A 70,162-nucleotide genomic window follows, 5' to 3' on the forward strand; every position below is an offset into this window, starting at 1 on the left:
TAGCTACTCAGGAGGCTGAGACCTGAAGGCTACAGTGTGAAGTTAGCCCTTATCTCCAATTAACCACCCAAAAGCCAGAAGGAAAGCTGTAGCCTCGGGTAGTAGAGCACTAGCCTTGAGCAAAAACCAAAAGCTCAGGGATAGCACCCAGGCCCTGAGTTCAAAGCCCAGGAACCCCCTCCCATACATACAAAATCAAAATACTAAGTCAATATTTATTTTGCCAGCATATTTAATAAACATTCCTTCGAAGAGATAGCTATTCTAGTATATTTGCATTTTCCTTTCTAATTTTTTTTCAAAGAAACTCGGGGAATTAGAAGAACTGAGACATACGGGGATACACACCAACATCCAACCACAAAGAGAGATTCAGCCTTCTGGAAGGCATAATATGTTTCCTGGGTAAGTAGGATCTGCGCAACAGTTTTCAGGAATTCTGTTACTTTGTGAGTTGAGGAATACCGATGTTTGTTATTCGCATGATATAGGGTTGAATCCTGGGACACTTTCCTGTTAGCATAATATATCTCTGAAAAATTCAGCTGTGCAGCTGCTATGGATTGCATCCAAGTCGGGCTAATATCTCTAGTTCTTTCTACAACTAATAAAGTCTCTGGAGTCCTCTTACTATGATTAAATGCTAGCAAAGGCCTTGCCAAAGCCGCTTAGTGAAGACCTGGCACGGTAGGTTTCCAGAAACGGAGTGGCTACAGGCAGTCATAGCAAAGATCGGAATCAAGTTCTGTGGAAAAGATATCACAATGAAAGGACCCACACTCCTTTCTGGCATTGCCGTGCTGCGATCCAGGCATTCCCCCTACGGTGCTGGCTGGTGTCTTCTTTTCCATTTCGAATTCCATACTGCTCCTCCAGAAAACCCCACGAGGTGGTTTTGTCATTCTCTCTTCCTTTTTCCCCCCTCTTTATAAGCAAGATCCGGTTATTTGTCCTTGCCACAATTATTTGGACTATGAGCAAAGCAAAAGATCTTCCAAAACAAATACAATCATTGTCATTTCTTAAACTTGTCTTCAGAATATAAAATGTTTAGAAAGTCTCTTGAGGGGGGAGTCAAGATTAGATCCTACCGAGCCCAAAGCAGATCCAGTTTGATGGTATCCCATGCGTTGCAGACCTGAATGGTCATTCCCTGAGGCTTTAGTCGGGTTGGAGAAGGCCACCTGCCTTAGAAGTCAGCCTGTTGCGGGGTCACTCAGAGAGGAGGCTTTGATTGGGGCTTACAGGGAACCAGCAAGCCGCACCTGGGAAGGAGAGTTCTGGGTGTCATTTTGCAGACCAGTCAGTTTGTAGCAAGGCTAATAACTAAAAAGGGACTTGTGTCAGTCAGTTTTCAGTTGGCGTAACTAAATGCCCACGGCTGGATGCTTTATAAAGAAAAGTTGGTTTTAGCTCTGTATCCCGGAGACTCAGAAGCACGGCACCACATCTGCCTAGCTCTTGTTAGGGAGCTGCCATCGTGGATAACATGACAGGGGAGGGAGTTCAGGCAGGCATGGCGACTGGCACTTACACAAGAGCCTTTGGGAGACGTTCAAGACTCCCTAACAGATCCCATTCTCACAGGGAGTAACCCAGTCCAAAGAGACCGTCAGTAATCTCTTCTGAGGATGATGCTCCAAGACCTAATTACCTTCCGTTAGGCCCCACCTCTGGAAGATTCCATCATCCACGCCGCCACCACAGTGTGGGTCATGTTCATAGTACACATGCCTTCGGGGAACACCCTCAAACCATCCCAAACCACAGCAGAACCCGAATCCTGGCAGAGTCAGAAGGCCCAGGTGAGCGAGAAAGGAGAGCACAGGCTCACGATCTGAAGCCAGGGAACACACAGAGCCAAGGCAGCTATGGAGGTGGAAATCAGTGCGTCAGGGCGGAGGACAATGGAGGGGGCGGTGCTGATCGGAATGCACGGTGCTCATCAATGGACATGTTGAATTGTAACGCCTTTGTACAATTTGACCATGAAACCATACTTTAAAAAAAAAAAAAGAAGTACATCAAGGACCAGTTTATCCCAGCATTCCCTGGGTTTGTCACCAACAAGTCCACGAGGGGAGAAAGTGATACCAAGAAATACTAAGGCATATAAGAGACTATCAAAACTATATATAATAGGGTGATGCAACGCCCTCCCCTGTAGCATTGACCTACGGAATGGACTAATAGGAGGGGGAGAAAGTCACCACTTTTAGAAAGTGAAAAGCTGGCCTGTCAGCAGGGGCTGGCTTAACAGACAGGGAAGACTCCCCTCCGAGCAGAGCATGCAGCAGGAAGGCCAAGGAATTCCCACAAGGCTTAGCACTCGTGGTAGCTGCTTTCAGAAATAGGGGTGAAGGAAGGTGTGGTTAACCCTAGGGGATTGGGTGAAAATCCATGTAAGAAACAGGCCTAGAAACAGTTAATGTTGTTGAAGCAATGATTATCTTAACACTCAAATTATGTCCTTTAAAGACCATTTCCCACTTTAAAAAGAATAACATGAGAGATTTTTGAAGAAAAAAAAAAAGACTATTTGAGGTCTGAGGTGAGAAATGTACAAGATAAGCTTAAGCCATGTTGTCTCATGAATTGCAAAGGAAGCTATCAAAACCTAGTAAGCCTAGTGTAAATAAGATCAGGAGCCAATTCAAAGCAGCTCCCACTGCCGAAAAATGCGTCAGAGGAATGGCTCAGAGAGGACTGTCATTGCCGGGTGTTAAATCTGTTGAAATGCATGTGTTTATTACGGTACTTAAAGAACTTGCTGGGCACTGGCAGTTCATACCTAAAATCATAGCTACTCAGGGGGCTGGGAATATGGCCTAGTGGTAAGGTGCGAAGCCCTGGGTTCGATTCCTCAGCACCACATATATAGAAAAGGCCAGAAGTGGCGCTGTGGCTCAAGTGGTAGAGTGCTAGCAAAAAGAAGCCAGGGACAGTGCCCAGGCCCTGAGTTCGAGCCTGAGGACTGGCAAAAAAAAATTGCTAAATGTAAACAATCTCTTTGGAGGTTGACTAGGAATCAATTCATTATCTTGAAAACTGACAAAGGAATGGAATGAATGGAGTGGGTTGTTTTTTTTTTAAATGTAAGTGTTATGCCAAGTCGCGAAAAGGCCACTGAGACTCAGACGTTCCGAAATGCAAAAGCAAGGCAAGGCTTTATTCAAGCGAGCCGCTGCCTGGGCCACGTCCTACCCACCTGAGCTGCGATGGCACAGGGCTTATAAAGGCAAAAACCAAAGTTACAGCCATCAGGTGTTCAAGCAAGCAAGATTACGGGTACAAATCTGATTGACTCAGGGCTCGAGGTATTCTGGGGGCAGTTAGAGTTAAGCATTCCCAGGCGGTTAGAGTTCTAGACCGGCTGGGCCCTAATGAGCTTGTCCTGGGTTTGCTCATAGTTTAAACAGACAACAAAACGGGGGCTGCCTGAAAATGGGGTTTACTTTAACTCTTTATTCCCCCCTCCAGTAAGTATATAATTGGGTCACAGAATAGCTGTGGAAAGGAACATGGTTGAATACGCAGATGGACCAGGGGAAGATGCTCCTCTTTTCTTCTGTTCTCCACAGTCTGGCCATTCTCCCAAACACTTGGCTGAGCCTCCAGGTGGCCTCAAGGAGAATTAGAACACGATCACGATAAAGAAGCAGTCGTATTCCTTAAAACAAGCAAACCCACGTGCTGCGCCTTTAAAGGCAGAAGGCGGGGCCCCAAATGGATCCTGTTAGAATATTTATATAGACATTTATACCTTTCCATTGAAAGGTGGTGACGTTTCCTGGGAGGGCTCCCCGGGCCGGCCGCGAGGCGCGCGCACGGGGGTCTTGTGTCCCTCGCGCCGCCCCGTAGCTCGCAGCGCACGCGCTCACGGGGCCTTGTGTCCCTCGCGCCGCCCCGTAGCTCGCAGCGCACGCGCGCGCGCGCGGATTCAAACCGCCGGGGCCGTTGGGTGCGGGCGAGTCTTCTGGTCCTGGACGCCCCGGGGCCGCTTTTGCACTCGTCCCGGGCCTCCTCACCTCCGTCCTTCTCTACGGAGCCCGCGGCTCTGGTAGGTAAGGGGGACCCCGGAGTCGCGGGCGGGGGCCCGGATGTCGGTGACCCGGGGTGCGGGGGCCCGGGGCGTGTGAACCCGGGGCGTCCGCCGGAGTTGCCGCTCGAGCGAGTGTTCACGTACCGAGTTCCAGCTCGCCCTCAGGACTGACTTTCCTTTGCACCTGCAGTGTGACCGTCGGTGTCACTCTCAGTCTAAGAGCGACGGTGCCCATGGAAGGAAGCGGTAACTTCAAGACACCAAGCAAGTTATCTGAGAAAAGGAAACCTGGTAAGATGGCAGAAGTAAGGCCTTGGTGGGTAGCGCTTGCTCCTAGGAATGTTGGGTGTTTTATTTTGTTGTTGTAAAAAGGTCTTTCATGCAGTTTTGGCATGTGTCACCCTGATAAGTTAGTTTTAACCAATAGGATTCATGAAGTAGGATATGTTTGTTATGCCCACCTTCAGCGTGTCTTAGCCCGTGTGAAAGGTAAAGGTAACCTCTGTGTGGAGGAGCAGTGCTGTTTCCTAGGTTATCATGGAGGGGCCAAGGGCTTCCATCCATCTCTTCTCAAGTTAAGTTTTAATGAAGATTCATTATTACTATGGTATCCTGTACATCACCTCTGGTACATATAACCAAAATAAAGGACAAAGGAAAGCTATGGGTGGAAAAAAATCAGTGAATGATGAAACAGTAGCAAAATAGTAGATATAAATTCAACCACAGATTATTAAATGTAAATATTCCAAAGTCTTAACAATAAACTCTGCCTTGAGAAAAATGTTCTGTATTTGTGCAGAAAACAACACATATGTAACTGAGCACTGGAAATACAGTTAGTATAAATGAGGAACTGTTTGTAGTTTTATTTAATTTTGATTAGTTCATACCCAAACTTACATAGTCACATATGGCTAATGGCAAAACACTAACTACAGGGAGTTGTCTGAGTGTCTAAAAACAAAACAAAATATATCTACAATAGAACTTTAAGAATGTTAGGATGCTTTTGTAGAAGTCTCTCCCACTAAAATTTCACTTTTAAATTTCCCTTTCTGATATTTAGTATCATGTTTAACTCCAAGTGTAAACATCCCTGCCTCTCCATTTATGAAGAAGCTTGGCTTCGGGACTGGGGTGAATGTTTACCTAATGAAAAGGTAAGTGTGAAAATTTACTTGCACTGGAGAAAAGGAATATGGAAATTCAGATATCCAAATATAAGATGTGTTCCTGACCCTACCACACTGACTGCCAGAGCTCTGCCTGCTAACCTTTTGTGTGTTAAAATGGCTGAAGAAAGACTTCCTTTGTAGCATCAACGTAGAAATCTTATAAGGGAGCCTCAGAGAGAAAAGTGGTGGTGGACAATGACAGTATCGGCACATGTCCTGTCTGGGGGGTTTCCTGGGATCTTCTGGCCCAACAAGTCACAGTTCTTATTTCGTATGTTAAAATGAGGAAATGCCTGATCTTAAAGGAGGAAAACTGTGATTGAGGGAAGATGAAGTAACTGAACCACATATGGTGCTCATGGCTAACACTCCCCTGGTTCCAACTGCGTGGTCCCTTGTACTTCCCCAAATAGTTGGGACTGTGATGTCTGTCACCACACCCAGCCATTTTGCTTCCCTGGTAACCATGATGATAGATGTGTGTCACCAAGCTCAACCACTGGTTGCGATGTGATCCCACAAGCTTTATGCTCTGGCTGGCCTTGAACCATGATCATTCAGATACCCACTTTCTAAGTAGCTAGGATTACTGGCTTTATTAAATACTTAGAAATACTTCTTTTATTAAAGGGCTAGTTGAGAATATTCTCAATTTGGGTGAGATGGGATTGAACCTAGGGCCTCATATTTGCTAAACCACAAGCTCTATCACTGAGCCACACTCCTAGCCCCTGTTGACTAGCTGTTTGACTAAGCCATGTATCTAAGACTTATTGTCTTTTTTTTTAAAGTGTCATCTGTTTTCAGTTATCTGTCTCTCCTGTGCTCCTTGATCTTCACATGATCTTTTATTTTTCAACAGTGTTCTGAAATTTCACAGTGATTTAAAAAATTACATTCTTTTTTTTTAGTACCTGTTTTAAATCTGGAATCCTGTTTGAATGTTGACTTACTGGCTGGTTTTATCTCCTTTATTTTTGCCTGAGTTTTCCTATTTCTTTTCGTTTTTATTCTGCTCTCTGCAAGGTTTTATCGACTTTATGTTCTGAAGTTTCTGGATTTGTTTTTTTTCATACTGTTGTCTTTTAAAAGAATTGCTTCCTAAGTCTTTTGAGGTACTACGGATGTTCTAAATCTTAAGATTAAATTATGCCTTGCTCTTCTGAGGTTCTTCTACTAGTCTTTGGGCTCTTAAACTACATAGATATTTTTCTTCTAAATAAATGCCTACCTTGTCAGATAAACCTTCCCCTGAATTTTTTTCTTTACTGCTTTGTTTAAGCCTTTATTAAAATGGCTGACTAGAAAATAAAAAATTGACATTTTTCTCATTTATATGTTTGTTATTCCCATCTTAAGCATGTCTTAGCCCATGTGAAAGGTAAAGGTAACCTCTGTGTGGAGGAGCAGTGCTGTTTTCTAGGTTATAGAGGGGCCAAGTGCTTCCATCCATCTCTTCACAAGTTAAGTTTAGTAAAGATTCATTATTACTATGGTATCCTGTACATCATCTCTGATACATATAACTAAATGTGATAAGTAGTTTGTATCCTGACATGCTGAAATAGAAAAGTTAAAAATTGTCATTTCAAATTTGAATTTTTTTCCATCTCCTGCAATTCATTTTGATAAATATTTTTTATGATCAGAAGCACAGAGACATCGCACCTTTGGGTTCTTCCCCTTAAGAGTGTCCTCCTTTGGCCTCCCTGTGTGAAGGCTATAAAACTTACAACATTCCATCTTTATCCTTTTCCCACCTCCCAGTGTATAATTGACCAGACAGTCATTCTGTGGCTGAAACAGAACTTTAGATAGTCTAAAATATTTTAAATATATTAAATAAGAAACATACTGAGTCCTCAGAACTAGAAGTCCTCAGAATTAGAATTATCATTGAAAATATATTATGGTTTTCACTCATTTCTATACTTTTTTAAGTTTATATGTATGTGTGTGTGTGTGTGTGTGTATTTATACATTTAGATCTCCAAGAGGCCTGTCTCATTCTCCCTGGGCTGTAAAAAAGATAAATCCTATTTGCAATGATCATTATCGAACTATTTACCAGAAGAGACTAACCGATGAAGCAAAGATTTTAAAAAGTCTTCACCATCCAAACATCATAGGTAAGTTTAAATTCAGTGGTAATAAGTGTTACGTTATTCTGGATATCCTTTCTTAGCTGGTTTTACTAATCAAAATGAAGTAGATAGGACTATAGATTGTTGGGAAGTACATTAACCTGAGCTGTCTAAAATAAAAATTTGCATGAAATGCTTTAGATTCCTAAGTCTGTAGTCATACTTCAGGGCTGGGAATGTGGCTCAGGGGTAGAGTGCTTGCCTAGCATGCATGAAGCCCTGGGTTCAATTCCTCAGCACCACATACACAGAAAAAGCCAGAAACGGTGCTGTGGCTCAAGTTGTAGAGTGCTAGCTTTGAGCAGAAGAAGCTCAGAGCCCCAAGACTTGGTGGGGTGGGGGGGGATCATAGCCATACTTCATGGAGATAAATGTAGCCACTATGGTGCTAGTACTATGACGATTTCAGGACGATGAATTTGTCTTCATTTAGATAGTTAGGTTCATTTAGAATAATAAAATGTTTTAGCTTGTGCTACTATTGGCAAACACTGAAGACATTTTAAATTACATGTACAGAGTTTTGTATATGATAGCTATTTCGTGGTCAGTGTTGGTCCATGTTTTCAGTTCCATTACTGTAAAACCCCCCCTTTTTTTTTAAGTAAAGAAATATTCCATTGTCTTTAGGCTACCGTGCTTTTACTGAAGCCAGTGATGGTAGCCTCTGCCTTGCTATGGAGTATGGAGGAGAAAAGTCTCTAAATGACTTGATAGAAGAGCGCAATAAAGAAAGCCATGCTCCTTTTCCAGCGGCTATCATTTTAAAAGTTGCCTTGAACATGGCGAGAGGATTGAAGGTAACTACCCCATTACATTTAACTTAACTGTGAACTGTGAAGAAGCTACGAGTACTTGATAAACCTAATCCCAGGTGAATGCCTTTTCCTCCCAAAGGAGAGGCCTCCAGTTCTTTATTTCTTTATTGGAGGTGCTCACATCAGCTTGAAATTAGCTAAAGTAGTTTTGTAGTAGAGAGCACAGGTTAGATGGATTCATACACTTAATACACATTTAGTAATCATTTCTGGAGGTATACCCTACTCATTAATAAGAACAAATTTCTTAATGAATACTTAATCTTTTTTTTTTTTTTCCCCCAGTCCTGGGCCTTGGGCTCAGGGCCTGAGCACTGTCCCTGGCTTCTTTTTGCTCAAGGCTAGCACTCTGCCACTTGAGCCATAGCACCACTTCTGGCTGTTTTCTATGTATGTGGTGCTGGGGAATCGAACCCAGGGCTTCAGGTATACAAGGCAAGCATTCTTGCCACTAGGCCATATTCCCAGCCCTGAATACTTAATCTTGATGGGAAAAAGTTTTGAGTTATAAGTATACGTAAATAGGTCCAATGAATAAAGCTTCCCGAGCTTGCTGGTTGAGATGAGGTCCCAGTAACTTTTTGCCCAGGCTGGCCTCAAGCTATTCTCTTTCGGATCTCTCCTTCTCAAGTAGCTGGGATTGTAGATGTGAGCCGCTGTACCTGGCTCAACATTCTGTTGGTTTTTTAATTTTTATCTATTTCTGATCATATGTGTTCATTTTTCCCCACAATTTTAGTATCTGCACCAGGAAAAGAAACTGCTTCATGGAGATATAAAGTCTTCTAACGTTGTAATTAAAGGTGATTTTGAAACAGTTAAAATCTGTGATGTAGGAGTCTCTCTACCACTGGATGAAAATATGACTGGTAAGTAGCAGTATCTAAAATTTTTATTTATCGAATTTTAAACTTTCTACTATTTACATATTTATTTTTATGTATTTATTTTGTGTCAGTCCTGGGGCTTGAACTCAGGGCCTGGGCGCTGTCCCTGAGCTTTTTGCTCAAGGTTAGCGCTCTACCATTTGAGCCTCAGCTCCACTTCCAGCTGTTTTTGGTCATTAATTGGAGGTAAGTGTCGAACAGACTTTTCCTGCCCCAGTTGGCTTTGACTCGCTATTCAGATCTCAGCCTCCCAAATAGCTAGAATTACAAGTGTGAGCCACTGGCTCCCGGCAACATTTACATTTTATTTTTTTTTATTTTATTTTTTTTTTTTGGCCAGTCGTGGGCCTTGGACTCAGGGCCTGAGCACTGTCCCTGGCTTCTTCCCGCTCAAGGCTAGCACTCTGCCACTTGAGCCACAGCACCTCTTCTGGCCGTTTTCTGTATACGTGGTGCTGGGGAATCGAACCTAGGGCCTCGTGTATCCGAGGCAGGCACTCTTGCCACTAGGCTACATCCCCAGCCCCAACATTTACATTTTAACATACATTATAAATATCCATGCTTCAACAATGAATTCATAAAGCACATAATAGTGTCCTTCCTTTTCTGTGTTGCCTCCACTTAGCCCCTCCCCTCCCTTGCCACGTGTGTGCCTATAGATACACTATTAAAATTTAAAAAAAAATACATTGTTAAGTTTGTTTGTTTTTTTTGGAGGGATAGGTAGGGTCTGAATAATTAGCTGGCCTTAAATTCAAGATCTAGCTTTAACCCTTGAAGTGCTGGGATTATAGGCATGTTCTACCACGTTTAACCCTTAATTCATAGAGATTTCAAAGTGATTTTGATGAGCTTTTTTTTTTTTTTTTTTTTTAAAGAGATTTGGGAAATGGTAGAAGAAACTGGCACGGAACCAGGAAAGAGGAGTACTACAGAACCCCACTTGTGTTTGCCTATTGGCACAGCCCAACTCATTCTTGCTTCTCTTCTGTTCTTAATGAGCAGACAGCTGAGAATGCTTTTCTCTTAAAATATTCTTTAGCTTGTCTCTATATTAATGTAAATTAGAGGGAGTTCATGGAAGCTATTGAAAAATGTCCTGTTATAACTGGCAAAGCTCGACAATATTTAAAAATAAATTTAACAAGTGTATGGTCTCTACTGAAAGCGTTACTGAGATGTAATGAAAATGGGAAAAACTACCTTGAAAGACTTGATACAGTTCTGTTAGATCCTAGATGTATCTACAGATTTAATTCCATTCTTGCTGGCTTTTTCATTGAGATTGACAAGATGACTGATGGTTAGATGGAATGTCATTCCTCCGCAAAAGCGTTGAGGGGCCATGTGTGATTTGACCCTCCCCTCACTTCCTGACTTCGCGGTTGAGAGGGCACTGAGCTGAAATTTCACTGTCTCATGACTGCATAGTTGGCAAAAAGAATCAGAGGTCAGGTGACGGGCACAAGCTCACAGCTTGCACGCGTCTCTGAAGCCAGCCAAGAGTCTGGCTCTTGAGCTCCAGGTCTCTGCATACCCCTCTCCTTCCAAGAGAATTGCCAATGGGGCAGCTTCTTAAATCGTTTTTAGTCTGATGGGAAAAAAATAATCCTTATTTAGTGAATGTTTTCATGTTTAGTGGCTATAGAATTGACTTGTGAACTCCTTATTCCACTTATTTGCCCCTTTTTCTCTGGTTGCTTAACGATTTCTGGTGCCTAACCACAGGACTCTTTTGCTTATTTCAGTGACTGATCCTGATGCCTGTTATATTGGTACTGAACCATGGAAACCAAAGGAAGCTTTGGAAGAAAATGGCATTATTACCGACAAGGCAGACATATTTGCCTTTGGCCTAACGCTTTGGGAAATGATGACCTTATCTATCCCACATATTAATCTCTCAGATGATGATGATGACGAAGGTATAAATAGAAAAATGTTTTTAAAAACTCGTTTCTTTTCTATTTTAGAAAAATAATTTTAACATAATGCCAACTTTCCTATTATCTCATGCTATTATCTTTCCAGTAAAATTTAAAAGATTTACTTAGTAACATAGTTTCTAAGATGCAGATTAATACTGGTGACCAATGTGGTTATTTAGGTTTAATAACCTAGTCAAACAGGTGGATACAGAATAGGGAACTACAGTAAGCTCTAGAGGGATGAAGTTACCTTTCCTGATAGGAAGCGGTCATAGGTAGGGTAGGGAGTATAGTCCTGTACCTAATCTGCGGCGTAATCTGGAAAGCACTGTTGGTAAATTCTTGTTTCTAGAGGGTGACCTATTAATTAAGCTTTCCTATGACCTTAACTGACAGTTTGTTGTTTGAATCTGTCTCCTTCATGAGCAGACAAAACTTTTGATGAGAGTGACTTTGATGATGAAGCATACTACGCCGCGTTGGGAACCAGACCGCCTATTAACATTGAAGAGCTGGATGAATCCTACCAGAAAGTAATTGAACTCTTCTCGGTGTGCACCAATGAAGAAGCTGCAGACCGTCCTTCTGCTGCTCAGATTGTGGAGGCTTTGGAGCTGGATGAGTGACCATGTTCACGCTCCTCTCGGCCTGAAGCATGGCCTGTGTATATAACCGTTCTCTTCGCTCGCATGTTTAGTTGCCATGGTCCATGGTCATTGTACTCCAGACATGGCCTATCTTAGGGCCATATCCTTAGCATACGCACTTAGCCTACTGGGTTTTCAGTGAATTACTTAGGTATTTTTCATACAGACTTAACACTGATTGAACTCCTATAAACTGGGTCTAACATTAATATGAATTGAGCAACGGTTACATTTATTAAGCATCTTTCTCAGATTGTCTCCATTTTACCGGATGGGCCTATAAAATTAGCAGTTTAGCTGGTACAAAGTAAGTGTACATATTTCAGAACTTCAAACCCCTAGCTGGCTTTCCTTGGCTGGTGTGCTGGTTAATGGTCCCCGGGACCCAAGATTACTCCCAGTGGCACTGTGGGTATTCCCAGACTCTCCTGATAGCTGGTGGCGCTTCTGTGTTTAATTTATTAAATTTGTTGTCTGTACTGAGATTCCTTGTTTAGTTTTTATTTACTAATCTGTATCCCAAGAAGCTTTTCAAAGCTGTGTTGAAATAGGACAATACAGAATAAAGGACAGTTTGAGTACCAGAAAGTGTCTCAGCATTATTTTATGCTCTAATTAATCAGTGTTGTCATTAAATGTGGTGAATGAATATAAATAGGTTTCTTTCTCTCTCAACCTTATTTTCTTAGTCTGTAAAAGGAGGTGGTTTTGGATCAGTAGTTTCTGTGCTCCACAGCTCCTGGGAACTTTCAAAGTTATTGAACGATAATTGTGAATCTCGGGTTATGTACCCAGACTTGTCTACACAATTTAAAAAATTACTGTCAACCAGAAGAAATTCTAATTAAGAACTATCATCTTCTGAGGTATAAAAAAAAGTTAAAATTGCTGGGAACCAGTGGCTCATGCCTATAATCCTAGCTAGTCAAGAGGCTGAGATCTGAAGTAAGGCCAGGCAGGAGAATCCATGAGCACTGAAAAGCTGGTAGTAGAGCTATGGCTCAAGTGGTAGAGTGCTAGCCTTGAGCAAAAAAGCTCAGGGACAATGCCCTGGCTGAGCCACTATATCCAGGACTTGAGTTGGCTAAACTGCCTGTCTTGTAAAAGGTAATTACATTTGAGTAAGTTGGTAATGACTGTAAGATGATTGGATCACTGGTAATCTTTCACTTTTTCCAGGTTGGTGGATATGATGGTATTTTGTGATAACTCATTTTTTTTTTCTTTTTGCTAGTCCTGGGGCTTGAACTCAAGGGCCTGGACACTATCCCTGAGCCTTTTTTTTAATCAAGGCTGCTCTGCCCCACCTTAAGCCACTCCCCGCCTTTTCTGTTTATGTGGTTCTGAGGAATCAAACCCAGGGCTTCAAGCATGCTAGGCAAGTACTCTACCACTAAACCTTACTCCACACCCTCATGGAGTTCATTTTTAAAAAGTATAATTTCATATTTACATTAAAGTTGCAAAGACTTTTACACATACACTTATTCACCCTGCTTCTCATAGTGTCACCACTTCTTTTTTTTTGGTACTGGGATCGAACCCAGGACGTTGCACTTGCACATTGCTAAATTTGCCACACCAGTTTGTCAGGTTGCAAAATAACTATGTATTCTGAAGGAATGTGTATACTTACATCCAGAGGAGGATTTTTGTGATAGAATTTTTTTAAAAATCAGCATTCCACCACCCAAGAAACAATGTTAAAAATACTTTTTATTATCTTACCACAAAAGCATTCAACCAAAAAGTAATGCTAATAGAAATTTTAATAAAACATTTAGAAGAACTTTCAAAACACAGTAGTGCAGAAAATAGCATTAGGATGTTTTGGCCTAATTGCAAACATTTTAACACTTTCCCATTCTCTTTGGGACCCAGGCCTTTTAAAATTTGGAACCAGGTTAACTTAGAGGCAAATAAAGATGGCAGATGGACGAGAGTAATAAAACCTAAAAAAAAGTCCTTCAGTTGCATGGCTTTTGAGGATTAAAACATCTTGAATAACTTTTGCTTTTTATTTTATTTATTTATTTATTTTTTTTTGGCCAGTCCTGGGCCTTGGACTCAGGGCCTGAGCACTGTCCCTAGCTTCTTCCCGCTCAAGGCTAGCACTCTGCCACTTGAGCCACAGCGCTGCTTCTGGCCGTTTTCTGTATATGTGGTGCTGGGGAATCGAACCTAGGGCCTCGTGTATCCGAGGCAGGCACTCTTGCTACTAGGCTATATCCCCAGCCCAACTTTTGCTTTTTAAGTTAAGTCCACCATTGAGCCATCGGATGCAATGGGGCATCCATTCTGTGAATGGCCTCCGTTCTAAGTGACAAGTCCTCTGAGGTAGCACAGCCAACACTTTTCATTTGACAGAAATTAATGGAATGACAACAGTGCAGAATAGAACTTAAATTTTAATCTAGTGTGCATTTGAATGATCTGTAAAAAGATCAAAACACAACTACAAAATTCTGTTCTACATATGTAGATTTGGGATACTTTACTCATTCCTTACCATCAAGTCTTACTGAATAAACTGAAATTCAAGACACCTAAATACCTTCAATTACATGGCTACAGATCTGTGCCTATGTAAGAACTCCTTATAGCAAATGGAGGCATTAGCTTGAAAACCTAAGTAGGTAAATTACTGGCCTGGATTTAATTTGCCTCTTGGCTTCTGATGAACAGGAATTAATCCTAGCTTAAAAGTTTAACAGTTCTTAAAGGACAAGTGACCCCATTTCTGTAGAAAAAGTCAAGGCTCTCACAGAGAAAGCAAGTGATTTTTACTTATAGCTATAATGTTTCACAATGAAGAACTCGAGTGCTATTCAGTATTGTCCAATACTTTTCTCTTTCTGGGAAGTTTAGGTGGTTTCCAGTGAATTTACTCTGACTTTCTAACTCAAGGTACGACATTTGGCAGAGATGCATGCCTCACTTTTTATTTTGATGTTAGCTAATGTTGACTGATAAACTAGCTGAACTTAGCTACACCACATCAGTTTTATCATTAGAATTGGCTTTAACTATTAAAATTGTATACAAGGAAATTAGGGGTATTGCAGTACTTGGTTGCAAATAACTTGCCATCTGGTGTTGGGTCAGAAAATGCTATTTCATTGGTGCTGAGAAAACAGCCAAACATGAAGCAATTCCTGAAAAAAAGAGGAAAAGATTATTTAACAATGGACTCAACATAAAACAAAATTAACAAGAGCTTTGAAAAGACCAACACAAATCTACATCTTCAACTCTCCTTAATTTTGCTCAACTGAAAAAAGACATTGAAATAGTTAAGAGAAGAATTCTTCAGGGGCTGAGGATATGGCCTAGTGGCAAGAGTGCTTGCCTTGTATACATGAGGCCCTGGGTTCGATTCCCCAGCACCACATATACAGAAAATGGCCAGAAGTGTCGCTGTGGCTCAAGTGGCAGAGTGCTAGCCTTGAGCAAAAAGAAGCCAGGGACAGTGCTCAGGCCCTGAGTCCAAGCCCCAGGACTGGCCAAAAAAAAAAAAAAGAATTCTTCAAATTCTTCAATATATATATATAAGACACTGGCTGCGAAAAAGGATGGGAGAAGAGCGAAAACAAAAGCTAAATTAATGGCATGGTGGTGGTACAGGCCTGTACTGCCAGCACTTGGGAGGGGCAGAAGCATTGTAACATATTTTAATAAAGCAATGGTCTGTAACAAATAGCCCTTTATCCTTTGAGAAACCCTAGCAGGAATGTTGTACATCTATTATTTGCTTCTAGTGCCAACATTTGGCTCAGCCTGACAGAACTTACATGGAAGTGTCTTCCTGACAGCCTAACTTTGGCTCATGAGCAAAGAGGTCCTTGGAAAACTAAGGACGGGGACTGAAGATGGTTGGTATCAATTTTATGTCTTCTTACCTGACAGTGTCCACCAGTCGTCTTGCAATGCGCTTCCTTCTTTTCAGTTTGAAAACCCAGATCCTGCTGATCCCACAGATGGCAGGTTCTGGCACATTCGAACACTGCCAAGCTCTAGGACTTTCTTTAGAGCTTGCGGATTCTGGGTCAGGTGGTTCTGACAGGACACGGAAGGCCTGCAATGATACACAGAAGCACTTACAGATACATTCCTATTTTCCTTTTTCAATTACACAACTCTTTTTTCTTTAAATATCCCTAAAGAAAATCTATAAAATAAGTACAGCAAAGATAAAGAAACCTACGCATACTGCTAAGAAATACATGAAGTCATTAGGATAAACTCTAAACACTCCTTCAAAATACTGTTAAAATGAGTAAAGTTGTTAGATATAAAAACTAAACTAAAACCAGTAGCATTCCCACACAAAGGCAAAGTCACCATGAAACTACTGCCAATCAGACAAATCAACTGCTGTTCTCATTCATGATACAAAAGAAACATGTTTTCTGAAACATCACTAGTTTCAAAACAAGATTCTAATTAAGGGACAAGTAATAACTATTTCATGAAATACACTGATCTGCACTAAGCCACATGGTTCAATAATTTGGATCTACAGATTGTAGTTAAATGTTTCTTTATTTCATAGACTGATTTACTCTGCTTATGTAAGATAAAATGCCAAATATAAATTGTCCACATGGCCCAAGGATATTTTCAGGGGGGAAAGAATAATGGTAGAAGTCTTATATGCTCACAGAGACTTTTTCAAACGACTTTTCCTCATAAATGATGCCAATAATGAAATGAGAGACATATACCATACCTGTTTGATAGGTTCTGCAATTAAACACCCAACTACTCTCTTTTCATCAGATACATAGAGAAAAGTTTTGGTTTTATCTGAACACTTGGGAATGGCTTGCTGGAAACCCAACTCTTGATCCACAAGTTCTTTTACATCTTCTACCTACAAAACCAAGAGGTAAATTTGTTTCAAAGAGCACAATAGAAACTATATATAATTACTACCATTATCCTATCTATATAGTTATATATTATATCAATATGCAATTTAGCCCCTTTATATTTCTATTTCCTAAATTGGGACACTCCTAAAATTAAATCTCACTATTGATGTGTACATCTGGTAGTTGAGAAAGCTTTATAAACTGTTTTTTGGTTTGTTTGTTTTCTGTGCTTATCCTGGGGCTTGAACTCAGGACTTAGGTGCTGTCCCTCAGCTCTTTTGCTCAAGGCTAGTGCTCTACCACTTGAGCCACAGCCCCACTTGTGGCTTTTGGTGGTTAATTGGGGATACGAGTCTCACAGATTTTCCTGTGTTTGAACTTCAATCCTCAGATCTCAGCTTCCTGAGTAACTAGGATTATATATGTGAGCCATGAGCACCCAGTTTATAAACTTGTTTTGAATGAACGCTTTTAGAGAAGTTCAGAATCCTCAGGGACATAAGGAACCATCAAAACAGATCTGCTTAACTTTATCCATTGTTTGCGTTGGCTTAAATATCCAATTCAAGAAACACAGGCAACACTAACGTAAGAACTGGACTATTAATTCATCAAGGCTGAAAAGCTGAGATGATGTTTATCTTTAATTTCCAACTAATACTCCTTTGTCTTTTTTTGTGTGTGTGCTATTACTGAGGCTTGAACTCAGGACCTTACACTTTCACTTGCCTTTTTTTGTGCAAGGCTGGTGGTGCTCTACCACTTGACCCAAACCTGGGCTTTGCTGGAGATAACTGTCTCTTGGACATTTCTGTCTGATCTGGCTTCCAACTGTGCTCCTCAGATCTCAGCCTCCTGAGAAGTTGGGATTCCAGGCCTGAGCCACCAGTACCTGGCATTTGTTTTTTTAATTCAAAGTTGAGTTTTTGTATAAGTGACCAGAAAGTCATCCTATTGCATGCATCAAAGTTATCTGTGTATCATCCAAGCACTTCGGACTCCAACACAGAGTAAGGATTACAAAGATCACCTTTCTCAGGGCGTAACTTGGATCATGCGGCAGAATCAACACAATTTTTCCATCCCAAAACTCCGCAACCACTCTCTCTTTTTTCCAGCCCTGCCAAAAAGGAGAACAAAAGGTAGTTCATTTGTAAAGAGAGAACAAAAACAATATTAAATAATTTGGTCTAGAGAAGATGAAAGTATAAAATCAAATTAAAAGTAACATGGGAAGACAAAGATTCTTAGAAGAATTCTCTGGCTGATGTGAACAGAATGGAAAGAGCCAGAATTTAAAGTATACTTATATAGCAGTATGAGGGGATCTTCTCATGTCTGAGGCTTGGGTTTCTTTTTGTTTGTTTGTTTGTACTGCTAGTAGGACTTGAGTGAGTGAGTCAAGCTTTTACTCGAGGCTGGTGCTCTACCATGTAAACCAGTTTCACTTCCTGCTTTTTAGTGGTTAATTTGAGGCAAGTGTCTCACAGACTTTCCTGCCCATGCTGGCTTTGAACTGCAATCTCTGAAGATCTCAGCCCCTGCGTAGTCAGGGTTACTTACAGGTGTGAACCACCAGTGCCCAACAGAGTTTTGTATTTTGATTGTTGAACTCTGTTCACAGCCAAGAGTCAGGACATACATATTATATACTCAAATCAATGACAATATTCTTAGACTATAAGTTTGAAACAGTACTAAATAAAAGCTAGTTTGGGACTAGGGTAAATACAGATCAGTGGTAGAGTGTTGGCTTAGCATAGGCAAGGTCCAGGGTTTTGATGTCCAATTGTACTGAACCAAAATAAGGGAGATTTTAAAAGCGTATCAGTCTCAATTATTTTGTTGTTGTTGTGGTACTTGTGTTTGAGCTCAAACTCAACCTCAGATTTCCTTGGCTTTCTTGCTCAAGGCCGGCATTCTACCACTACATCCACGTCCCTAGCCCTGCTTTTTTGCTGATTATTTTGGAGATAGGAGTAGCAAGTTTTTCTGCCCAGGCTGGCTTCAAACTACAAATCTTCTAGACCTCAGCCTCCTGAAGTTAAAGAGTTGCAGGCATGAGCTACCAGCATCCGGCTTCAGCTCCAACTTTTAAAGAAAAACACCTGCAGGCAATGAAACATTTATGGACTTTAAGCATTTCGATGTTTAATGGGAAGAAGTATCTCTTCGACCTGGGAGACTACGTTGACTCACCACGTACTTGACTCCCTCCAGGAATCTCTGGTGGTGCTGGGCGTGCTGCAGTTCATCCTCAGGGTTGGCAGCAGAGTAGATCATGCCACAAGACTTACACATGGTAGTCCCAAAATGTTTCTGACCTGCATCCTGCAATTGAAGAAAAGAAATCCACCTAAATAGTTCCACAAAGAGCCCTAAATTAAGTTCATCGAACCACTCATTCAAACGTCTCCTTATTTTCCTTTATGCTTGCATAAGTAAAATACTAGATGAAACTTAGTCACTATTATCCTTTTTCTTGTGCCAAAAAATGGGGGAATGAGAAGCAGAATCGTAACAATGCTGATACAAATGACCTCTTCTCTTTAAATGGTTTGTATAAGCACGCTCTGTTATTCCTACCCACACACAGTCTAAGGAATAAGAATAAACCGTAAGATTTGTTGTTCAGATGGCTGGTGCTGGTGGCCCACGCCTGTAACCCTAGTTACTTGAGAGGCTGAGATCTGAAGATCACAGGAAGGTCTAAACTAACAACAACAACAAAAAAAGTAGAAGTGGAGCTGTGGCTCAAATGGTAGAGTGTGAGTCTTGAGCAAAAGCAGCTCAGGGTAGAGCCTAATCCTTGAGTTCAAGCCCCAGAACCAGCACAACAACAACAACAGCAACCTTATTGCTAAGATGAACAGTAGAACTTCCTTATGAAGCTTTTAAATGAAAGACCAAAAAAGCCTGTTTCAAGGAGAAAAAAGTAAAAGCATAGGATTTCTATATTAATTACATAGTATTTTTAAGTGGCTGGGAATGTCAAAACCCTCTTAACTTTGCTTCAAGAATATAATTGCACGTATAATTACATGATATGTAGTAAGAATGTGGATAAGCACAGATAATTCACGAGTATAGGGAAGCAGGAATAACTGACTTCACAATTCTCTCATAAAGTACTGTTACTGCCATCAAAAATACCTGGATCTGCCCTAATACTGGGGTTGGCAAACTTTTTCTGTAAAAAGCCAAAAGCAAATAATTTAGGCTTTCCTAGGCCACATCTAGTTTTTAAAAATCTAATAGCCACTTGTAACTTACAGGCCACGGAGCTGGAATTGGCCTGTGTCCAGTTTACTAAATGTAGTTTTAACTCAATATATCTGTTCCCATTAATGCTTTTGTGGATCAATCATTTTACCTAGAAATAACTCACTATCAGCCCTGTAGTAAGATAATAGTACTACCCAGCACTGTCTTCTGTGTTACCACCACAGCAAAGATGGCATTTGCAAAACTCTAAATAGCTATTTCCGAAATTAACAATGTTAAGATAAATATCTGCCTTCATAGTGTACACGTGAAATCCACGTGCAAGAGGAACTCTGTTCTGAATTTACTTACAATGATGAGCTGGTCTTTTGTTTCTTTATTCGTATCTCTTATGTTTATATTTTTCTGAAGATTAGCCTGTTTCAAGCACTTAATACCACTCATGGATCCCAAAGAAGTCTGTTCTTCAGCTGTAGATCTTGAAATGAAAAGTTGACAAATATTACCTAACAGTGAGAGAAACCTGAAGCCCATTCGGAGAGCGCATTCAGTAACTTGCTCCCGGGAGCCCACCGTTAAGACTCAAATCCTGCCGCTCTGACTTCAAGTGGATAAATAGAATCAACTTTCAAAGTTGACTTCATTCCCTAAGAGAACTTTCTTTTTTGCGTTAACAAATCTATTTAAAGTCTAAAGAAATTACCAGGTAATCACAGCAAATAAGTAGACTTTAATACCAAATCTCACAGACAACCAGTCACCAGATTAGGATCCAACAACTTTTCTTTCAGGCAATGAGTGAATAAGTTCATTTCCCCCCCCTCACAATGAAGGCAGAATCAAAGCATTAAAAAAAAATTTTGTGTGTGTGTGCCAGTCTCTGGGCTTGGACTCAGGGCCTGAGCACTGTCCCTGGCTTCTTTTTGCTCAAGGCTAGCACTCTGCCACTTGAGCCATAGTGCCACTTCTGGCCATTTTCTATATATGTGGTGCTGGGGAATTGAACCCAGGGCCTCATGTATACGAGACAAGCGCTCTTGCCACTAGGCCATATTCCCAGCCCCAAGCATTAAAATTTTTAAGAGTGTTTTTTTCTTCCGGTGCTAGTACTAGGGCTTTAACTCGATACTATACAATAGATGCTTCTTAAATGTTTTTCAAATGAATAAAACATAAGCCAGTCAGTTGTGGGGACACACAAGATCCCAGAGACTTGAGACAGAAGGATGGCAAGTCCGAGGCCAGCTCAGGGAAAACAAGCAAAGATCCTATCAAAATCCGAGGAAAAGCCAGGCATGGGTGGCTCTGGCCTGGAACCCTGGCTACTCAGGAGACGGAGACTTGGGAGGATGATCCTCCTGGAACAAAAAGCTTGCAGCCAGCCTGGACAGAAAAGTCTAAAACAGAAAAGTCTGCAAGACTCTATCGTTAATAAACCAGCAAAAACCAGACTGGAGGCATAGTGTCAGCTATGAACAAAAAAGCCCAGAGAGAGAGAGAACACCAGGTCCTGAAGTCAAGCCCCAGTGCCAGCACCAAAAATCAAACCAACAAAAACAATGTGGTTCAAATAGTACAACACTTGCACAAAGCCACGGGTTCGATCCCAAGTACCATGACCATGCACCTAGAGAATCTTAATCTACTTGAAATGGTATTATGCTAAAAATAATATACTATTAATCCAAGTAACTGTTGATAATCTGACATTTTGGGTCCTACAAAGAGTAATTTCACAACCAAGTCAAGTCAGTGGCTCACGTCTGTAATCTCATAATAACCACAGCTACTCAGAAGGCTGAGATGTGAGGATTGTAGTTCAAAGCCAGCCCAGGCAGGAAAGTCTGTGAGATTCTTATCTCCAATTACACATCAAAAAGCTGGAAGTAGAGGTGTGGCTCAAGTGGTAGAGTGCCAGCCTTGAGCAAAGATGACAAAGGAGAGCTTGAGGTTCGGAGTTGAAGCTCTTGTATCAGCACACACACAAAATAAGAATAATACTTGTCTTCTAGATTATTGCAAAGGTTAATACCATAGATACAAACTAATTGATAGCGGGCAGATATTATATATTAAAAATGATCTTTCAAGCCCACGAAGATCTTTGCCATTTCTCAACTCTAAAGTCTTACAGAGTTTCTATGAAAATAATTAACTTTATATCCTACTTTTTGTAAGGTCTACTCCTGGGAGGGCTCCAGGCAGATGCCCCCGCCTGTTTAAGTCTCCACCCCAGCACACCCTTCTCTGAGGTCACACCCCAATCCACCTGGACACACCTCCCAGCCCCTGCCTGGGATAAGGCACCCCCCCCCCCCAGGTGTGACTCGATCTCTTGCCCACTGCTGGTGCCTCGGACTTGGCAGCACCCCAACAGTTCAGCAGAATAAAGTTCTCCCTTTTGCTCGAATACTTATGTGGTGTTCTCCATCGTCAGCTGCCTACATCTATAATTCTTACGCTGTCAATATTATTCTTGTATTTCCCTTAGTGGTGAAGTAAATATTCTAAGTTAAATAGCATAAGAAAAAGAGGTCTATGTAATTAATGAAACTTCAACATTAAAGCAAGAGCCAGGCGCCAGTGCCTCATGCCTGTGATCCTAGTAGCCCAGGTCTGAGGATCCAAAGCCAGACTGGGCAGGAAAGCCCATGAGACTTCACCATCAGAAATCCAGATGTGGTGCTGTGGGTCAAAGTGGTAGAGCGCTAGCCTTGAGGGAAAAAGCTCAGGGACAGTGCCCAGGATGAGTTTGAGACCCACAACGACAAAAAATAATAAAAATTAAAAAATTAAAGCAAGAACAATTCCTACCTTTTTGCACTGACTGAAGACACATTAAAGATGGGGTAGACAGTCGACTCAGGAGAAACTGGTAGGGAAAAAAAACAGCAATTTTTTTTTTTAACCAAATAAAATCAAAGTCTAAAGACTTGGAAAGTTAGTAGGGCCAAACTATTCACAACTTGACTTCAAGACATAATCAAGATCACTGCTGGCAAAGAAGAGCAGAAAAGGTCAGCTAGAAATAAATCCATATAGCTGATTTGGGCAAAGGGCAATCGAAACAAACAGACTTCAGCATATAGTGCTGGACAGGCTACACGTCCACAGGCAAAAACATTCTACATGCTCACATATCACATAAGAACTCACTCAAAATAAAGTGCTGGTCAAAATGCAAACCACAGAAGTGTAGAATGAAGCTTGTGTGGTGAAGCATGTCAGAGATACCAATACTGATTCATACTAATGTGTGCGGATGAATATGCACAGAAACAAATTACAGATGTGTGTCATATACATGTAGTTGGTTGGCAAAATGTTAATTCATTTCTGTAAATACTTATAATTTGCTAAGGATTGGGTAATTAAACAATGACACTGTAAGTTAATAGGATTTCAGATCCAAGAGGAACTTAAACATTAACGCTGGTGATTAATGCCTGTAATCCTAGTTAATCAAGAGGCCGAGATCTGAGCATCAAGGTTTGAAACCAGCACAGGCAAGAAAGTCCATGAGATTATTGCCAATTAACCAGTGCCCGCCACCCCCTCCTCAAAAAAAAGATGTAAGTGGAGCTGTGGCTCAAGTGGTAGAGCACCAGCCTTGAGCAGACAACCTAAGGAACAGTGCCTTGGCGGACTGCGGGCGCGCGCGTGCGTGTATAGTAAATTTGCTTTTACTCCTTGCTGTTATTTTGGGTAAAATATAAATAATTCTTTCAAGGAGGACACTCAAATCCAGAGCTTAGGCAATTTGGCCACAACTACAGATCTATTAAGCCTTACTATTTTTTGTACACAGTTTTAACTTAAAAGCTCCTTTCCTCCTGATTTTTAAAACATTCTGTGTTGTTTTACCACAGAAATTACTTACTAAAAATGCGTACATTAGTAAAAACTAGCCCCAGAAACTATCATTATATATGAGTTTCACATACACAAATCCTAAGCATTATTACAAGTAGCTAAACCCTTATGAGAAATTTTACTTACTTGTCTTGTTTTCAACAGAATTCTCTGAAGGAAAATTGTTACCTTCATCGAGTTTATATTTCTTTGAAGAAACTACTGCACCAGATGAATCCTAAAAATAATGACCATGTTTAAAAAAAAAGTAAACGCAATCTGTCACTTAGTTTTCTATTTAGTGAGTGAATCTTATTGGTTAATTTCCAAAACAGTTCATTATGGGTTATAATTCAAAATGGGCTTTTTTTTTCAATTTTTTATTACCAAACTAATGTACAGAGAGGTTACAATTTCATACGTTAGGCATTTCTTGTACTGTTACCTTGTCCCTCATACCCCCTCCCTCCTCCCCCTTTCCCTTTCCCCCCCTGAGGTATTCAGTTCACTTACAACAAACAGTTTTGCAAGTATTGCTTTTGTAGTTGTCTTTTTTTTTAAATCCTCAACTTTTAGGGAAAATTTCTTCTGTATTGATTAACGTAAATTGCCTTTTAAAAGCCAAGAGCACTTATTAATACTATAATTTGTCATTCTTGTCAAAAACATACTAATTTCCAGGTAAAGATGGCAGAAGAAGATTGCAGTTAACATTCTGAGCTGGCTAAGATTTTTCCTAGTTTCTAAGTTTTTGAATAGTAGCAAGAAAGTGGGAAGTGCAAAGTAGAAAATCCTGATGAATTTTTATTAACATTCCTAATTAGGTGAGTCAGGAAACATATAGCTGGGTGGGAAAAGAAGACATTCTTGATTAAAGCAGAGTTCCTCTTCTAAGATCTTATCATCTTAGAGAAGATGGGGAAAATCTGTCCGGATCATTTCTCTGGGCTCCACAGTGCCCCTTACCTTTTCAGATTCATCCTTAGAGAGCACAGACCTTTCTACAGACTTAAGACGCGTAAGTCCTGCTTCTCAGATTACTGAAAATAAGAACTGAACAAATATTTACATAACTAGCTCTTTAAAGTAAAACTCAAGAAATTATTTATTTGGTGCCAGGACTGAGGCTTGAACTCAGGGCCTGGGGCACTGCCCCTTGGCTTTTTGGCTCAAGGATGGCCATTTTACCAGTAGAGCCACAAGCTCCACTTCTGGCTTTTTAGTGGTTGTTAGTTAGAGTCTCATAGACTTTCCTGCTACAGCTGGCTTTGTGATCCTCAGATCTCGACTCCTGAGTAGGTAGGATTTCTAGTGTGAACTACTGGTGCTTGGCTAGAAAACAGACAGAAATGGTGTTACAGAGACTTAGTTATCTGTTTGCTATATGTAGACAGGAATAATTGGGAGATGGACAAGGATACTGCACTTCGTTTCTTTTGCTGGATTGAGATTGACTTTTCGCTTGCACTGATTTTTCTTAAACTGAGATAAATGCACTTGTAGGAGCAGCTCTCCAAACTAGAAAGAAAATCAAATCTTGTTCAACTACGTTATATATTATTTAGGCTGAAGACTTACTTGGCAGCTACTTTTGAAGTGATATATATACTTAGCTTTTCTTACCTTTATGAATTTCTCTTTGTTTGTACTTCTTGCAGGTAGTAGTTCACCATTCTCTTCTAGTAACGAGCACTCCAACACTTGATTCTCCACCAAAGTTTTTCTCTTACATACAACCTCTGAATCAGAATCTCTGATTGTTTCTGGTCTGCTTTTTTGTGTGACTCCTGGTGATATTGGGTCGTCTAGTGACAATTTTTTAAGAGACATTTTTTTCCTACTAACAAAAAATGCAGCTCCACCTTGGAGTGTAACCTGTGGTTTTACCTTTTGGCTTAGAACCCGCGGAGTATTGGGATTACTTTCAGCTAGATAACAATTACGTTCTTTCTTCACAAAAGGCTTATTTGTCATTTGATTTTGCTTGGAATTTCCAGACTCTCTTGATACATGCTTGATGTGTGTATAACTTCGTTGACACTTAGCAGTTAAACTCTTCTGTGTTTTTTTCTTCTTCTTTTTGATAGGGACTGGTTTTCCTTGCAGTTTTTCAGGCACAAGGAGTATAGGTTTATCTTCACCATTAGTCTGCAGACGAGATCTACTCTCTCTTATCAGCTTTCTCTCCAGTGGATTGAGGTACAACTTATCTTTGTTGTAAAAAGACACGGTGGACACAGCAGATTTAAATGGCGAGATGTGACTTGCAGATGACAATCCGGTTTTTGTAGTTGTTTTGCGTGGACTTGAAATCAAATGGTCTTGTGGAAAGCAATGTCCTCCATCTTCTTTTTTATCACCGTTCTGACAAATGTACTTTTTAGGTGATGGAAATAGACTTTCAGTGAGGTTCAAAATTAATTCCTGTGATGGAATGTCTGATAACAGACTATAAAAAGAAACAAAGTCCATTGATTATCATGTTCATTATTTTACTACAAAACTTATGGAGACAAATCCCCTTTATATAAAAAACAATACATATTGAAAACAAACATATAAAAGCATAAAGCAATAAATCCCTCTCCATCAAACATACACATACATCATATTTAATAAAGGAGGATTCTCAAATTGTCTTAACAAAGCATAATAACAGTTATTTACACAAAGGCTTTGGTGTGTGTGTTCAGAAAGCTATAAAAGCCAGGTTCTTTTCTTTTTTCTTTTTATGCCAATTAGGGGGTTTGAACAAGGCCAAGGCACTGTTTCTTAGGTTGTTTGCTCAAGGCTGGTGCTCTACCACTTAAGCCACTGCTCCACTTCACTTGTTGGTGAATTGGATAAGTTTTTCTCGGACTTTCTTGCCCAGGCTGGCTTTGAACCTCAATTCTCAGATCTCAGCTTCCTGAGTAGCTAGGATTAAGGTATGAGCCACCTGTGCCTAGCTTAAAAGCTGGTTTGTTTTAAATAAAATTGAATATTTATCACTGGTATCACATGTAATATAGAGAAAAATAGTCCCCTCATCCCCCCTTAACCACAAAGGGATACTTTCTAAGACCTTTGGTGGATGCCTGAAAATACAGACAGAATCCAATAATAGTATAGTATTCACTATACTTTCTATATATACCTATGTGAAGATTTAATTTATAAAATAGGCACAATAGGAGATTAACAGTAATAGAACAGGACATGAATTCTATGAATATAATTTCCTTAAAAAAATCTTACTATACAATCATTGTCTTTTTTTAATATTTTCAGATCCAGTTGACTCTAGGTAATAAAAACATCAGACACAGGGAAGTCTCTGTGGACAAAATTGTGGCATGCTTTAGAGATAAACATTTACTCTATATTGGACATTACATTAAGTATTACAGGAATGAGCAGAAAGAACAAGGAAATAAAACATTGCTTATTTCCTAGCCATAAAAAAAACTATTTGAGCCCCTCCCAAAAGACTAAATAATTTGTTACATGAACTTATGTATTTCCAAACTAGAACCAGAATACAGAATAACACTGTGGCCACAAAGAGTAGAGTTAGAAATACATGGAAATTTTAGGAGAAAAACAGGATAGCTTTTTCTTTTTGAAAGTTTGTACGTGTAGGATGACACTCACCTGTCACAGTTCAAAAAATTCCGCTTCCGCTTTCTTGGGGTGAACACTGCCATCTTCTTAAGCGAACTCCTAAAAGCTATAGGTAGGTAAAAATAACCAACTTCATCAGATAGGTATAAAAACCACTAGGCCAAAAATTTCAGAAATGCCTGTGGCAGCTAAAGATTCAGGGAAAAATGGGTTTTTATTTTTAAGTTATTTTGCGTACACTATATATATGATATATATGTATACATATGACATATATATATGGAGCTCCAAATATGGCCTAGTGGCAAGAGTGCTCATCTCATATACATGAAGCCCTGGGTTCGATTCCTCAGCATCACATATACAGAAAAAGCCAGAGGTGGCGCTGTGGCTCAAGTGGCAGAGTGCTAGCCTTCAGCAAAAGGAAGCCAGGGACAGTGCTCAGGCCCTGAGTTCGAGGCCCAGGACTGGCTAAATAAATATACACATATGTTTCAAACTGGAGAACGACCCTACCAAGCAGACAGGAGAGTATGCACGCTTTCCCCCTTTCACTGTCCCTTGATTAATTCATAATAGGTTCACTCCATGAAATCGCTCAGTCCTCCCTCCCTCCCCCTCCCATGGAACCCCCAGTTCCTGGGTGCCCCCCATCTCCACGCCCCACGAATGCAGAGACCCCAACTTCCTCCAGAGAGAGGGTGAGGGCGCCCACGACCCCCGTCTCGGCGTCCCGACCCTCGCACGGCTGCGGGAGCGCGGGCCGCCAGCCGGGCTCGGCCACTCGCACCCCGACGTCAAAGCCCGCAGAAGGAGCCGGGTGTGCGGGACCCCGCGGGGCTGGGCGAGGGAAACGCTGGACCCGCGAGGGCGGGAACCCTCCCGCGGCCTCGGCCTCCAGCCCGCCAACCCGCCCAGCCCGGACCCAAAGCGCTTTCGGCTTGACACGTACCTGGGCGCGCCCGGAGACGGCGGGGGCCGCGGCTCGTACCCGCAGCCCGGACGGCTCAGCTACCTCTCTCCGCAGCCCGCTCCAGCATATTCAAACCAGCGCGCGCCGGGCGACACAGACGCCTCCGCGTTCTGATTCGTCACCGGCTCAGACACCGGCTCCCTGATTGGCCACTCCCGAGCGCTGGCCCCGCCCCCAGGCGAGGGAGGTCGGCTAGCTTCTCCCGCCCTTCGGAGGCGGAAAAGACTTCTCCGCAGCGGGTGGGGGAGGGGGGGAGGGAGGGAGGGAGGGAGGGGGGAACTCGCCCCTGTCAACATCCCGCAGCCGTGCGGCGCTTCCCCCGGGGTGCATTCTGGGAATTGTAGTTTGGGGGAACCGACGAACTCGAGGTCAAGATCTGGGGTCACTGGATGTAGGAAGCTTTTTGAGGCACTTTTTTGTTACTTTTGACGTCAGACGGTTGTACTTTTATTAAAAAAAAAATTAGTAATGCTTCAGGTTCCTATTCCCACTATCTTTTGCGTTTCCAAACTCAGATCAGGGCATGAGTATCTGCTAGGATCCAAGCATTCTATATATATACATATACATATATATATATAATCATTCCCATTCGCAGAGCATAAAACTGAAAATTATTATTTATGAAACATCGTTTCTTGCACTGGGAAACATGGCTGTTCTGAAAGCATTACTCCTCGGTTTTTAATTATTGCTGTCTTTCAGTCCCTATCTCTGGTTTAGTTTGAAATAAATCTAAGTGGTGCACTCAACTTTACAGAATGAAACTGGTCAGAATGAAGTGTCGAAAGACAAAATTGGAAAAAAAAAGTAAGGTTCTCCCAGAAAGGAAACCCGCCACATGGTTCAGAAAGAAAGGAGTTTATTGGGAGGGAAAGCAAACTGCCAGCCCATACAAGATGGAAGCATGGGGAGACAGTGTTGAGGGGAGTAGAACTGACTACATCTTGATTAGGGAAACATGGTAACAATTGTTAGAATGAAGTTAAATATTAGGTCAACCTGACCTCAAAATTCTGCTTTTGTAAATGGCTTTGCTTGACTTGTTTGTTGCTTGCTCTACCCCCTGCTTCAACCCCCTACACCTGTGCTACGCTTTTACCTGTATAAGCCCCAGCTCAAGGCCTGTTAGGGGTCACGGTGGCAGCTCCCAAGTCTGCACCGTGTCACTGGCTGGCCATTTCGCTTTTTGCTTCCCCAGTAAATCCATCTTTTGGTTTGAGACTGTGTCTGAGTGGTGGACTCTTGGAGGGACGGGGAATCCGCTCCCTCTAACCCCATAACAACAGCGGGGAAGGAAGAAGGGAAAAAGAACAAGAGAGTAAGAGAAAAAAGGAAAGACGTGCTGAGCCGGGTTATATAGGGAAAGGCAGGAGACAAGGCCAGGTGGCTTGGATGTGACCTCAGAGAAGGAGGAGGTAATGTAGAGAGCACAGCTGACTCCATCTTGACTAGGGAAACATGGTAGGAAATGTTGGGGGGAGATTAAGTCAAGCTGACCCCCAAACTCTGCTTCTGCAAATGGCTTGCTTGTTTGTTGCTTGCTCTACCTCCTGCGTCAACCCCCTACATCTGTGCTACACTTTTACCTTTATAAACCCCAATGTGAGGACTGCTGGGGTCACGGTGGCAGCTCCTGAGTCTGCACTGTGTCCCTAGCCAGTCAGCCTCCTTTTCACTGCCACAGTTCAGCTCCAGATTTTGTGCTGTGTCCCTGGTTGGTCAGTTTGCTTTTTGCTTCCCCAATAAAGGCATCTTTTTGCTTGAGACTGCCTCTGAGTGGTGGACTCTTGGAGGGATGGGGAATCCCCTCCCTAGAACCCTGTAACAGTAACTGCCTCCAGGTGTGCCAGTTACCTAGGTAACTCAGGTACTGGGCACAGACTTAAACAGGAGGGGGGCATCTGCATGGAGCCCTCCCAGGGGTGGACCTTACTGGCTTTTATTCAGGACACATAAATCAAGAAATCTTCTCTTCTACAAGATAGAAGAAGCAGCTCCTGTTGGGCAAAAGCAGAATGCTGGATTTTGGAACAATAGGAAAAGCACAGATTGATAGCAGTTTTACCTCAAGGTATTTTTTTTTTTTGACGAGTTAAAACAGAAAAGATTTCTTCATTGTGCAGATTCAACTAGGCTGAAATTTCCTGCCTTTAGAAAAGACTAGTATGTTTTGGAACCTATGGCTTCTGGAAGGCTTATGTTTGTTTGATCAGATGGCATTTAGCACAAGCGAGTCCATTTGGGTTAGGTCTGGTCTGTGTGGGCCTACTGGAAGAATTCAGCCCAAAATAACTGGCATCAGAAGAAAAGCAACCAAGTCGAAACTGAGTGGTGAATGTCAGCCATACTCCACTTTATAGCAGGAGGGCCCCTGAAGTTCAGAGGTTTGTGATTTGCCCAAGTAAACGGATGCGCACTTACAGGCAATGGGTGTACACATAACAGGCAAGGGGTGCACACTTACAGGAATTGGTGCACACTTACAGGAATGGGTGAACACTTAACAGGCAATGGGTGCACACTTACAGGAATTGGTGCACACTTAACAGGCAATGGATACACACCTGGGATTGAAAGGCAGAGCAGCTGAGGGACACCCTCCAGGAGGCACAGGGCCTCTCCGAGCAAAACCTCCACCCGGCGGAGGAATGCGGGCTCGTTTGTAACTTAATGGGCTCCTGCTGAGCGCTCCCCAAAGCGGTCGGCCCCGGAAGGGCGTCCGGGGTGAAAGAGGCCGCTCTCCAGGTGTGACTGACAGTTCCCCCGCCGGGCCGGGTCACGACTTTCATTTACTTCCGGTGGCGGGCAGGTTCGACCCCCTGGGCCGCGGCCCCGCCCACCCCGGCCGGTCCTCCACGTGCCCGGCACCCTCCCACTCCCCTAGCCCCGCCCCGCCCCGCCCCGCCCCGCCGGGCTCCGCCCGGAGGAAAGAGGGCGCCGGCCGCACGGCGTTGTGACGTGACCCGACGTAACCCGGAAGTGCACGCCTGCGTTCCGGCGAGCGGCGGTCGCGGCGCCTGTGGGTCCCGGGAGCTCGGGCCTCCGAGTGCGGCAGTTGGCGCGGGGCAGGCGGAGCGGCCGCCGGGACCATGGTGTTCTACTTCAGCAGCGGCGGCGGTGAGTGCGCGCCGCCGTCCCCGGGCCCGGCTCCCAGGCCGCGCCGGGCGCCTCTTCCCACGCCGGGCCGTCCGGCGACGCGCCCGTCCCTCGCGCCGCGCTTCGGGGCGGGGGGCGGCGCGGCGCCCCGGGGGTCGGTGCTGACCTCCCCGGACGCGCCCCGGGATGCGGTGGAGCCCCCCCCCCCTCACGCCTTCCCCCTCGGCTACCCGGGCTGGGACGCGGGACACCTGGGCGCCGTCGCGGCGGAGGGGCGGCCCAGCGCGCACCGCACCGCACCGCACCGCGCGGACGTCTGCACCTCCCACGGGGCAAGGGATCCGGGGCCCGGGGCCTGGTGCTGCCGAGTCGCCGCGGGCCCGGCCCGGGCGAGGCTGCGAGCCCCTCCCAGTGAACCCTTTACTCCCCGAGCTCGCGCGCGTGGCAGCCCGAGGGAGTGGAAGCTCACCTGTCAGGCCCGGGTGTACCTCCAGCGCTGCAGTCGGCGGGGTGCGCGGCCTTCACTGCCGTAGGGTGTCAGCCCCTTAAGGGCCGTGACTTGTTTTTTGTTTTTTTTTGCATGAGCTAGTCCTCAACCTTGCCCCCCCCCCCCCCCCCCCCGTGTCAGCCTCCTGAGTCACAGGTGTGAGCTGCTGTTGCCTTATTGGTTAGTTGGTTGATTTTTACTGGTGGTACCAGGGTTTGACCTCAGGGGCCTTGCATTTTGCTCAGCTTTCATGCTTACAGCTGGTGCTCCAGCACTTGAACCATCTTTTCAGTCCAGCATTTCGCTGGTTAATTGGAGATGGAATCTTAAGGACATTTCTGTCCTGGCCGGCTTTGAACCTCAATCCTCCAGGTTTCAGCCTCCTGAGTAGCTAAAATCACAGACATGAGCCACACTGGCTTCTGTCCTAGCTATTTAATTAAAAAAAAATACCTTTATTGTTGTCTTTGAGGTGATACGCAGCAAGGTTACCTTTCCGTACTTCAGGTAGTAAGTACATTTCCTTCCTTTTGCACTGTATCATCTGTTCATTCTCTCCCATTCCCTCCCTCCCATTTCAGCCTAGGAGTTGCTTCACTTTCATCCATCACAAACCTTTCTGTGTACTTTAAGCAAGCTACCTAACTTTATAGCCATGCGTGTAAACAAAGTTGTGCATACAAACATGTAAATATATGCACACAGCATTGGCATTAATTTAGTTTTTATAAGCTGAATCTTAATATGCCAAGGTGCACAAAAATAATTGTTTACCTTTCATTTTTAATGGGTTCGTATTATTTTATAGCTGTTATACAGTATAGTCAGGTCTCTGTAAGTGATTTTTTAAAAATGTTTTGTTATAAAGGTGATGTACAGAGGGGTAACAGTTACACAAGTCAGGTAAAGAGTACATTTCTTTTTGGACAGTGTTACCCCTTCGCTTTGTAAGTAGTCTTTACATTGTAAAATGAACATCATTGCTTGGTGGAATAGTCAGTAAAACAGAATTTCAGAATTACTGAATTGCAGAATTTCAGTATAATTATAGGATTAAAAAGATGTGCACATGAAGAATTTACACTGGACTAGACTGTGCCTAGAGGACCTGAAGCACTTTTCGTTTTATTCCTACCCTCTTACATTCATTTCTTGATATCCAACGGCCTTATCAGCGTTACTATGAAAAGCTGTATTGAAGCCAAGTATTGATGTCAACAGATGTCTGCTCTTTTCAAGTTAGGTCTCTCCACTACTTCCAAGGAATTAGGGACTGCAGTCATTGTGTCACGCTGAGGGAAAGGAGAATCTCCCTCCCCAAGGAAGGCAAAGAGAATTGATAAAGAAGTTTCTCATTCCTGAAGGTACAAGCAGGCCTTAAATTAAGCATTTACATGAAAGTGCTGTTCTCTGGCCTTTTGACCACATGTGCATGTGTGTTCCATTGAATGGCACAGACTTTATAATAGGGCCAGGTATTGAGCTTTATAGACTGGAGACCCATTCATAGGTTTAGTTTCCATTGGGGCAAAACAAGTTTTGGTAGACTAGCTTGACAACCTAGCACCTAACTTATACTTTCAACTCCTAATCCTAACTTTGCATTAGAAACATTTGGAAGGCTTTGAGAAAGTCCAGAGGCTAACCACCTTACCTTTGACTTTTGGAATTAGTTGTCCGAGGGGAGCTGGACACAACTGGGTGATTCTGATGTACTGTTAGTGAAGAAGTTGGGGGAGCCTTGGTTTTAGAAGTAGAAGGGGGGTTCCATTAGTGAAGCTCACTGAGCTATTAACTGATGATAACTAAATGGATTAGGCAAAATAAAAGTTGATTGAGCATAGGAACCTCTGTTAAACTGGTAGGGTATAGTCTGTTTTTAACTCTTAAAAGAAGGTGGAAATATTGGACTGAACTAGAATTGCCTCTTGGCTGTGTCCTGAGAAAGCTGGAGAGGAGCCATATTTAACAAATGGGAAAGTTATTTAGGGGTGGGGGCAGGGGTTAGAAGTGAGTAGTTAGCTTAATCTTTGCTTTTATCTGCCACTTAAAAATGTAAAAGCCGAAGGGTACTGAGGGTTCCCACCTGTAATCTTAGCTACCCCAGAAGCTGAGACCTGATGATCCTGCTTCATTCCCAGTGGCCCAGGCAGGAAAAGTCGCTGAGACTCTCATCTCCAATTAACCACCAAGTGCCAGAAATGGCGCTGTGACACAAGTGGTAGCAAAACAGCTCAGAGACAGCAGTGCCCAGGTCCCAAACCCCAGTACCACCTCCCCTCACGCCCCCCCTCCCAAAAAAAACGTGCAAAAGTCATTCTTGGCTTAAAGGCTGTCCAGAAACAGGTGGTGGGCTGAATTTAACCCAGTGGGCTATGGTTTGCCAATCTCAAATCCAATGATTTGTTGCTTGTTTTCCCCATGAAACAATATTTTGGTAATGAAGTTAACTTTTTTTTCTTTTTGTTTTTGTCTTAGCTAATTCATCTACTTACACTATTTACATGGGAAAGGATAAATATGAAAGTAAGTTTTCAAATGCATTTGATTTTGAAATTTCCAGCAGGTAAGTGCTTCCCTCCATACCTGTTGTTGGATGAGTTTAATTTCTTTTAATTTTTAATTCTTAAAATTTACTTGACCAATAATTTTAAATATGTTTTAATACATACACACATTGTGTGTCGATCAAATAGTGTATCTGGCATATTTTCCATCTCAGACATTTATCATTGTTTTTTAGGAACATTCAAAATCCTGTCTTGTAGGTGTTTTGAGTTACATGTTGTTAAGCATATTCACCTTGCTATGCAGTGGAACGCCAGAATTCTTCCTGTATTGCTGACATAATTGTCCCAATTGCCCACCCTCTCCCATCCCCTCTCCCCATACTTCCCCAGCCTCTGGTAACCTCTACAAGTTCAGGTTTTTTTTTTTTAATTAAAACAAATAGACAGGGGCTGGGAATATGGCCTAGTGGTAAAGTGCTCACCTCTTATACATGAAGCTCTGGGTTCGATTCCTCAGCACCACATATATAGAAAAGGCCAGAAGTGGCGCTGTGGCTCAAGTGGTAAGAGTATAAGTCTTGTGCAAAAAGAAGCCAGAGACGGTGCTCAGGCCCTGAGTTCAAGCCCCAGGACTGGAAAAACAAAACAAAAATAAATAAAACAAATAGACAAAACCCTTTATTGTCAAATTGTCACATTTGAGAGTAAAAGAAGGAATTATAATCACAAAAGTAAGTGTAAATTGGAAATATCCAGGTAAAACAATATACAGTCTTATCTGTCATAGCAGTAGTGTATACGATTCTCTCTCTCCCTCTCCCCCCCTCTCTCTTTCTCTCCCTCCCCCCCTCTCCCCCTCTCCCCCCCTCCCCCTCTCCCCCTTTCTCTCTTCCCTTTTTTTTTGGTGGGGCTTGAAGTCAGGGCCTGAGCTCTGTCCTTGAACTCCTTTTGCTCAACGCTAGGGCTCTACCACTTTGAATCATAGCACCACTTCCAGTTTTCTGATAGTTAATTGGCAATAAGAGTCTTAGGGACTTTCCTGCCTAGCCTGGCATCAAACCAATCCTCAGATCTCAGCCTCCTGAGTAGCTGGAATTACAGGTGTGAGACACCAGTTCCTGGCTTCTTGTGAAAGATGTATGGCTTTTGGTGTGACCTGATGGTGAAACAGTCCACGTTTTATTAATACTTGAGCTTTAGGTTTCTCATGGTAATTTTACTTGTTCCCTAGCATCCTCCTGATGTGGAGGAAGCTGCTATCTCCTGGAGTACACAGCAGTAAGTCACAGCAGCAAGAGTCCTGGGTAGCCTTAGTAGAGATCAGTGCATAGCCATAGTGTGCACAGGGCACAACAGAAGCACCTACAGCCACGGTGCCACAAACAGCTGTTTAGATTTTGTACTTTGCAACTTGAGGGACGTGGTTTTACATACGTTGACAGTGAAAGGCTGCCGTTTCTGGTTTACACTGGTAGCCAGCAGTAGTGCACGTGACATTCCTACTGTTCTTTTCCTTCTGTGTTAGATCCTGTTTCCTGGCTTCTCTTTGTGGGAACACGTACCAGCCTGTGAGCTCCCTGGGCTTTGGGGGTACTCAGGTTTGACTCACACACAAAAAAGTGTGTGTCAATTTTATTGTGAACCTAACACTTCTCCAAAAATAAAATTTCCTTTTAAAATGTATAAATACAGATTTTTATTCTTGTGGCCAACAATACTGTTAGTATTTTTCCTTAAAGTGACAGGCATAATTCATTCGATTTTTTAAAAATGTTGGCAAAATTTCAATCATTACATTTGTCTCAAAGACGTTCTTTGGTGTTAATAAAATGGTGTTCCACGAAAGCTAAAATGTATGGACAAAATGAGATTAGTAGGCACTGTAGGAGAGGGTCACGTGATGGGGCACTGAGCTGCGAAGGCTTTTGTGGGAGGGGTGGGGAGCTGGTACTGTGGATACACAGGGAGCTGTGGGGTTGTCAGCCAGTTAAGTCAGGATGGTTTCTCTAGTGCTGAACTTGGCTGTCGTGATTGATTGCAGGTAGGTATAGAGCTTTACTTTAGGAGTCTGCATTGTCATCTGAGCTTTCCATCTTTCCTGTCTACCTGTAGGAAAGAGCCCCACTGTCTCCATGCATCACTTGTGTTTCTAATAGTTCTGACTTTGAAAAACTTGATTGAATGTAAATGCATTTTAAGAGGGAACCATTCCCTTAGCTCAACAGCCAACATGTTCTTCTCATAGCCAGCAGGTGTCATCAGAGAACCACACATTGCCCACTGAGATGTTCCCATTCCAACTTATCTACCCATCTTCATCTGACCACTTGCCCTTCCTCCCTCCCTCTTTCCTTCTCTCTCTCTCCTCACCCTTTCTTTAAATTAATTTTTTATTATCTTTAGTTATCAATTTATGAAGATTATACGTGGTGATCAGCGTCACTCCAGAAGGCTTCTCTTGACTTTGTTCTCTTGTATCTCACTGTAGATGAAGATCTGATAAAGTATGGCTGGCCAGAAGATATTTGGTAAGTAACAATTTTGGTTCTGCTTTCTATGGGTCTTCATTTACTTTCTTAAACTTGGCCAACCACCTGCCTCTTAATGATGCAAATTGGAATGTGTGAGTGATATTTCTGCTTATGGGTGTTGAGTGGCAAGTAGCAGCTAGTTTCCTGCCTTTATCTTTACTGGGTACATTGACAAGATGATCTTGGGGTTTGATCTCAGGCCTGAGGTCAGAGGCCTTCACAGGAAGCAGGGAAACAGACTCAGGCGTTCATGTAAATGGGCTGGTCTGATTAGGCCTACCCTGGAAGAACACTAGGATTGCCTTCCTTTTGTCTTCTTACACCCCTGTGAGTTTAGCCCTGTGTTGATCTGCTCCACCCCTTTCCAAAATAACTAGACATTGTTTAAACAGTTTTCCTCTACAATAATTTATTTTGCAGCTCACCAAACACAATACAGAAGACAAAAAGACTTTTTCATTTTAGCCTAATAATTTTCTTTTTCTTGTCTTAGGAACTAGTATGGATGTTTCCTACTGTGTAGACCAAGGTCCTTTGAAACATGCATGGGCTTCTGGTACTGTCTCTTTCTGTCTCCTACCCACTCTCACTAAGTTGCTCTCTTGGTGTCTTCATCGCCACTGCTTATTCTGACCCTCATGATCTTTCTTCTCTGTGTTTAGTGGCGCTTCATCTTCTCATCTTGCAACACGCTCCACCTAATGTTGGCCATGCAGATAAGTCTTCAGATTCTGTTGCTTGGCTATGACAGTAATAGTGACCATTTTTCAAGCATTGAAATATGTGCCCGATACTAAGCATTTACCTCTGTTAATACATTCAAATTTCTCCGAAGCCCTGCAAGTATTGACACTATGCCTTTTTTTTTCAGATGAGGAACTGAGCGGCTCTACTGTCAGTTTGTCCCTGTCCCCTGCTCTGGTTCTACATTACTGCTTTCCTCCTTTGCCTGCAGATCACTTCTTTTTCCCTTGGCTGTTACACCAGGTGCCAGCCAATACAGTTACTGACTTCCTATCTGACTAGCTCTCTGCCTTTCTACAAAGGATCCATTGAATAGTTCTATGCAGCAACTGCTCTCTGGTTATCTCCCAACTGTAATATTTATGCTTGTCTTACGTTCTAAAGATCCCCAGACTCTGAAGCCTCAGTAACTTGTGCATATAAGATCATCACTTGCTGTGTGTGTTGACATAGCAGATGTGAAGTGTAAACACCTGCATAGGAAAGGTTGTGGAAGTCTTGTTTTCAAATTAAATAAATGGAGCCGGAATTTCTAATTTTCATCCTATGCTCACTAAATCATGACTTGAATTGTAAATTTCATTAAGCCCAGAGCTCACAAAATGGCTGTCTACAGATATCCAGAGAGCTGTTTTGGTACTTAGGGTTTATCGATTTTTCCTTTCAGAAGTTATGAGGCCTGATTGAGCTGGAATAGGCCCAAGCCTCCAGGCAGTCTGGTTCCTGGACGGGCAGTGCTGGCAGTCTTCCCGCTAGTGCTGAGAAAGGCTGTGAGTTATCTACATTCTGGGGTAGATGTTTAACCTGGGTCGCTCTGACAGAGTTTCTGGGACTTTCTTTATTTCTGTGACTGCCAGCATCTGAGCTTATCTTAAGCCTGCTGAGGCTCCTTTAACTGAGGAAGAATAGCCACAGTGGGCGTTCAGTGTCTGCATGCTTCCTAACCAGTAGCCCTTTCCCAGAGCCCATGGAGGGAGGAAGCCACTAGCCTCCGGGCCCTGCGTCTGCATGCTCAGGGCTGCTCTTCTAGTCATTACGAAAGGGAAGCAGGGGTCAAGTGGAGACAGGACCATAGGAAGGAAAGAGGGAATGAGGCATAGTCTTTTGGGGAGATTTTGGGAAAGAATTTTTAAGGAAATTTGCTCAAAGTAGTTTGCTTTAGAGATGGATTTTTAAAAATACATTCCAGTCAAAGCACCATATGAGTCATCCCTCCATCTTTTGTGAAGGCTTACTTACTGTGAACATGTAAGAGTGGTGTGTGTGTGCTGAGATACTCCTCTGTTTCTGCACCTTGAAAATACATGTGTGTGTGCACGCACGTGCGCGTGCACATTTGCACATAAGTATAAATAATGTTCAGATATTCTACTGACAATTCTACATCAGAGACTTTGATGAAAATTTGAGTATGGCTTAGCTGCTATGGGTATGTGGAAAATAGTTGTAAATGGAGAAGTGGATTAAAGCAAATAAAAGTTAAATGGCCGACATTGCTTTTCAGTTGAGCTTGGTTCATAGTTAGGTTTCTTAGGATTCCGAGCAGATAATTAGGTATATCATTTCTAGATTTACAAAAACTACAGCTATTTTTAGGTAGAAAAATGCCCAGCTGAAGGTGATAGTTATGAATCTTTTACATGAGAATACAAATGAGTAAATGAGCAACTTGGAGAACGGGATTCAGATATGACACAATGTTCATTTCTGGCTACCAGTAATGATTAAGATTGAAACAGAGACTGCCAAAAGTCCTAAGTGTATATATAAAATAAACAGCAAATATTACCTCTTCGAGAAAACCATGAGAAACAGCATAATTTTAAACCTCTATTGTGAATCACACTTTACTACATCTTGTACTGTTTCTGGTCATCATTTTCATGTCTAAAAAATGAATTCTAACAAAATGTTCGTCACTTGATCAAGGACCCCAGGGCTGAGTGTTGCAAAGAGAGAAAGCCAACTTCATTTAACTTCATTTGGCGAATGTAAACCTGAAACATTTCCCCAAATAGCACATAGATTTTAAAAAGTTTGATTAAATTGGTGAATGGCTGTGCACGTGTGCGCGTATGCTACTACTGGGTCTTAAGATATTGGGGTCAGCCAGACACCAGTGTCTCATGCCTGTAATCCTTGCTGAGATCTGAGGATTGGAGTTTGAAACCAGCCTGGGCAGGGAAGTCCATGAGACTCTTACCTCCAGTTAACAAAGAAATTAGAAATGGAGCTGTGGCTCAAATGGTAGAGCACTAGCTTTGAGCAAAAGAAGCTCGAGGACAGTGCCCAGGTCCCAAGTTCAAGCCCCAGGACTAGCTAAAAGGAAAGATAGCTAGATAGTGGGGGCAGCCCAGCACCAGTGGCTCATACTTGTAATCCTAGCTACTCAAGAGGCTGCATCTGAGGATCACACGTCAAAGCCAGCCCCAGCTGTGCTCTTTGACTCTAATCTCTAACCAGCAAAAAGCTGGAAGTGGGAGCATGGCTCACATGATAGAACCTCAGCCTTAAGTAAAAAAGCCAGGTCAAGAGCATGAGGCCCCAGTACTAGTTCAAAGGAATTGAGTGGAGGTCTTCTTAATGTTTTTAGATAGGGTAGCATAAAGGGTGTTGCTCATCCTGGAGCTGGAATATAGGACTGGCTACTGTTATTGGAATTTAGGGCTGAATTTTTAGTCTGGATAATTTAATGGTTGTATTCTGCTTTATGATGTTAGACCTCACCTAACATTTTCAAGTCTGAAACTGACATTTGTTTTTGGTTAATTTGCCATAGCTTTAAAGTTGGGATGTCCCAAGCCAAACCCTCTTCCTTTCTCCAAACCATTGACCACCAAATGTCTCAAACTGGCAACAGTGGAATCTCTGACCTCCTTTATTTCCTCCTCTTATCACCTGGCATTTCTTTCCGTGTTTATCTTCTCAGTTACATGCTTCAGTTTGTTGCCAGCAAAATCTCAGTGCTTCCGAGAACCTTTGGTCACATTTTTTTTAATCACTTGAAAAATCCCCTTTCTCAGAGTACTTAATATTTATTATCTTACTCATCTTGGCACTTATTCACAGCTGCATAACTCAGTGTTTATTTTGCCTCTCCATGTCTGGCAAGCCCCGTGGGGCTGGGGACCTGGCACTTCCCATGGTGCTGGCATGGTAGGCACCCGGTGACCACTTCTTGGAACGGGATGGTTAGAATGCAGTCTGCTGACTAGCTTGTACTTCTTGCTAAAAGTGATTTTCATTCTTTGTAGGTTTCATGTGGACAAAATCTCTTCGGCTCATGTATACCTTCGATTACATAAGGTAATAATTTAAACATGGATTCATGACTTAGTGATGAGAACAATATCTTGGTGTGTTTTTTTTTTTTTTCTCCAACTAAGTTGCTTAAAATAATAAATATAGGGCTGGGAATATGGCCTAGTGGCAAGAGTGCTTGCCTCGGGTATATGAAGCCCTGAGTTCGATTCCTCAGCACCATATATATAGAAAAGGACAGATGTGGTGCTGTGGCTCAAGTAAAAACAAAGCGAGGGACAGTGCTCAGGCCCTGAGTCCAAGCCCCAGGACTGGCAAAACAACAAAGTAAATAAATATATTCAGAAATTTAAAAGCCAGTAAATGAAAGAGATGTGTGCCTTCCCCATCTCCTGCTTCGAAAGTCACTGGAACATTCTAGGTGATTTCTGGGACTTAGAAGGGGCCACAGGATATGTTTGCCACATAGCAGCTCTGCCTTGTGCTGCTTGTTCATGCGTCATCCGCCCCCTCTGCTTGCTTTCTCTCCCTTGCAGTTCACTTGACCACCAGGCTGACTTCTCTGATGGTTCCTTTTTCTCAGGCTCATGCCATTCCACTGCTCATTGAGGGCAGATGTTTCCAGTTATCAGGGGCTTTGTTGAGCAGTCTGAAACAGCATGACAATAATAAAGACGATTGACTGTTCCCTACTAATACACTACTGCTGTTCTTCCAATCTGACCTTAGTCATCTGTTTTATATAGTTAAATCACAGAACATTTATACTGCTATATGTACTTTTTTTTTGAGAAACTTTATTTTGGAATAATTTTAGGTTTGCAGGAAAGTTATAAAAATTAACATTTTCCCCCGCTATTAACATGTTATGTTACTATGGTAGCTTTGTCAAAACTAAGAAGCTGTGATAGTATTAGCTCAACTCTGGACTTTATTTGAGCTTCAGCCGTTTTTCCATGAATGTCCTTCTCTTCCAAGATCCATTGTCGGGTGGCACACTGTGTTTAGTTGTCATGTCTGCCCTTGCCTCCTCCATGCTGTTATTTCTAGACTCTAGAGCATCAGTTCTTCTGAATCCATCTGGAAGGAAGCATGTCTCTCCCACTCACTTGCATGACTATGGACTCACACCCACTTTCTGCTTTGGGTACTGTGCTGTAGTTTTGCTCCTGCTACTCCAGCTTTGGTTGGAGCTTGTTCAGCCTTTTCAGCTTGGTTCCTGTCGTTCTTTGGCACATGCCTATTCTTTGTTTTCTAAGCATTTTCTTGCTTTCTGGCCCTATAAGGTACTTGTGTCATCCTCGCCCCAGCTGGAGAATCTTGTTTTTCCCAAGGAATCTGGTTGACTTTCTTGGTAGGAAGGTAATTGACAGTCAGAATCTGGATTCTGGATATACCTGTGGCTAGTTGACTATGGTTGTGTCTAAGCCCTCTCAGCTTAACTAGGAAATCCCTAACTGAGCTGAACATCCAGAATCTGAAATGCTCCAGATTCTGAAACTATTTAAGTCCTGATACGACATGACATGAAAAATTCCATGCCTGAGTGCACGTGACAGATCACAGTGAAAACACAGTACAGTAGAGATAGTGTATAACAGTGCCAGCAGGTTAAGTGTATAATGTGGATGAAATAATGAATTCTGTGTTTAGAACCAAGTCCCAATCCAGAAATAGTCAATATATATACAAATCTTCCAAATCTCTATCCCCCCACCCCAAGAATCTCATATCCAAACACCCCAGTTTTAAGGGTTATTCACTTGTAATGCATATGAATACTGACCCGTGGGCACATCCCTGTATTTTTCTATTTCTCCATCTTGACTTCATCAAGCAGAACTTGGGTACTGCTATCTCTGACTGTAATGCATTACCATGAGGCCCACGCTGCCTTTCCCCTGGCTGCTTCCTGGTCACTTCCTCTTCCTGCTTCCTGGTCACTTCTTCCTGCTTCCACTTCCTGCTTCCCCTGGTCACTGCCACTGGGAAAAGCTTACTTCTTCTGCACAACTCCCTAGTTTCTTGCTCCATTCCATCCTTTGTGTAGCTAGTGTTAGCCGAGACCTCCATTAACACTCTGGAGAGCTAGAGAGCAGTGATGGTATACACTCATTTTTATCTTTTTCTCTGTGACATTTAATCAAAAAATTATTTTCCAAAATTACCTATAAGCTGCCTTCTCTTCCTCCTTTCCCCTTTTCAGTGATAGGATGTCCTGCATTTGTATCACAGTGAGATTATTTTATGTCTTATCTGCATCCATCTTGTCATCACCTGGTTGATTATATTACCTTTCTGAAGTGTCCACATACACACTTTTTTGTGGTACAACATTATTTTCATATTTATTGCTTTGCTTACTACAGTGATAAGTGATAAGATACCACAATGAATATATAAACTCCTTTATCAGGATACAGGTTTTATATGTATGTGTGTGTGTGTGTGTATATATATATATATATATACACACACACACACACATTTTTGGCAGGGGGAGTCTGTCATGGGGCTTGAACTCTGGGCTTGGGTGCTCGTCCTTGAGCTTTTCAGCTCAAGGCTAGTGCTCTTTGAGCCACAGCACCACTTCTGGTTTTTTGGTGGTTTATTGGAGATAAGTATCCCACAGACTTTCTTGCCCTGGCAGGCTTTGAACCGTGATCCTCACATCTCAACCTCCTAAGTAGCTAGACTATAGGTGTGAGCAACCGGTGCCCAGCTAGGATATAGATTATTTGCAGTTTTTCAGCATTATGAATTCCAACAAGAAAGTTTGTTTGAGACAAGGTTAGTATATTGTCCTACTCTTGAATCCTGGCTCTGCTGCTTATTAGCCATATGGTCTTGAGCACATTACGGTGCATGTTTCATGTAAAAGAGGCCAGCTACATGTCTACATGTCTTACTGGGCCGTTGTGAGGACTGAAGAACCAGTTCTGGTTTAATTTAGAATAATGCCTAGAATGTGCTGCACACTATATGGACTCATTGTGTTTTGAAATGTTTTTGGTCTTTTTTGAAACGCTTCTGTTATCTTCAATTGATAGATTTCTGCAGAGAAAAAGGATGAAGATTATCTCTGATATTTCTGTCTTACACTGGAGGGTTGAGATCTAACACAAGAGCTTTGTTTCTGATCATAGTTGAGGGTAGATGACCTGTCAGATGTTTGAGACTCGGAGTACTGACTTGTTGGTATTTGTTGGTTTGTTTGTTGGGGAGCTGGGGATTGAACTCAACATGCTAGGCACATGCTCTTCCATTCAGCTACATTCCAGTCCTACCAAGTTACTGCCTCTGAAAAGGACATGGGTCTGCAGCCCGGGAGACTTTGAGTTCTCAAAAGTTGATACATGCCGTTTCCCCACAAAGTTCCTAGAAGCAAGAGTAAGAAGAAGGAGAACAAAGCTTATCTTCTGGGTGCCAGTGGCTCATGCCTGTAATCCTAGCTACTCAAGAGGCTGAGATGAAAGAGTTGCAGTTCAAACCTAGCCTAGGCAAGAAACTTCATGAGATTGATTCTTTTCACCAGTTAACCACCAAAACAACAACAAGCTGGAAATGGAGCTGTGGCTTAATAGAATGCTACCCTTGAGCAAAAAAAAGCCCAGGGACTGACACACACAAAAAAAATTATTTCAGACATAATTACATGTGATATTTCTGGTGTAATTAACTTTTTTTCACTTTTTATCAGTGTTTTCTATATTACTTAGCCTTCTCTTAGCTTAAATAACATCTCCATGATAGACACAGTACATTTATTTCATTTTTCAGTGTTCTGTAATAGAACTGAAGAGCCCCTGCTTGTTTTAACCTCATGCCTGCAGGTAAGGCAGCAAATGCCCTTTGCCTACTGAGTGTTCCAGTGTCAGTAGCAAGGTTGTGGACCGTCTGATTTGTGTGTTTCAGGGAGAGAAGATAGAAGACATTCCAAAGGAGGTGCTAATGGACTGTGCCCACCTTGTGAAGGCCAACAGCATTCAAGGTCAGTTTCATACAGGAGTTTTCAAGATTGGCAGACATTTCAAAATTGGCCACATTCCCAGCCCTCACTGTGTGAATTTTTAGAGTCCTGTTAATCCTGCCCAAGTGTAATTTTTTTCTCTTTCACCGTCCATTGTGTTTACTTGTAGATTTAGAAGCATATATGTTCTGATCTAGGATCATTTAATTTGGGTTTTTGTGAGATAACAGGGCTTTGCTGCGTAGTTCAGGCTGGCCTCACGCTCATGACTTTCCTACATGTGTGTTTCTCCTTGTCACAGCTCTTTGATCCCCTTTAATGTGGATGTGCTGCTTTAACTAGAGGTCAGCAGAGGACTATCCATAGTCTGGGGTTGTCTGTACCCTCCTTGATTAAGTCACTGTATGCAGCTAGGCAGCACAGGATGTCACTAAGGCAGTGCTCTGGCTCTCTCCAGTGTATGTGGGGACCTTGGCTGTCTAATGTGGAAGGACAGTGCAGAGCATCAGACGAGCCGTCTGCCTGTCATTCTTAGCTGCTGAGGAGGCAAACAGTGGTGAAAGTGTTGGTGAGAGGAGAGGACACGGCAGGTGAACGGGGTGCCTGGGACCCCTTCATCCAGACTGTTGGAGCTGGGAGGACCTTTCAACCGTGCTCCCATTTCAGACAGATTCGGAGTCACGGGGACTTCTCCAAAGTGGCACAGCTGCTCTCTGCTAGTGCCAAGGTCCATTCCAAGACTTGGTAACCACAGGCCAGGGCCTTATATTGCTTCTTAACCACCCCCAACTCAAGGACTATCTTAATCATTTCTGGAAACTTATTTGTAGCCCCCCCCCTTTTTTTTTTTTTGAAAAAATCACATGAAATGAATTTGCGTTCCATTTTAGGCCTTTCTCAGAAGTCCCCGAAGCTAATGGTGGACCCTTCCCTGCTTGCCAGTTACTGCTATTCTTTGTCTTGTGTTGGATGTCCGTTCTCCTGTTTGCCTATTGGTTTTGTTGTTGTTACTGCTGTTGGGTGCTGGGGGACAGCCGTGGATTGAAAATGAGCTGGGATTTGAAGCGGCAGAGCGTGTTTCTCCTCGGCCTCTTCCCAGCTTGGAGGATGGCTGTTGGCTGGCGCAGGGGGCTCGTTGCTGCATTCATCCTGCCTGCGTGTTGAAGTGTTACTCTCTTGGCAGGCTGCAAGATGAACAACATCAATGTGGTGTACACACCGTGGTCTAACCTGAAGAAAACAGCGGACATGGATGTGGGGCAGATAGGCTTTCACAGGCAGAAGGACGTAAGTACTGGCGCCCCTGCAGGGTGGCCACGCACCCGTTCCGCCGTGGTGGAGGTGACGGGGGAGCAGGACACGGGTGTCCTAAGGAAGATCAACTGGGCGGGAAACCTCGGCCCTCTTCAGAAGAAAAAAACCAAAATAGTACTTTCCCTCCCCCACCCCCCAATCTCTCTCAAAGGTAAAAATTGTGACAGTAGAGAAGAAAGTGAATGAGATCCTGAACCGGTTAGAAAAGACTAAATCAGAGAGGTTCCCAGACCTGGCAGCAGAGAAGGAAGGCCGAGACCGGGAAGAAAGGAATGAGAAAAAAGCCCAAATTCAGGAAATGAAAAGGAGAGAGAAAGAAGAGATGAAGAAAAAGAGGGAAATGGACGAACTTAGGTATGCTGGAGCTCTGCCTTGGTGTCAGTTGGGAGAATTGTTCCTGTTGATCTCAAGCCTGGATTTACCTTAAGAATGATGTGTTGCTGGATGGAGGGGCATATAAAAAGCCTTAAATGAGTCTGTACAAAAGGCATTTATAGGGGCTGGGGATATAGCCTAGTGGCAAGAGTGCCTGCCTCGGATACACGAGGCCCTAGGTTCGATTCCCCAGCACCACATATACAGAAAAAACGGCCAGAAGCGGCGCTGTGGCTCAAGTGGCAGAGCGCTAGCCTTGAGTGGGAAGAAGCTAGGGACAGTGCTCAGGCCCTGAGTCCAAGGCCCAGGACTGGCCAAAAAAAAAAAAAAAAAAGGCATTTATATTAATATTCTGGTCCAGTGAATCACCCTTCTAGAATATACAAATACGTAAAATAAAATAACCATTACAAGTTTTCCTTGGAGCTTGGTTTGTAAAGTTCTTCAGAAAGGAAAAGATGTTATAGTATATATTTAATATTGACAATAATTTGAATGAGTTGTTTTAGCTCTAAAAAGCAGTGCTAATACTGATAAAGCTGTTTTAAAACCAAGCACACACACAACACACTCTTTTCTTTTTGGTGCTGTTACTGGGGCTTTTGTGGTCACCTGGCTTTTTCACTCAAATTTAGCACTCTACCACTTTAGCCATACCAATACTTCTAGGTTTTTGTGGTTAATTGGAGACTTTTCTGCCCAGGTTGGCTTTGAACCATGATCCTCTGATCTCAGCCTATTGAGTAGCTAGGATTCAGGCCTCAGTAAGTCACCAGCACCCAGCTATTTTTCTACATTTTCAAAGGCAGAAATAATGCGAGGCTTCTGTGCCCTACAATATTTGAAACGTAGTTTGGTGCTGAATACCAGTGGATAAAGCCAGGAGGATACAATTTCAGTTTTCTACTGCTTCTGAAACAAATTATCACAAATGTAGTTGCTTAAAACAACCGATTTATTGTCCAACTGAGTTCACTGGTCTAAAAGCATCGTATTGGTAGGCTGGTTCCTTTCGTAGTAACTTGGGATAGAAGAGGAGACACTAAGAATAATCCATTGGCTTCTGGTTTAAAGTGGGTAGTATTCTTTAGCTAGGGAGCAGTGGAAAAGAAGTGATTTTGGTAGGAACTACAATATGAGATGTAGACTAAAAAAGTCAAAATACTTTTGAGGCATCAAAAAAGATGTCCGAGAGGCATTTGTATTAGTGGGTAGAGCTCAGAGGAAACGCGGGGCTGTGCAAAAGTAAATTTGTGTATTACTTTCATAAAGTTGGGAATTTGAACCAGTGACCCTTCAGCCTGGGTAGTAAACATTCATGAAATGTGTGTTGACTGGATCTTATTTTAAATATTTTTTTCTAGGAGCTATTCATCCCTAATGAAAGTTGAGAATATGTCTTCAAATCAGGTATGCTGAAGTCATTTACTATAGTGTTGGGTGTTGAAATAAATCACTAAGATTTTAAAAATTGAATTACTGTTATAATTAGACATTTTTGGGCATTGGTCCTAAGACCTCCATGAATACCAAGATCTGCAGGTGTTCAGTCCCGTTTCATTGATGAAGTACGTGTTTAAGTGGTTGTTTATGTCCTATGCATATTTTGCCACATATTTTTAAAATAATGCCCTAGATTAACCTAACATAGTATAAATGCTATGTAAATAGCTATTAAATTGTTTTATTTAGGGAATAAGGCTAGAAAAAAAATCTGTGCATGGTCACATGAGTTTTTGAAGTATTTCTCAGTGGGGCACTGGTGGCCCCCACTGGCATATGCGCACACACAAATGCGTGCACACACAAATGCATGCACACACACAGAGACCCATTTCTCATCTGCCTTTGGTTGCGACTACAGATGTGGAACCAACAGTATGGAAGAGCATGTGTGAACGTGTACACAAACATTGTGTGTGATTCGTGGACTTGGAACTGGAATTTTTAGACCAGAAGATTATTAGTCCTTGTACCTTCCTCTCTCCCTGTTGCTTGCCACCCTGTGCACTTGACCTCCAGATATGAGTTGGCTTTTCAGTTCCCAGTTTAGCAGTATAAAAGTACTTGTCCTGGGAATACTTACCTTATTGTCAGAAGAAGGGCTTTTACAGCTTTTTCTGTTTGTAAAAAGGTAGGCTTTAATTTCCCTCAGAATCTTTGCTTAAAGGACACAGACCTTTTGTCGTCTAACTTGACAATGTGTCCAGTTGGTTTTCGTGTAAAGGCTGGTGTTTAAGGCTTGAATTTAAGTAGCTTGCACAGTTTTCAACAGAAAGAAGTTCAGTTGTTTCACCCTGAAGTTAGTTTTAATTTTTGGCAGAATAATCTTTTCATCTTTTTTAACCTTTGTAAATTTGGTATTAGAATGATAAACAGTTATTTTTAACATCCCTTTTGCATACCAATTTATCACTGGATGAAAAGAAACCTATTTGAAAAGCACAAGCACATTGATTCAAAGTGAAAGGAATCGAAAATACAAAAAAAAAGCTGTTCAGATAAAGTGTGGGATCTCAGAATCTGTATTTAAACATTTCTGTGATCCCAGAGCACGGGCTTTGGAACACACGAGGAGCGAGCACTTGGAGCTCCCCTGCCTGGAGGGGGCTTAGCACGCTCTTTGTCACCAGCCCCATAGGAGCTCCAGAGTTGTTCGCCCATAGCAGTGGCAGTGGAACGTGCTGTTTGAAGTCTAGTCCGGCACCTGCGCTGTCAGTCCTGGTGCTCTGCCGGTTGTGTAGTCACCTGAGCCACATTGATTGCCACTCAGAGTTCTTGTGCCCATGGGAGTGAAGCTTAGTGAGAGCCACCAAGTGACACCAGAGATTAGAAACAGATTCAAAGGAGCTACTGTTTTCTCCCCATATTTGGAGTTTTCCTTCTTCTCTAACAAAGGGCCTTGAGAAGGGCTTGTTGCAGCCCATGTCCCATCCCTGTCTGCAATGTCGGTGTCGAGCAAAAAAGAGCAGGCAGCAAGCAACAGAATTCAGAACTCGGCTCATAATGTAGTCAAGTCATTGTACCAGGACTCAGCAGGCCGTGAGCGCTGGCATAGGAACCTGGAGCTGCGCCGCCACGTCTCCTCCAGGACTTGTTTATAAGCCACGTCGTAAAGTTGGTCCCTTTGCTGTGTAGATGCCATCGTGTAGGATTTTCTTAATTTAAAAGAAAATGCACTCAAAGCTGTCTTGGACAGTAACAAACTCACCACAACCTTGAGGCTCACTTTACTAATATTAAGCCACAAGTCTTGTATGAGGTAGTGGGTAGCCAGTGTAATTACTTTGCCTGGTGTGGATGTGAATGGAGAGTTACTGCATCCTGTGGGTCGAAGCGGACCCACGTGTCCGTTGTCTCACGTGCTTTTTTTTTTTTTTTTAAAGGATCTGTTGTGAGTAAGTAGCTTGTGCTTCTGCAGCATCGTGTTTTCTTAAGAGTCGCTCTTGCTAGACCTGCCCCCGGGCCAGCATGGTGGCCTGTTGCTATGAGGCAGGCCAGGCGAGGAGGACACGCGGGGACGTGTGCTCCCTCTGCTCCTCCAGCCGCTTCAGGGAGCCAGAGGAGACAGGACAAGGCTCAGGGAGTGTAGCTCTGGTTCTTTTTGGCTTCCTGAACCCTGAGATTAGGAGTGAGGAGGCTTGTCAGTTAAGATCATAGCTGGAAATTTAAAACTTTGCAAGCATTTATGGTTTCATTTTATATTTCTTACAGGATGGCAATGACTCCGATGAATTCATGTGAAAAGAGGAAAGGACCTTTGAAAGATGTGAATGGAGGGACAGTGGCAGAGCTTTTGATTTCATCTATGTTATAATGATAAGAGAAAAAAAAATCAACCTTCATTCTACATTGATGTTATCCATTTCGGAATTCAAAAGAAATGGCTCCGGTTTTGTTGACAGCAAAGGAACAGATATTACATATAATACAGTTGAACTTGAAGACAGTCTATAATTCTAGGGAAACAAAGTATTTTTGGCAGAACATGTCTCAGTAGTTGGTGGAAGCTGGCTGCCCCTGTTTGAGAGATAGACTTTAGAGCACATTGATTCCCATTTTTTTTAGGGAAAGTTGGTCGTGGGTAATATATGCCAGTGTTCTCCCTTCCCTGATTTTGATTAGATAAAAGGACGGATGGGATTTGAAGATGTTGGCGAGACGTCAGTGTTCACATCCCCTCTTGCCTGAGTCTGATGACTGGTTGACTGACCCTCAGCTGTCTGCTTGCCCCAGCTCTCGTGTCCTTGCTTTCGGAAGTGAGGCCTCCATCTTAGCCCCATTGTGTTTAAAGAAAGAGTTGATATTAATCAAGGGCGGGGGGGGCGGGGTACATTTGCTTCCTGAGCATGAAGTAACTCCATATGGCCGCCCCCAGTCAGTTTGGAGCCCGAGATAGAGGAAGGGGTGTTTTCAATATTGGTGGGAGAGATGAGTTACCAGATACAGCATGAAGCAAAATCTACCTTAAATTGTGGTTTTAGAAAGAAAGTCAAGCATTCCTGGCCACCCAAGTAATTTGTTTCGTTACCTTGAAATAAGTGTTTTGAGATGTAGCTCCTAGTTGAGATTTCGTCATTGTGGACTCGATGACGCGATGTGTCCATTGCTATTCATGAGCCCCACTTGCCAGCCAGTGTGATGCAGACCGGAAGACACAGAAAGCAGCGCCTGTAAGAAGAGAAGAGCGCCTGCAGGACAGCAAGTGTGCAGACTCATGAATGCACCCCAAATGCTGCCCCCAGTGCTGTTACTCTAAGTCGGCTGCACTCTCCTGCATTGGAGCTTCCTGCCCTTCACGGCTCTCTGGAAGAGGTAAAGACAGAAGACAAGCATCGCCACCTACTTCAAGTTGGTATATGGGGTTGAACGGGAAAGTTCTCTGAGGCATAGTCACTGGCCAGACCTGGAAGGAGTGTGGAAGGCAGCACCACAAATCAGTGATTTTGTGTGTTTGCGTGTGTCTGGAGTTCTGCTATTAAAAAAAAAAAAAAGTACCAGTTTGTTTTTTTATCTGAAAGGACAACAATACATGACGTCTCTGAATTTGCTGGTTATAAGAGGCACCTCTCTGCCCGTGCTGGCCGGGAGTGATCTTGCTGTGAAACCTCTTTGTCATGGGCTTGGTGTGCAAGTGCGGCCTTGGCTTGCTGGGGGACCCCCCGCTCTGGGTCAGCCCGTGCCGGCAGGCAGGCGTGTAGAGGTGTCCTCTTCCTCTCCCCACGTGCCTCTCCTTGGCTGAGTGAACTACTGGCGTGGCCGCCCCGTCTTCTGTCTCCTGCCCGATCACGGTGGGCGTGCCACCTTCACATAGCCGAGCCACTCGATACACGGCCTCCGCAGTTGCCTGTGTCCCCTCGGCCTGCCTGCAGAACCCCCAGAGCTGCTGAAGAATACACACTTTGATGTGGGAGGTCGTGGGGTCTCGGCTTACACCGCTCTAAATTGCCAAGGCCTCCGAGTTCCCTGGTTGAATTCTTGGCCTTCCTCCCTTCGGCTGCGTTATCTGACTTTGCCCTGCCCCTGCTTGGCCCCAGTGAGAAGCAAAGGCCTTTCTTTTGAGGACACAACAGGTTCATTGCCATCCGTTCCACTTGGCTTCAGAGTCCGTTATTTCTTGCTCCTGGCGTGTTCCTTAGGTGTTTGATACAAAGTTAGAGATTGTTACTGTCTTTAGGAGCCATGGCCTTGATCAGGCTTCTCTGTGGATCTGAGCCCCATCACTACCCTTCCTCAAGCCTCCTGTGCTAGCCCTGGGACTGGAAGTCAAGGTGTGGACACAGTTCCTTAGCTTTTTTGGCTCGTAGCTGGCGCTGTGCTACTTGAGCCACAGCCCCACTTCTGTCCTCACTGTGCTCTTTGTGCGGTCAAGGACTGTGTTCCTCGATGACTCCACGGTGTCCTGTTAAAATGTAGATAGCGTTCCCATTTGTTAGCCACCTTTGTGTAGGGCCAGAATCCTTGGGCAAGGAGGTTTGACACAGTGATTGTGTTGCACAAATAATGGAAAATTAAGCAAAATAGGCAATTGGCTATTTTGGTTCTTATCAGTATGGACTTGTGTTCTGATGTATTTTAACTCTGGGAGTGAAGAACGAGCTTGGGGGGTGGTCCTGGGTTTTGAACTCAGCCTGGGCACTGTCCCTGACCTTTCTTGCTCGAGGCTAGCCCTTGTGCTACTTAGGTCATAGCTCCACTTCTGGCTTTTTGGTGGTTCTTTGGAGGTGAAGAGTCTCATGGACTTTCCTGTCCAGACTGGCTTCACTGTGGTCCTCTCATCTCAGCCTTCTGAGTAGCTAGGATGACAGGTATGAGCCACCAGTGCCCAGCTTTGTGTCGACTGGCCGCTGTTGAGCACGAGCAGTTCCCCCCGACCCCCCACGGAACGATGCTGTGGGTGGGAGGGAGGGAGACCTCAGCTCCAGCTGAAGACCCAAAGCTGTTCCACCTGCGTCTCGGAAAGCGGAAGCCTTTGTCTCCTGAGCTGGAGACAGGTGTTCATGGGGAAACTGCACAGAGTAGCAAAATGGAGAGAACAGTTTTCCAGTTTCTCCCCAGTCGTGGTACTAAAGCCTTTCCTCCCCCCACTTTGGCTTGAAGTACGTTGTGTGAAAAAGTCCCCATCTTCCCAAGGAAGTGTGAGAGCTTTAGATTTAAAAGTGGACTATAAAAAAATGGGCTAAACTGTGATTAGAAGTAATAAATGAGCAAAATTTCCAGGCTCAGTGTCCACTCTGGCTGTCCTGGACTGAGCAGCCCTTGGAAACAACTGCACAGCCGTGGCTTGAGCCCGCCCCCGAGCTGGCTGTCCCCTGACGTCTCCAGGAACGGGCTTTCATGTGAACGGTCACGTCAAAAGATGGATGCTGGGGCTGGGGATATAGCCTAGTGGCAAGAGTGCCTGCCTCGGATACACGAGGCCCTAGGTTCGATTCCCCAGCACCACATATACAGAAAACGGCTAGAAGCGGCGCTGTGGCTCAAGTGGCAGAGTGCTAGCCTTGAGCGGGAAGAAGCCAGGGACAGTGCTCAGGCCCTGAGTCCAAGGCCCACGACTGGCCAAAAAAAAAAAAAAAAAGATGGATGCTGCCAAGCACAGGTAGGATGTACCCTGAAGGAGCGTCTTGGATGAACGATCTGTAAGCCGTAATCGAAGCTTGCAGTTTGAGTAGAACCATGTGTGCTTGCGGAATTTCACTTGATGTTTGTCCTCTGGGGTTCAAGCCCACTGATGCTGAATTGAGGCAAGTAGAGAAAGTTCTGTTCCATGGGGTAAACAGTGCTTTTCAGTTAGAGCTCAGTAGCAAGAAAAGAGAAAATGAACTTGAAGCTAAAAGGCCATGATACTGGAGCACTAGCCTTTGACCCCTTGCTGGCATACTGGTATCATGTGTTGCTATAACAGAATACTTGAGGCTGGTCACGGTATAAATAGGATTGATTCACGACTGACTCTTAGTGACATCATGACATCACAGGGGAGTTGAAGTGTGAAGACTTCCTGGGCTCCTTTCCTGATGACTGTGGGCCTCTGGACTGTTAGACTCTGCTGGTTAGATTTTCAGCCCTTTGTCCTAGAGCTCACCCTGACATCACACAATGTTTATAGAGAAACGTTGAGGCTTTGCTCCCCGCTGCAAGAGTATATCTGAATTCCTAAAGGATCTTTTAAGGACATTTAGATTCTTTTCTTTTTTATACCAGTCCTGCAGTTTGAACTCAGGGCCTGGATTCTGTCCCTGAGCTGCTTTTGCTCTACCACTGGAGCCACAGCTTCACCTCTCTCTCTCTCTCTCTCTCTCTCTCTCTCTCTCTCTCTCTCTCTCTCTCTCTCTCTCTCTCTCTCTCTCTCTCTCTCTCTCTCCTCTCTCTCTCTCTCTCTCTCTCTCTCTCTCTCTCTCTCTCTCTCTCTCTGTAATGGCTGTTTTTTTTTTTTTTTCCCAGCCTGGCTTCAAACCATGATCCTCAGATTTCAGCCTGCTGAGATTACAGGCATGAGCCACCAGCCTCTGGCTAGATTATTTTCTTTGTAAGATAACATAGGCCTTGTTTTCAGCTGCCTAAGCTGCTAGAATTCTGAGGTTGAAATGTTTGGGTAAATTATAAGGGAAATGTGGCTTGGAGTCAGAGTTTTTCATAGGGAAGAATTTAGAGAGTGATGTATATACACTGAAAATATAGATGCACTAAAAAACCATTATACTGAAAACAGTACCTTAGAGGCCCTGTACAGCGCTTTGGCGGGTCCGGTCTTGGCCACCCTGCGTTTAGGTGAGACGTTCCTAGCTTCCCGTGATGACAATTGAGTTTAAGAAGATGTGCAGCACTGAAGAGGCTTGCGTAGCGGATTTCAAAGCTGAAGCTGCATTGGTGATTTTAACACTATTGCTGAGATGTTGTTACATTTGCTAGTTTGGTTTTTAGGGTAAGTGGTGGCAAGTGTTCCCAGCTCCCTTTCTGGGGGCAGCGGGCGTTACCAGGATCCCCCTGCACCCAGAGATTCCACCGGTCCTTGGCTGCCGTGCTCAGCGCCGCCCAGCGCCCAGGCAGGGCTGATTTCTGCCTTTGCCTCCTGAGACGTCAATCCCAGAGAAAAGACCTTGAGGCGTCCCAGGCTTCCCGCCTGGCAGCCGGGAGTCCAGGACAGAGAGGATGAGTTGGGTAACGGGCTGGAACAAGATTAGATCTGCTTGGGCAGCCAGCTCGCTGTGGAATGGCTCCTCTCTTCGTCAGCTCCTGTGTCCAGTCAGAATGTGCGCTTGGTGGGAAAGGAGCCAGAGGGCGTGAAAAGGATCCTTGCTCCCCTTAGCGCCGGGTGGGTGGTGGGGACAGGGCAGCCTGGGTGACCGAGAGCGCTGTGCCCAGCTCCCCTCTGGATCTCGACCTGTGCCGAGCCTGCGCCAGTCACCAGCCGCGACCCTGGTGCCTGTGAGAGAGAAAGGCTTCCGGCCGCCCCTGCACTTCTCGTTGGGGCGTGTACATAAAGACATGGCTATCTTTCTTTTACATCATTTGTCTCCTCTGGGCCTCTGTTAGCTTATTGGAAAGTGAAAGGTAGGATGACAGGCTGGGCAGGGGAGGGGTCCCCACTGTGTGAGCAGTGGGGAATGTGCTGTCTTGGGGGACACGTGGCTCTTGGGAAGCACACGGCTGCCTGTGCTTGGCACCGTCCCCATGGGGAAATCCCTGGGTGACCGGTGCACCAGTGGAGCAGACGGGACGGGGGAATGGCCTTTTCCTCCCAGCCAGCCTTCAGCCACGCTGATTGCCCTCTCGACCCGATGAGGACGTCCTGGAGGAACAGATCTGATTCCGTACGCGCGGATCACATTCTGACCCATTTGCAAATGACGACTCCCTCACCTCCGGGTTGGCATTGGGAGTCCACCCTGCCCTGCTTCCAGCAGCAGGTGCCTCCCGAATTGTAAGAGGCTGGAGGAGGAAGGTGATCGGGAAGGGTAGAGTAGAGGTTAGGGGAAAGGAGGAAAGTCTTTCGTGACAGGAACTGTGGTGGGCATCAGGCTATTGCTGACCCCAAAGGGGCAGGTGCGCCAATGCTGAGTTCTTCAGGAGGCCCTGCCCTACCTTCTTTTTTTTTTTTTTTTTGGCCAGTCCTGGGCCTTGGACTCAGGGCCTGAGCACTGTCCCTGGCTTCTTCCCGCTCAAGGCTAGCACTCTGCCACTTGAGCCACAGCGCCGCTTCTGGCCGTTTTCTGTATATGTGGTGCTGGGGAATCGAACCTAGGGCCTCGTGTATCCGAGGCAGGCACTCTTGCCACTAGGCTATATCCCCAGCCCCCCTGCCCTACCTTCTGCCGGCGCCATCGCCTCCCGGCCCAGGAACGTGCTTCCCGGAGGGTTCTCGTAACCTTTCCCAGACACGGCTCCTCCGGGGCTGGGGACTGTGGCTTTGGCAAGCTGCTGGCCCAGACCCAGCGTTCTTGCTTTGTTTCCTTCCACCAAAGGGAAACTCCACTTGCCAAACGAGCCAGTTCCTCCACTGCCTACTCATTGGCCTTTGTGGGTGGCTCTGGCCGGCTCCCTGCTCTTAGAATTCCCCAGATGAGAAGCATGAGCGGTCAACATGGAAGAGCCTGACACAGGGGCCCAGCAGGCCCCGCAAAGCCGTGGCGAGGACGTGGGGTGCTTGTCTGCACCCCGTGCCACCATTAAGTACATGAAAGGCCTTTATTTGCCTTGGGGCAGCAGATGTGGAAGAATGGAAGTACTCTCCCCCCCCCCCGCCCCGCCTCCGGCCTTGGGTTGCTTCAGGGTCACCCTCTTGGGTCATCATTCCTTCTATAGCTGTTGCGGTGACTAGTTTTACTGTCCTTTCACAAGGCCTGCGCTTGTAAATGGAACACAGGTGTGTTCACAAGCGGCTCCTTGTCTCTGCTTTGGTACGTGAACATTCATGCATTCATTAGCTGCATTACAGACTAGGGTTCTTAGATAACACTCCCAAGTTGCTTACTTGGTATCTCAAAACGCTTCTACTCTTCGAAGGCCAAACAAGGCCCCGTCCCTGTGTTGTGCGTAGCTCAACAGCTCTCCGTAACCAGAGATCTGGTTGCGATGAACTCCAAGGCCTCATCCAGCCCTTGTCACTCGGGGACTGGTGATTTTCTGAGACAGTGGGCAGTTACCAGATGGGACGGTGCGCTGCAGACCTTCCCTGGAATTGCCTTAGCCTGCCTGCGCCATCATCACCAGTATGCCCTGGAGACCAGAGATACAGGACCAGCCAGCAGGTGGCAGGAGAGAGCAGGCCAGGTCTCAGCTGTGTCCTAGTGACTCTGCCGCATTCCTGCAGGCGGATGGGAGATGGAATGTGGAATCACTGTGTGCCGGCAGAACTAGGAAAGCCGAGTCATACAGGTGGTGGTGGTGGTCAGGGGAGTCATAACGTTTTTGCTGTAGAAGTCAGGAATGTAGGGTGAAAACTGCCTGAACCCTCTAAACCAAGACCGCATATAGATTTAAAAACAAAATGGCCGTGAAAACCCAATCTTACATTGGAACCAAGAAGCAAGTCTTTTTGTTTTGGAGTCAGTGTCTATCTTTTTTTGCACACATTATACACAGAGTGGAGGCTGGAAGGGACCCTAGAGATCGTGTCTAAGTCCATCTTGCTCTCCTGTAGACGTTACTATGGTAACCTTCCCCCTACAGGACTTCCCAAAGCCTTAGGAAGTTGCTTCGTTGAGCCCAGGGTGGTCTCCCAGTGGCTCTGGGGCCCCTTGCTGTCTTCTGGAACCACAAAGCGTAGAATGCATTCCTCTGTCACATAGCAGCTCGCAAGGTTTAGAGAGTGTCAGCTGCCACTTGTACTGCTCTGAATGCCCAGATTGCTGTGATGTAAAAAAAGAAAACTTTCCTCACATTATAGGGACAAGGCCCCCAACTGTCCCACGAGGGGGTAGCTGAACCCTGCGGGGTCTCCAGCAGGAGCCCCCGCTGATGGGAAAAATACAGGGCAGAGATGACTCCACCCCTTTTCCAAATGCAGTCTGGGTCACGGCTGACTTGGGTGGTCAGTTAAGTCTCCTGTCGTTTACCACACATCGTGTCGATTACTCTGGGCTTTTGTATTTTCTGGACTGTGGAATAGAACTTACGTGTATATGTAGATATGTGTATGTATGTATAGGTATACACACACACCCATCTCCAACTGGCCTCTGGCAGAAAAAAAAGATAATTATAAAACTACTCTGTTCTGTCACCCAACTCGAGAATGGAATACCACCCCAGCCCCGCAAAACCCCCCCTCACACCCTTCCTGAATCACATTCCTTTCTTCCTGACTTATGACAACCGTTTTCTTGCTCTTCGTCTATTTTGCCATTTCCCTAAACAATACACTGTTTGGTTCTGCCTTGAACTTCATAGAGATGGAATCTGATTGTAATACCTTTTGTCAGTTACTTCTTTTACTTTACATTGGTTTGTAAAAAGTATTGTTTGTGTTGAGACAAGGTCTCACAGTGTAATCCAGGCGGGCCTCAAACTCATCGACCCTCCTGCTTCTGTTCCTGTGTGCTGGTATTACATTTAGCTCTCAGTATTGTTTTGTTGTTGCTGGTTCCTAGGCTTGAACTGAAGACCTCAAACATACTTGGTTTTCTTGCTCCGTGGCTTGAGCCACACGTCAAGTCTAGGTCTTTGAGGACTTTACTGCCCAGGTGAACTTTGACTAAAGACCCTCCATACCTCAGCCTCTTGAGGAGCTAGGATTACAGGTGTGAGCCACTGGCACCAGGCAAACGAAGTTGGGAGGAAGTTACAATTATACGTCCACCATCATCTTTTTTTTTTTTGCCAGTCCTGGGCCTTGGACTCAGGGCCTGAGCACTGTCCGTGGCTAGCACTCTGCCACTTGAGCCACAGTGCCACTTCTGGCCATTTTCTGTATATGTGGTGCTGGGGAATCGAACCCAGGGCTTCATGTATACGAGGCAAGTGCTCTTGCCACTAGGCCATATCCCCAGCCCAAGTCCACTGTCATCTTGCTGACATTTTCTTCCCTCCCTCCCCTTCTTTTCTCTTCCCTTCCCTTCCTTTTTTTGGGGGGCAGGGGTGGGCGAGAGGTGCTACTAGAGATCCAACTTGGGACTTTTACCACTTGAGTCATATCTCTAACATCTTAGTATTGGTCTGGATGAATCATCCCTATTAAAGACACCTAGCTGGAATTTGTTTATTGAATCCATTTGCATTCTTATTATTTACAATCTCTTGTAGATATTACCCACATGTTTATGGATATGCCTTAAATATAGTCAAGAAAATTAGGAAAATATTGACTGGAGTAGGGTATGGTCTTATGCAAATATCCCTTAACAGAGATCAGTTGGCACATTTTGGGCACATTCAACCAGCTCCATTTTCCTTTGATTTCATTCTACCCGGATAACATTTTTGTCCTTGCTCCCATGGTTATTAGCACACCTTACTTGAAACTCAGATAAAATGTATTCATCACATCTTCCTGATCTACTGGTTCATCAACTTTGCCAAAGAAATGAGGCTTAGAGAATGTGTGCACAAAGCAACCCTTTGGTTTCCAGGAGTTTGCCTAAGACCAATAGGAAATGTGCCAAGCCCTGAGTTGGTGGGATGTCACCAGTCAAATCAGATTCACATGTTCCCATCTCCTGTCTTGCTTTTCCATAATTATTCCAAAGTTCACAATTAAGCACATGAGAGATCTTCATTCACGAAGTTTCAGTAGCTGGAGAGGCCTTCTTGTGGGCTAGTACGCTAGCACTTGGAGAACACGAGAGCCATGTTTCAGGGTTGGGAAGGGACTGGGACAAATCTCTTTAAGTCATTAGTAAGAGTGGAGTTAAGAATCTGGGGCTAACGGTGACAGTTTGAGATAATCATCAGGTGATGGAAATCTATTCTCTTACCAGAAAGGAATAGGCTCATCACACACAGGTAGCAGACTTAAAATGAGGTGTCGTGGGCCCATTTCGTGTGGAATGGTAACATTCTCACCTGCGACAGGATTGTCCAGGCTGCAGACACCACACCCAAGGAGGGTGAACCTGAAGAGTTGAGGCCATTGCTGAGCCCAGTGTCACCGGAGAGGAGAGGCTGTGGATGATCTAGACAAAGGCCTGGGGACGGCTGAGTGAGGGCAGAGGGTTCCCCAGGAAGGCTCCACAATCCCTCTCTGGGGCGAACATGACTTCTCTTTATAGAAACAAGCCCAGCGCCGCTGTGAACGCGGGCCAAGAGCTCTCTGGGGGCGGAGCCTGCCTGGAGCTTTGCCGGTGAGGGCTCATGAGCAGGTGCTTGTCCAGCTGCACAGCGTGGGCCTCAGCAAGGACACTGAGGGCGACAGATGTGAACACAAGTGAGGACCTTGAAAACACAGCACTGGCTACCGGATTAAAATAAAAACCACAGCGTAAGACATGTTTAATGGGTGCGCATTTCATTTGGGTTTGTCACCTGTATGTGTGTAGGGCATTCTCAAACAGACTCATAAACTAGCAATGCATAGTGGTTCCTGAGACATCTTTGTCCTCTCCATCAAAGCAGAGGAGCTGTTCCAAGACAGTCAGGGGAGTTCTTCGGGGTCATGAACAAACTGGCACGTCCTGAGCAGTGCTGTCAAGAACCACAAATCCTAAAACAGTAGGCCATGCTTTTTCCTATAGATCCAATGAGAAAGTTTAACTCATAAATGAGCCAAAGCAAAAGATTAACACTCATGGTGAATAGAACAATTACAGCATAAAGTTGTGAATGCTGTGCTTTCGGGTAGTCCATTTAATACTTTCACATTGCAGGTAATGAAAATCGTGGGAAACAAACTCATGAAGACAGGTAACTATGAGGAACCTTCTAATATTCCAGATACAACCATCCTGACAGTGTCTCTTAGAAGCTTAGAAGATCTGTGAAGCGTGGGGAACTATTTTCTGTGTTTGTACAGTTGGCTACAAGAACACAGACTTCTGACCTGGAAGGAGAGAGAAGATAAAGGCGTATACTTTTGGTTTTAGCCATCTAGGATTTCAACCTGCTGGTTTATCTGAATTCCTCCCTGCAGGGTTGTCAGTGTGAAAAGTTACTTTAGCATGACTCTAGTTGTGTCTTTGGTGGCCTGAGTGAATGATTTGACTTCTGCATACTTTTCCTAAGAAATACTTCCCCATCCCCCAGGGGCCTAGAATTCTGCCCTGGCCCTGCTCACTGTCTGGAAACAGTGGTGCCACAGGATAGCACCTCATCCTGGGAGCTCCAGGGCCCTGTGCAGAGGGAAGAGTCCCAGGACTTCCAGCCGTACGCGAAGCTCATCCTTCGCCAAGGAGCCGCAAGCCTCCTCCAGTTCTGCCCTCGTGTTTTCAGGAGCATCGCTCTCCCTCCAAATGAAGCTGGCAATTGTTTCTAGTACACCTGGCTGCCTCAGGCCTGGCCTCGTGTGATGAAACAGATAGCTCTCCTGAGACACTCCAGAGATTTCTGCAGACTGACGTGTCGACCGCAGCCCAGTGACCCCAGGACACAGGGCCCCGAAAGCCCATAGGAGGGGTGATTCCCAGGCCTTTACCAGGAAGGTTTCCATGAAAAAGTAGCATCCAACCAGATCTCAAAGGGCCGCTCAGAACTCACGAGACTGTGAAGGAGCTTTCTTTTCTGGGCAAAAGGATGTAAGGAAGGAACAGGCCCTGGGGGTGGCAGGACATACGATCAAACCGCGCCACGATGTGTGCAGGGCTCATCATGGCCTTGGGCACAAGGAAGTCCTTCTGAGGAAAGGAGATGAGGAGAGTTTGAGGCAGGCAGCAGATGGGACTGAGCATCCCAGAAAGGTAGAGTCAGCTTTATACGTATTATTATTCATTCGTTTCTTGAGGAGTTAATGCAATCATGCAGCTCGATATAATAAAAATTATCCTAAAGGTACACATCAAGAAATGGTCCCCTAGGGGCTGGGGATATAGCCTAGTGGCAAGAGTGCCTGCCTCGGATACACGAGGCCCTAGGTTCGATTCCCCAGCACCACATATGCAGAAAACGGCCAGAAGCGGCGCTGTGGCTCAAGTGGCAGAGTGCTAGCCTTGAGCAAAAAGAAGCCAGGGACAGTGCTCAGGCCCTGAGTCCAAAGCCCAGGACTGGCCAAAAAAAAAAAAAAAAAAAAGAAATGGTCCCCAGCCCTGAGCCCATTCATTCATTCACCCTCCTCCACGCCTGTGCCCCATTAGGCCGTTCTCTGGGTATCATTCTAGTGTGTGTTGGTATCTGTCTCCCTCTCCAACTGCATCTGTATCCACATTTTCATCTGGCTATGTAATTGTATGTTGGGGCAACTTCAATGATAGGATTTCAGAAAGCCTCTGTGCATTGCACCAATTGCTCTAATTAGATTACAGCAAAGGACCGACTCTAGCGTTCCGCATCTGTCTGACTGCCACGTTTCTCTAGTCTCCTTCCATCTAAAACAGGGCTTCGAGGCTTCCTTGAATTTCAAGCTCTTGCTTTTGCTTGTTTTTTGTTTTGCTTTGCCTTTTCTTTTTTGAGGGATCCATAGCCAATTGTCTCTGGTCCTGTAATTTGGATTTTTGCGGCAGTTCCTTTCAATGAGCCCTAGCTTCTGCATTTTTTTTCTGTTTCTTTTTTCTTTTTTTTAGAACTTGGGACGTGAAGCCTCTGGTGGATTTGTTCCATTCCTGCTGGTTTTAGTTTTAGTCATTTAATTAGGATGGTATCTGTATGCCTGGTTCTCTACTGTAAATTTACTAACTTCTCACTAGGTTTGAAAATGTATTTGGCAATGGAGATACTCTGAAACTATGTACTTAGCTATTTCTTCTCTCAGTTCCATATATCAGGGTGAATTCCCATCGTTTTTTACTTTTTTTTTTTTTTTTTTCCAGTCCTGGGCTTGGACTCAGGGCCTGAGCACTGTCCCTGGCTTCTTTTTGCTCAAGGCTAGCACTCTGCTACCTGAGCCACAGCGCCACTTCTGGCCGTTTTCCATATATGTGGTGCTGGGGAATCGAACCCAGGGCTTCATGTATAAGAAGCAAGCACTCTTGCCACTAGGCCATATTCCCAGCCCCTCCCATCGTTTTTTAGATTTTTTTAATTGTTATTCTAAAGGTGACATGCAGAGAGGTTACCGTGACCTAAGCCAGGTAAAGACTACATTTCTTTTTGGGTCAGGCTACCCCTGCCCTTGCTCTCTCCCAGTTTTCCCTCCTGTCTCCACCCCCAAGTTGTAGAGTTCATTTTTAACATAGTGTCTACTGAGAACCACTGCTGCATTCCACTGATTTTTTTTTTTTTAAAAAACAACCCTGAATTAGTCATTACAGTGATGTCTGTTGTTGTGAATTCATCATGCCTCCTGGTTTCAGTTCCTCAAACTTCGGCTCACCCTCGTGTCTAGTGGCCTTGAGTTCTCTCCATCCTCTCTGTGCCCTGATGGATGGGCGTTCTTTCCCCATCTCTCGCTCTTCTACACCATGTTGCCAGGAATAGTCTAGAGCACCACCAGTCTTTTCCTGTTTCTGCCGGTTTTGAAGAGATTCCTAGAAGCAGGTTTGCTGGGTCAAGGGTAAATCCATGTGGCATTGGTAGATGCCACCACGTTCCGCTCCAAGCGCTGGCATGGGTTTTGTATCTGCTTGCTCTCCTTTGCCCCTCTTCAAACTCTTTCCTTAAGGGGAGGGTTCCTTCAGGAACTTTCGTGCCACCTCCCCCCCCACCCCCCACCCAGGCTGTCTGTCTTCAGAGTTCTCTTTCACTAAAACTTTTTACCAGGCCCAACTCCCCTTTCTTCCTCCCAAGCATTTTTAAAGAAACCAGTCAAACCCACGTAACTGCACGTTGAGCGTTGGCTTAACCAGACTGAGAGTGACTATTTTAAACCACCTCTAACTACCATAATGGGGTATCCTTTGAAGACAAACAGAAAAGATCCAGTGTATTTTTTTTTAAATGGCATTTTTTCTAATGGCATTCGTGTTGCTTTCTGAAACCATTGAAATGATAGTACAATAAAGCAAATGAGTAATAATCTTGCTGTTGCTAGGAACCAAGCTTTTTAGCTTAGAAGACTTGAGACAAAAATATATAGTCAAAGACATTAAGCGAAATGATGTATGCCTTCCAAGTTGGACATAGCGTGCTTACTCAAAAGTATTTTCTGTCTGGTAGAAAGAAAATGCAGCTCTGTGTTCCTTGCTCTAGCTCCTTCCTTTGCCTTCCGCGACTGGAATAATTCAGTCCTAAAGCCAATAGATGGAGTTGAGTAAGTAACTCTCTATCCTGGGGGTGGGGACCAGGAGTCCCTGGTGGGGGTGGTCAGAGGAAGGTGGGCTGGCTGGTGTAGGGGTGGGAGCCTGGGCAGGGCGGGAAGATGCCTGCCTGGAAGGTCAGCTGGGCCTGGGTACCACTGAAGTCAGCACGCGCTCTGTGTCCCTGCCTCTGCTGCCCGACCCAAGCCCTTCTGAGGACCCGGGGACTCTCGCTGCCGCGTGTTAGCACCGTCTTCTCCTCAGACCAACACGGGAGCAGACGCAAGGGAAGCGGAGGAGGCCGGCAGAGCAGAGGCTTGGACAGAGAGCCTTTAATAACAGACGTGGAGAGTGGGTGTTCGAATCCAATATGTGAAACCGTGTATACAAATGCGCCTATAGACATGGCATGATGTCTAAAGGTAAGGCGATACTGTTCATATTTGCAAGTCCTCCTCCTGGAGGGGATTATTCTTGGCTCCAAGCTATAAGAATATTGGGAAGGGGGCCCTGGGGAATGATTGAAGCCTGAGTTTTCTCCTTGATTTTCTGTAACCAAATACCATTCAGTCCTCCAGCCCCGGGAAGCCGACACCTGGCTGCGGGAAGGAGCAGCCCCGGGCCAGTGGAGGGGGGGGCAGGGAGGGGGATCCAGTGGAATTGGGCCAAGTGACAAAGTATCTGCATCCGAGCTGGCTGGGAGCAGGCATGGCCCCGGGCTGAGCCAGGCAGGCGCAGCTGGGTTTCCTGGCTCCCATCCCGGGCACCCCAGGCCTCTGGGCCTCGGGGGGCATCTCAAGGAGCCGGCCGCTGAGCGTCTGGGGGAATGGGAGGGTGGACGGGCGTTGGGGCTGACTTCCTCGGGGCCTGAGCCTCACTCGCCCCACCCGGTCCCGACCCCTGCCCCGGGAGGTGGATCTCAGAAGTGATTTCCAAACAGGCACGCGGAGAGACCTGCCAGGCCCCCGGCCAGCCCCACTGGATTGCAAAGCAGGGTGGCGGGGAAGCCCGGCGAGCGTCCTGCCTCTTCCTAACGCGCTCAGCACTGCGCTTCCCGGAACCCACGTGACCTGGGCCTTGCGGACGGCTCCGAAATCCTTTCGCATAATACATACATGCAGACACACATGCACACATCAGTAAATAGACCGCCCTTCAGTTGCCTCTGGTGACGCAGGTCAGGAGCCATGCAACTCTCTCCTCCCTGCCTTTCTCTGAAGACAGCTCCTGAAATCAAGTAAACACAATGTCACAAGTGCTCCTGGAGTGGAGGTAAAGTCCCACCGTGCACTTCACCATCTCTGCACCTCCTCCCCTGAACAGTCATAGTCAGCTTAGCAATGGAAACAAAAGGGGCCACTGGCAGGAGACTGCTCACACTTCAAGAGAAGGAAATGAGGAGGAGAACGTGTACTTATTTTGGGGGTGGTACGAGGGTTTGAACGCAGGGCCTCAGGCTTCCTAGACCAGAGCCCTGCCACGGAGATGTCCCTCCACCCCTTTACATTTATCTCTGGCTAGTCTATTTACACCTAACCTTTAAAAACTGTTGGGGTTTTTTTTCTTTCTTCTTGAGAATGAGTCTAGAGTGCTAGCCTTGAGCCAAAAGAAGCCAGGGACAGTGCTCAGGCCCTGAGTTCAAGCCCCAGGACTGGCAAATAATAATAATAATAATAATAATAATAATAATAATAATAATAAATGACCCTCAAGAATAAGCCTTGCTATGCTGCCTAGCTGGTTCTGACTGCCAGGAATAAAGGCATGTGGTACTACTCTCAGCTCTCAACATGGTTTTTAATGAAGTCTCTCTACTAAAGACATCTTTTTTTTTTTGGCCAGTCCTAGGCCTTGGACTCAGGGCCTGAGCACTGTCCCTGGCTTCCTTTTGCTCAAGGCTAGCACTCTGCCACCTGAGCCACAGCGCCCCTTCTGGCCGTTTTTCTGTATATGTGGTGCTGGGGAATCGAACCCAGGGCCTCATGTATACGAGGCAAGCTCTCTTGCCACTAGGCCATATCCCCAGCCCTACTAAAGACATCTTGTTGGAATGTACCCACTGAATCTCTGGGTTCTTTTTCTTTCCTTCCACACACCCCTTTTTGTAATTGTTATCTACATGTGTGTGAGCATTTCCTCGATGTGGCCATCAGGCTGGAGTTTGGTATCCGGGTTTGCTTTCTTGTCATCTTGACTTTTGATTTCCTCTCCTCTGGGGTGCAACTGTACTTGTTAGTACTGGGGAGATTTCTTATATTACTTACTTGCTGTTTTCTCCTTTTCCCTCTGCCCTCTTTCTGGAATATTTTAATAAGTTATTGAACTCTGGTATTGCGTCCCTAACTTTCCTAGCTTTCCTCTGTCATTTCTCATTTCTTCGTACTGTTTTCTCAATATTACTTCTAACTTTTCTATTGGATTTTTTATAAGCATGAACACTTTAGAAATTAGTCATGGTTTATTTAATGATTTTTTTATGTGGCACCGAGGAATCAAACCCAGGGCGTCATGCAAGCACTCTACCTGTAAGCCACACTCCCTGCCAGAAAGCTTGAACTATTCATTTTCAAGAACTCTTTCTTCTTAAACAATTGTTCCCTTTTCAAAGGATCTTGTTCTTATTTATGGCCTTTGTATTTCTCTGAGCACATGAAATGGGTTGTCAGCTTATATTTAAGAATGAAAAATTTACAAAAGCTGGTTGGAAAAGTTCTGTGTTCTATTCCATTCCTTTGGGGGGGTCTTCAAAAATTAGAAGTACACTCATAGGCCTTGTAACAAGGTTTTGGCCCCCAGTGTAGCGCATATAATGGGCCATAAAGATACAACAAAGTTCGAAAAGAATCCCACTGCAGCTAACAGCCTCCTATGGTTCATTACTCGTGTGTTCCTGACGACTCTGATGTAAACAAACACATTGTTGTCAGTCTTACAAAAATACAGCACCTATAATTATGTGTAATACGTAATACTTGCTAATGATCATAAATTGCTATGGTTTTGGTTTGTGTATTTACTACCTTATACTTTTAATCGTTATTTCAGAGTACAGTTCCTTGTACTTTTTTTTTTTTAAGAAGTTGATTGTAAAACAGTACAAAATGTTTACAGTAAGAGCAGCCTCACACAGCTTGTGTTCACTGTCTATCTCTCGTCTAGGAGCTACCATTTATCATCAAGCTCCTACTCAATGTCAGTAAGATGCTACCCTGCAAGAATATTGCTGACATTGAAGTCTGAATGCAGGGTCAAATAGAAACCTAGCTTTAAATTCAAATCACCCCCAAAAGTAACAGAAAAATTAAAAACATCTTTATATATCCAGTCAACAAATTAAAATGAGTTAAGATTTAAAAAAAATACAATTCAGGAGCTGGGAATATGGCCTAGTGGCAAGAGTGCTCGCCTTGTATACATGAAGCCCTGGGTTCGATTCCCCAGCACCACATATGTAGAAAACAGCCAGAAGTGGCGCTGTGGCTCAAGTGGCAGAGTGCTAACCTTGAGAAAAAAAAAATACAATTCAGAGTTGTGGTGTTGATGATGTTCTTATTTTTTTATTTACTTTCTTATTTTATTTTATTTTGGCCAGTCCTGGGGCTTGGACTCAGGGCCTGAGCACTGTCCCTGGCTTCTTTTTGCTCAAGGCTAGCACTCTGCCACCTGAGCCACAGCGCCACTTCTGGCCGTTTTCCATACACGTGGTGCTGGGGAATCGAACCCAGGGCTTCCTGTATGCGAGGCGAGCACTCTACCACTAGGCCACACTCCCAGCCCGATGACGTTCTGTAAAGGCAGCTGCTTCAGCCTTTCTGCCATGGGAGCCTCCTCTCTTGCCCCTTGGCTCGGTGGGGTCATCACCGCCCCCCCCCCCCGGCTCTTCCAGCCTCCCCTGGCGACCGCCACTCACCCACAGTGCCTTCCCTGGCCGTCCCTTCCTCCAGCTCGCACGTGGACGCGTCCACCGCACTTGCTCTAGCATCTTCCTAGGAAAACAGGGGCCGATTTCCCAGCACTATCTGGCGGGCCTTCCTGGCCGCCCCGGGCGCCTGGCCTTCAGCTTTGGCAAAGGGACTTGAGACGCTTCCTCCACGCTTTCCCCCGCGCACCGCAACGGTGCACTGGAAGCCGGCGTGGCCGCCCATGCGCTCAAGGCCAGCACCTGAGGCCCTGCCCAGGGCCTGGCCCAGGCACCCCAGGGGCCCCTTTCTTCCCGGCCTGGTGGCCATGTGATTCATCACAGAGCCCACGCGCTCCAGGCTGGCCGCCCGGCCTGCGGGGACCGGGTGCTCCGTGCTCAGGCCCATGTGTTCCATGGAAGGCCTGTGAGCTCCGCTCCGCGCCAGAGTCCCCGCGCTCAGTGGTTTGGCCCACGCGGTCCCCGGGCGTGGCCATGCACTCCATGGCCCTGGGGCTCCCAAAGCCAAGAGTGTGTTTGGTGATGGGGCGCCTCGTCTTCAGAACTGCACTTGCCCTCCAGGCCTCTGGCCTCTGGTGCAGATTTGGCGCTCCTGGCTCTCTGAGGACTCAGTTCTTGGGGCCCTTTGGGTCGTGTTGCCATCAGTGCTCATCTCCAGCTGGTCTCGCCTGGGACTGCCAAGGTCCAGCAGAGGACTCGTGTCAGCCAGCAATCAAAGACACCCATCCTGGACGGGGGCGGGTGGACGGCCACCCCTTTCCCTTCCAGGCTCTCTAAGGCTTGCCTTCTCTTCCCTGACCCTCCCGTACCCCCTCATTTTCTCTGCCCCTGGCACCCAGAAGCACAGGCTACAAGCACTTTTGTGAGGATACAGAGGAAGGTCGGGGTGCACTGGTGCCCTCACTAACCACTCCCTTCATGAGCAGGGGTGTGAGTTCCGTTCCGGCCCCAGTCACACGCTGCTACTCTCCGGGGAGAAGTTTGGCGAGAGGTTGAGATTATTCTGCAGCTTTTGAAGCAAATATCCACTCAGAAAACATGATGTCACCAGGGATGGGTTGATTACTCTGCGGGATGCTGGCAGCAAAGTCCCCTTCCCATCTCCCATTTGTCCTCCCTCCGGAGAGGGACAAGAACACTTGCTTCAGAGTTCTCAGTGAGTTCCCCAGTGAGGCCTAGTGCTGTGCGGCTGTCTCTCCTCTCTCTCTGTCTCTCTCTCTCTCTTTCTCTCTGCATTACAGAGAGAGGGAAAGAGTGAAGGAGACAGACAGGAGATATGGAAAACAAATCACTATCTCTCTGCCTGTAATACCGGCCTGTCTGTCTATCATCTGTCTGTCTGTCTATTGGCTTTATAAAATTGGCTTTTTATTATCTCTAAAGTTGGGGTCACATTAGTTCAATAAGCTTCCCTCCAGTCCAACCTGACCCAAAGTAAAGTGAGAGAGTGCTTTTATTCTGCTTCTGAGTGGCCAGCATTGAGTTCCAGTAGTCTGAGAGAATTCATGCTTCATGTCCATATTCTTTCTCCTTTCTCTTTCCTTTTCATGTGATATCTCCTCACTTCAGAAGTCTACTTACTCTTCCTTTTCTCTTTCCTTTGCTTCTTCTTCTTTTTCTCACCTTAAACTAGTAACATACAGCCTTTCTTTATAGACTATAAAGGCCAGTCCCTTTGCTAAACATCTTACATACAGAGCTCATCATCCAAACTTGTTTTCTTTTACACAAGTCATCCTTGCTTGTAAAAAAAAAAAAAAAAATCAAGGGGCTGGGGATATGGCCTAGTGGCGAGAGAGCTTGCCTCGTATACATAAGGCCCTGGGTTCAATTCCCCAGCACCACATATACAGAAAACGGCCAGAAGTGGCGCTGTGGCTCAAGTGGCAGAGTGCTAGCCTTGAGCAAAAAGGAAGCCAGGGACAGTGCTCAGGCCCTGAGTCCAAGGCCCAGGACTGGCAAAAAAAAAAAAAAAAAAAAAAAAAAAATCAAAAAGTACATGTAAGCATAACACAAAAT

At 44.6% G+C, this 70,162-nt stretch overlaps 3 protein-coding genes across 4 annotated transcripts; 2 read left to right on the forward strand and 1 right to left on the reverse strand.

The window, feature by feature from the left end:
* The first annotated feature begins 3,967 nt into the window (after nt 1–3,967).
* Nucleotides 3,968–12,130, forward strand: Pbk (PDZ binding kinase). Its single transcript, XM_048330505.1, has 8 exons — nt 3,968–4,060; nt 4,233–4,333; nt 5,112–5,205; nt 7,207–7,349; nt 7,995–8,164; nt 8,922–9,051; nt 10,821–10,997; nt 11,430–12,130. Exons 2-8 carry the CDS (start codon nt 4,276–4,278, stop codon nt 11,624–11,626), a joined length of 969 nt encoding a protein of 322 aa, XP_048186462.1. The 5' UTR covers nt 3,968–4,060; nt 4,233–4,275; the 3' UTR covers nt 11,627–12,130.
* A 1,776-nt stretch (nt 12,131–13,906) lies between these two features.
* On the reverse strand, nt 13,907–28,186 carry Esco2 (establishment of sister chromatid cohesion N-acetyltransferase 2). Its single transcript, XM_048330412.1, has 11 exons — nt 28,154–28,186; nt 27,232–27,300; nt 25,222–26,047; nt 23,746–23,836; nt 22,561–22,618; nt 20,098–20,224; nt 18,721–18,852; nt 17,552–17,641; nt 16,377–16,520; nt 15,547–15,722; nt 13,907–14,802 (listed from the first exon to the last, which is right to left on the reverse strand). Exons 2-11 carry the CDS (start codon nt 27,282–27,284, stop codon nt 14,670–14,672), a joined length of 1,830 nt encoding a protein of 609 aa, XP_048186369.1. The 5' UTR covers nt 27,285–27,300; nt 28,154–28,186; the 3' UTR covers nt 13,907–14,669.
* A 2,988-nt stretch (nt 28,187–31,174) lies between these two features.
* Ccdc25 (coiled-coil domain containing 25) lies at nt 31,175–50,288 on the forward strand. Of its 2 annotated transcripts, none has more exons than XM_048330413.1 (9): nt 31,175–31,294; nt 34,239–34,286; nt 36,759–36,798; nt 40,800–40,851; nt 44,722–44,797; nt 45,960–46,063; nt 46,242–46,444; nt 47,830–47,875; nt 50,180–50,288. In XM_048330413.1, exons 1-9 carry the CDS (start codon nt 31,267–31,269, stop codon nt 50,207–50,209), a joined length of 627 nt encoding a protein of 208 aa, XP_048186370.1. In that variant the 5' UTR covers nt 31,175–31,266; the 3' UTR covers nt 50,210–50,288. The 2 variants fall into 2 exon arrangements, with proteins under 2 accessions (XP_048186370.1, XP_048186371.1); XM_048330414.1 differs by lacking the exon at nt 31,175–31,294 and adding an exon at nt 44,587–44,639 and having other exon boundaries at nt 34,269–34,286.
* Nucleotides 50,289–70,162: the final 19,874 nt, after the last annotated feature.

This window comes from Perognathus longimembris, chromosome 21, assembly GCF_023159225.1.
Source record: "Perognathus longimembris pacificus isolate PPM17 chromosome 21, ASM2315922v1, whole genome shotgun sequence".
NCBI lineage: Eukaryota > Metazoa > Chordata > Mammalia > Rodentia > Heteromyidae > Perognathus > Perognathus longimembris.

Excerpts from the sequence above, each read along its gene's own strand:
- Pbk (XM_048330505.1), top strand. The coding sequence starts at position 4,276 with ATGGAAGGAAGCGGTAACTTCAAGACACCAAGCAAGTTATCTGAGAAA. Across the intron at positions 5,206-7,206 it reads AATGTTTACCTAATGAAAAG|ATCTCCAAGAGGCCTGTCTC; the intron begins GTAAGTGTGAAA and ends TTATACATTTAG. Across the intron at positions 8,165-8,921 it reads ACATGGCGAGAGGATTGAAG|TATCTGCACCAGGAAAAGAA; the intron begins GTAACTACCCCA and ends CCACAATTTTAG.
- Ccdc25 (XM_048330413.1), top strand. The coding sequence starts at position 31,267 with ATGGTGTTCTACTTCAGCAGCGGCGGCG. Across the intron at positions 34,287-36,758 it reads GGGAAAGGATAAATATGAAA|ATGAAGATCTGATAAAGTAT; the intron begins GTAAGTTTTCAA and ends ATCTCACTGTAG. Across the intron at positions 44,798-45,959 it reads GAAGGCCAACAGCATTCAAG|GCTGCAAGATGAACAACATC; the intron begins GTCAGTTTCATA and ends CTCTCTTGGCAG.
- Esco2 (XM_048330412.1), bottom strand. The coding sequence starts at position 27,284 with ATGGCAGTGTTCACCCCAAGAAAGCGGAAGCGGAATTTTTTGAACTGT. Across the intron at positions 26,048-27,231 it reads AATTTTTTGAACTGTGACAG|TCTGTTATCAGACATTCCAT; the intron begins GTGAGTGTCATC and ends TTCTTTTTATAG. Across the intron at positions 15,723-16,376 it reads TTGCAGAACCTATCAAACAG|GCCTTCCGTGTCCTGTCAGA; the intron begins GTATGGTATATG and ends GTATCATTGCAG.